We start from the raw sequence: 72,089 nt of genomic DNA, 5'->3' as shown, positions 1-72,089 counted from the left end.
CATTACCCTTTTTTATAAGTGTTTTATAATTTTAAAACTTAATATTGTTAACTTTATAAAGTTTTATGCAAGAAAATTAAACAATTTTGTATTTTAAATTATTATTAAACAAAGCATTTATAATTTTAATGCTTAATGAATTAATTTTACAATAATTTCATGCAAAATATATTATTTCATTTTATCAGTATAAGAGTATTTTAATATTTATTAGATAATTAATGAAATTATCAAATAAATATTACAATTTATCAATTAATAATGTATATATTGATAAATGACTTAAATAATAGTTTGCATAGGCTTGTAGAGATAAATTCACAAAAAACTTAAGCATAAACAAATTGTTATTTAAGTAATTTAATAATAAGCACATAAACTAACTATACCAGACCCAAAACATCATTGTGTTGGATTTCATAAAATGAGGGCTTTGATACATGAAAGGTAGGGCAACACCAAAATATTATTTCATTTTCACCTTTTCAAACTTTCTAGAACACTCCTCTTTATCGAATATTAGGGTTTGAGATGACATGATGCGAGCTTGCAGGAATTGTGATCCTCTTTTGCCATGCACCCGTTTTATTCTTTCTGAGCCTGTCTAGGCTTTGTTAACATGAAAGATACTAACACATTTTTAAACTGTGATCTCACTGTCATATGGATTTAGGAAACTACAGCTCCCGATATGTCAACATGAAGGCTTTTTTCAACAGAAAAATTATTTCTTGATATGGCCATCTATAGACATTCATTCAATTTTTTTGTGTTTATTTGGTATAGTTTGGTTAGCTTAGAATGGAAACTATACCCTTCAGCTACTCATCATTGATGCTATTGCCTAGAGATATGCAAAAATGATGTCTCTGTTCCTTTTTTCTATTTTATTTAATGTCAATCATACACATTTATGATTCCCTGGAGAAACCCTTAATTGTCATATATATCTCTTTATGAGTTCTTATGTAAAAAATATGTTAAGCCATCAATTTATTTATAATAAGCATTTATTAATTTCTTAACCCTTAGTCTAGAGAACATGATTTACTTATAGATTTATGTGGTGAAATCATTTCAGGTTGGAGATTCCTATCCTTGGAATTTTGAATATCCACAAATTCCATTTACTCATGATTTGTGTATAATCAGCCATAGAGTCTTTTTGCATCATGTTTTTATAGATTTAACTACATACAAGGGTCTTTCCTCTTGGCTATTGGCAGCCAAAGTGAACTATGTTATTAATTTTTGGGGTATTCCTGTAGACTCTTGAACTTTGTTTTTTGCACTTTTCAATTTTAATGAGGTATTTCTTGCCATAAATCTTGTTACACATGTTGCCTCTTATATGGGTGCTTTGTTACTTAAATGCTACAACTATACATTATTTCTAGGTTGTATTATGAAAAATTGCCTTGAAAATAATGTTTATCATTCTTCATAACTTCTTCATGCCATAAGCTTCATTGAAATTATATAACCTTCCTTTAAATTTAGATACTACAATGATTGGATTTTCTCAAAATATTTTATGTTCAAACCACTGTATACAATGAAATCAAGAGATTATATCATCATTAATATGTTATAAAACTATAGGTTTATCCTTCTAAAGCATAGCTACCATTGAGTTTTTCTATTATTTTCTGGAAATGAACAAAGACTCCTTACACTATGGTGTCACAAATTCCATGTTCATTCAAAAAATTCTATTTTTTCTTTTCTTTTTCTATGTTGAAATATTTAAACTTGAATACCATTTTCTTTTCATTTGTTATGACCCCTTTTATGAAGATAACAAGGGGATTAATTGGATTCATGGTGTGATATTTTTGAATAGATAGAAAAATCAACTCATATCTTTTCCCTAGTATGAAATGTACAACATTATATTGATGTATTTGCCAAAGCCCATGTGAACCTTTGGTTCTAGAAAAATAACTTCCTTAGTTTCCATTGCTAAACATACCTTTTCATTCTTATAGGTCCTCTTACTTTACAAACAAAACATTTATATTCTAGAGAGTTATGATGTGTGCAAATGTGTTTCAAATACTTTTTATAAAATAGTGGAAGCAATCTCAGTCATTAAATTCTTTGCATTCAATGATAAATACCTCTAGTTCTTCTAACTTTGAGTATGTTTTAGGATCACTTGTAATAAACATGTTGTTGTCCTTATCAATGGCAACTTGTTCATTACATTTATTAGCAAGTGTTATCACCATGCAAATATGTTGTTCTATTTAAAATTCATAACAATGTTATAGTATCTTTGGTTCCCCTCACATACTTTGCAAATTTTTTAACATAGTAATAAACACCTAAAATTTTTCAATTAAAATGTATTCCTTATCCTTTCGGTTATGCCTACCTTTAGATTTGAAAACCATACCATTTTTCTATCTATCCTTTACATGTTGATCCTTCTCTTTTATCATGTAGTGCTTCATTTTTCATAATGTTGACCATATATTGGATGTATGCATTCATTATTTAAAAAAATATTTATCATTATTTGATTAAAAAAGAAATGAATTCTCTTTTGAAAATGTGATTGAATAGATTATCCTTTTTAATTGTTTCCACTCTTGTTTGTGCTTCAATTTTAAAAAAAAAATCTTCAGCCTATTGCATGTGATGCTTTGTTTAACCTATCATGAAACTTATATCTCGGCTATACCAATAAATTCGAAAAAAACTTGGCTTTGGAAAGTAATTAATATATTTATGCTCATTGATCTTCTGACGATTTTGTCCAGTCTAAAACCAAAATTGCCCCATTCTAGACAAAACCCATTTAAAAAAAAATCATAGCATGGTAATTGTTCCAAAGTTGTACCATAATACTGCAATAATATTACTAGAAGCCTTTAAACAAAGAAGAATACCACATAATATCTAAAACCATCTTGATGTTGATTGAGATTCCTTACAACTTTGTCTAAAACTTTTGCAATAACCTTGATATACACTTGTAGTCTTCCAATGTACATGATTGTTCCTTTAAGATCCACAATGGTAACTTTGAAGTTGGAAGGTTTCATGTCATGAAATCATGTCCCTTCAAAAACTCTAATTAATGTACACCCCTTATCCTTTTAATTCAGTCTTCACCTCTTCCTAATTTGACTAGAACATTTCACACTTGTAGTTTATACATGTCCCTTCTATGATCTCCCTAGTCTCTTCAATCAACTGCTTTGGTTGAACTGAAAGGTCCCATACCTGTAATGAATGTATGCCCCCTGAATAGTCTCTCCAGAATCTTTGCCTCTACATGAGTTAGTTGAAAGGCTTCATGCACATGACTTATGTATAATCCTTCAAGAACCTCAAATCTTCATACTTGTATCTACACATGAAACAAACTTGTTAGTTTAAAATCTACTTTTCTTTCTCCTTTCTTTTCTACATACAATTGATGTACATTGCTTTTGTTTAAGGAGAATAGATACCATTGATTTTTTTGTTCTTTTTTTCTTAAGCTAAGTCATTTCATGTGACTCACATAATTTTTTCCTCTTCTTTACAAGTGTCGGCAATGATGCAAGAACCCGAGTACTCCATAAAATTTAACATGGCTACCTACATACTAAGTAATGATGGAACCATTGATCTTTTTCAATGTTTTTTGTTCTTTACTGAATGATCATTTTTCATTGTTTATTTGTAGATTTTGTACTTTCTTGAGAATGTATTCAAAAGAATCTAAAGTTTTAAAAAAACTTGTTTATTTTCAAATAGCTACCATGACTTGTGTGGAACAAATAATATATACTTTTCTTTAATGAAATAATAATATCTTTTGTACATGCATTCTTTATAATTTTTTTGCAAAATTTAGACCTTTTGAATAATTTGAAATTAACAATATTCAAAACCATTTAATAACTCAACTCAACATGCAACTGTGATTTGATAATCTATTTTATGAATTCAATCTAAACTTATTTTCACACAGGCAATAAAATTAGGCAAACTTTTGAAATTTTTGCATATGTAGTGAAAGCAGTTAACATGTATAACACAGAGTTTGAAAGAAAAATTATAAATTAGCATGTGGATTTCTATTGACTTATAAATAATTTTTGATTTAATAGAAAGGAAAAATGCAATCTTATTTTTCATGTTATACATTTTTCTCTTCATCCAAACAATAAGACCTTCAAGGCTTTAACAACAAGTACTTTAAAAAGAAATTCCTAAGTGGGTTCTTGGTCATAATATAATTAGAGCTATCAAGGACAACTTCAATTTGTTAGATACAATTTTCTAATTGTGTGTTGTCTTTGATGTCACACAAATGTCATATCAGTTGAGAGTTAGTGCTTACCAAGCTCACTTGGTTAGCAAGTCAATTTTTCATGTTTACTAAGCGTTCTTGAAGTTTATTCTACGAAGATAGTGTCTACCAAGGTCACTCAGGTGTCGAAGGAAATTATGGTAGAAAATAGTGTTAACTAAGTTCACATGGTTAACAAAGGAAAGTTGGACTGAGTTAGTGCTAACTATGTTCATTTGGTTACCAAAGGATTTTTGCAAGTTCTCAGTATTAACCGAGCTTCTGTTGGTTAACACAAGAAATCATCTCAGAACCAATGTTTACTGAGCAAGGTTGGCTAATAAAGGATTTTGTTGTTTTGGCATGAGAAGATTAATTATTTTAAGTATTGGTTCTAGCTAACTATGGTAATGATTAGTGGTCATTCTAAATTGTATTGAGCTGACTTGACAATTTGGATGATATAAATATAAGGTCAAGTTGTGATTTTCAAGTGTGTGCAAGTGTATTGATTGAATTGAGAAGGAAAAGAGTGAGAGCAAACTTGAAGGATAAAAAGGCATCCTTGTGGAGTAGAAAAGTAATATTTGATTAGGAAGGATCAAGTTTAAGTAGAATAGAGATTTGGATTCAGCAATTCAATTACATCACAATCAGGTCATTTCATTATTACTTTCTAACCATTGTAGCAGTGATCTAAAATCTTTTAACAGAGTTGGTTTAATAGCCAATTATAAATCCTCTAACAAGGTGATAGTTCCATCAAATTATTCTAAGACCTCTTGCAAGGCCACTCCTAACAGGGTGATTAAATCCTCTAACAAGGTCACAACTAACAGTATGTTTTGTAACCTTTAATAGGGTTGGCTCCTAATAGGGCTCACTTCAGAAGAGTGAAAAATAGTAACTAGTTACATTGTTGGTTTTTCACATATTGGGTTTCCACATTAAATTTGGTGTCTCATGTGTTTATGTTATTTCTCTTATACTTGCAAATTAATTACTGTTAATGTTTTAAGATCTGCTAAAAGTAATTCACACTCTACGTTTACCGAGCTACAACATTTTTAGTGTGTTTACTAAGTAACAACAACAATTAGTTTTCTTAGTCTAAATTTTGTTATTGACATCTAAGGGATTTGGGAAATATTGTAGTGGTAATTGATTCACCCCCCCTCTTAGTTACTCCTATATTTCCAACACAATTCTCACATAAATCTAAGTGATGATATCCAAATCAATAACCCCATGCAGACTAAAGGCTATAAAATCAAAATTGATGATCAGAGGTGGAATGTAAAATGGGAATATCCTCCTATGGGTTGGATTAAAGGTAACTTTGATGGTGTTGCTAAAGGGAATCCTAGAAAAACTAGTTGTGGAGGGGTTTTGAGGGACCATACTAGTAGAATTATTGATTCTATTGCTATCCCTATAGGGATTTCTACTAGCCATAAAGCTGAAGGTATGAAAATACTGTATACTATGAGGTTGGCTATAGATTCTAGTTATCAGAATCTTTGGATGGAAGGAGATTTGTTTAACATTATTAACATGCTTAATAATAAGAGTATGGTTACTTGGACAGTTGAGGGAAGTATAATGGAAATCAAAAACCTTATTAATAAATTTGATTATGTTATATTCTCTCATATTTTTTGGGAGGGTACTTTAGTTACTGATTGGATTTCCAACCAAACTGTCTATAGAGAAAACAGGTTGAGGTGGCAGACTAACCTATGCAAGGATTTGGAGCTGACGGTGATAGTTAATTATGACAAGGCACATGCTAGAGAAGGAGAGATTTGCTAAGATTGGAAAATTTATGAAGAAGATTGATGGGTTTATGGAGGAAAATTTGAGATTACCTGGGAAGTACTTTTGTGCTATTCTGAATTGCATTTGGCATGTAAGTAAGGTTAATAGCTCCTTAGTAATCTTCAAAACTTTATTACCTTTTCTAGTTTTCACTACTTTGGTGATTTGCAGGGGAAAACAAGTTTTTGAGATGGGAGGGGAGCCTAGAAAGAAAGATCCAAGAAATTGCAAGGAATGGAAGAATGGAAGACAAAGGCCTTTGTGTGTGAGATTTTGTAGAAAGGACAAGTGATGACCTATATTGTGAGACTCCATGGGTATAAACCTCACATCATCGATACCTTCTTTAAAAACTAGTTTGAAGATAGGGTCACTTTGCATAGGGTCATAGTGAAGTTGACTAAAGAATTTATTGTTGAGATTATGGGGCTTCCAATGGAAGGAATTAAATTCAACAAGGAGACTAGTATCTCTAATGCAAATTTTAAGAAATTTCCAAAGATGGAAGATGAAGAGAATAATTTGGAGAAAAATAGCAACTTTTATGACTTGAAACAAATAAAGATTATCTAGAGGACATATTGTCATGTATACATGAGTATTTTATTCTTGAAGGTAGGGCTAAGAGAGTCCATAAATTTCACTTTGTTTTCCTAAATAATTTTAGGCACAAAGATAAGATTTCCTTTCCATTTTATCTAAAATACTTTCTGCTTCAAAGCCTATATACTCATAGGAAGAAAGAGTCCCATCGTATGCTTCATGAAGGTTTAATATTACTTATTGAAAACTTTTATGAAAGTAAGGCCATAAAGCCCTCTCCAGTTTTGGAGAAGAGGAAAGGGTCTAGTAATGATCCCCACTCTAAGAGAATAAAGGTTGAAGAATAGACTAGTGATAGCAATAAAGGTTTTCAAATGGGAGAGGACTAAGAAAAATGCTGAGGAAATCACAAAATTTGAGGATTATGATAACGGTGAGAAAAAAAAAAGGGGAAACTTAGTTCTAACTTAGGTGGTTACTTTGGGAGCAAAGGGGTATCGACTAGTAAAGACAGTGTAGAGGGAAGTAAGGATAGAAATACTAATTCAAATATTGGGTCGGAAGCCCTTGGGGAGGATGAAGAAAAATAGGATGATCACCCTTTTCACATGAAGAGTAATGCTAGTGAGGAGAAAATGGAGGAGGCTACTAGTAAGGAAATTGAGGATAAAGGCCCTACTGGTAAGGACAACAGCCAAAGTAAAAAAGAAAAGGAGGAGAGGATGGAGAAGTTGGATATCAATACTGATACCCAGATCAATATTGTGACTATTGTAGTTGTTTCTAAGCCTAGGGCTATGGTTGATAGGAGGGGTGACTCTTAGGATGTGAAAAATTCCTTTCTTCACAATGCTATGCTTAAAATTGAGACTTCCCTTCACGGTGATTCTTGGCTGTATAATGAAATAATGGCTCTCAAGAAGAAAATGGGGGTTATGCAGAAAGAGTTGGACTTTGAATGCACTAAAAGAGCTTAGATGGAAGTGAAAATTGGTAACATCCCTAAAAAGCTTAAAGAATATGAGTAGGAGCTTCATTACTTAATTAAGGAAAGTGGTCAAAAAATGGAATAGGTCACTTCTAGTCTATGTGCTGCGATGGCTAGTTTCGATAAGAAGAGTAATGAGGAGATAATGTCTCCTGGTAATGCAAGGATGAGGAGTTTAGGAGGACCTAGTAAGGGAACTAGACAAAGCACGAGGAAAAAGGTTGTTGAGGCTCTTAAGGCTCATGTTCTTACTCCAACTAATAGAATCTAGAGTACTACAAAAGTAGGTAAAGAGGTGGTGAACATTATCAAAGAGCTGTTGTAGGTGTTGGTTGTGGAGCAGGTGTGCTAGTTGCTAGTTTGGGAAATTTTTTTGGTTTTTACTTTTTTCTTTCTAGCATGTTTAAACTCTAGGTTCCAGGTCCTTGTAAATTCCTATTTGCTTTTTATGGTTTAAACTTTTGGTTTTAGGTCCTTGTAAATCTTGGTTTCATTGTTTAAAACTTTAGGTTTCAGGTCCTTGTAAAACCAGGTGGTGCTTTAATGTTTATTTTTAGCTTTTTTTAAAGGGTTTCAGGTCCCTTCGAAACTTGTTTTTACCTTAATCTAAAACAAGTAATTTAAAAATGAAATATGAATCTATGCATGTTTAGTAACATAAATCAATACTCATTCCACATTCTTTTTTTATACAAACTAAAACTTCTACATTATGATCTTTCCTAGTATTGAATGTCATAACAACAATTGAAAACTAATTTTCTTTTAGACAAATAGCATGAAACTAGTATTAAAAGTAGGTGGGAGACTCCCCCACTTCTATACAAAAAAGGGGGTTCCAATCTTGCAGAAGGGAACATATTAATAAAAATAATCTTCACTTCCAACATAGGAAACACTACAAGTAACTTGCAACAAATAACCATTTCCATGAAAGCTCATGTCCCAGCCATGGGCCTTTACAACTAGGACACCCCCAGCTAGGAGAACCTTAGCTAGGTAGGGTAACACATAATTTGTAGTCATACACACATAAACATCACACAACATATTTATATTCCCATAGAGCCCATAAAAAAATACATTACTCCTATAATGTCCCCACTATTAGGGTTAGTTTGGGACAAGTAATACTTGCAATATTAATGTTAGAACTTAAAACAACAATAAATGTAACTATACTATTCTACCCTCTACAATAAACCCCAACCTTAAAGGCATCTCTAGATTGAGTTTCCTAACCCTTAGTTATTCTATCATCTTCCCTAAAGTGCAACCCTTAAGATTCTTCTTGGATGGGAAATTCTTTATCCAAGGCCAATCACATATGCATATGTTGACATTATCATAATATTCTAGTATATGGAGATTATCTATTAACCCTAGTCATGGTAATCATATGGAGACCTTAAAACCTCTCATACCCCATGATCATACCCTATGATTTGGATCCATTATAATCTCCATGGTATTATCCTGAAGGCTGACAAAATATTATCCAAGATACTACACACACACATATATGAATTGTATCGATTTTTTGGAAACTTACAATTGGACCAATTGGTGTTTTGTCATTGATGTCAAATCTACTAATTAGACATATTGCTATTTAATCTAAATGTCAGATCTATTTGATTGATGAAGAGGATTTGAGAAATGGCTCATAACAATAGCACCTAGAGGAAAGGTTGAGTTATGGAAAGGAAGTTATAATTTACATTTGATTAGTTAGAATTTGATAAGACAAACTTATTTATTATCTCAAGAAAGTAAAGCTAAGATGAGAAATAGAGTAAAAGGTTAAGGAATGCTAAGTGATGCTAGTGTAAACCAAGCCATAGTAAGTGCTAAGAAAATGTAGTGTTGGTTGAGCATCAATATCAACCAAGCAAGATAGTTGATAATGAGCCAAAAGTTTTATAGTGACTGACTGATTAAGTATTGACCAAGAGTTAGAATTTAGTGATTTCTGTGTAATAGTGTTGAGAATGAATTTTAGGAAATCACAAATTCTAGCCGAATCAATTGATTTATTTGGAGATGTAAACCATATTAAAGATAAGATTGATGAGTTGGATCATTAAATTAAAGGTGAGGATTAGGCATAATACATATGATGTAATTCAATGGATGAGAATATTCTAGAAAATAAGGAAGATGAACAGATACAATGAACCTAATGAACTAGAATGTAAACCCTAAGATCTACGATGATCATGAAAAATGACAAAGCAAGAATTACCTATTTAAAGAGGTATATAATCAAACAAAAAAATATGTGCATAGAGAAAGGTGGATCAGAGATGAATTAGTGTGTAAGAGTGAGGGATCGAATATTTTGTATTTCCTATGCAATCTACATGCAACCAATAAGAAAAATGGAGAAGGCATGCAACCAATAAGAAAAGTGCAAGGAATGAGTAGGAAGCAAAGATTCAATATGGATCATAGATCCATGCCTAACCCTAAGTCTTCAAATGTCTTTGTAAAGAAGATGAAATCTCATTAGAAAAGAAGAGGGTGATGTACAAGGGTATGGAAGGAAAACTATTTCAAAATAAAGAGTATCAAATCTCAGAGGATCAAGATTAGTGAAAGAAGATCAAGTGCCTATATTTAGCAAATGAAGGATTGTAAGCTATCAGGTTTATTGTACCTAATACTCTCTAGCAATTGTATTAGAATGAAAAATCGTATGGTGATAGGTTAGCTTAACAGCTATTCTATAGATCCTTTAAATAGGTGATTAAATCCTTTAACAGGGTGACACTTCATGTAAAGTGTTTGTAAATCCTTTAACTAGGTCACTATTGATACAGTGTAAAGCCTTTAACAGGGCAGACCATTAGAAGTGGTTAAATATTATTACTGCAGTGATTTTGTGGGTACTATCCCCACCCCAGTTTTACCTTCTTATTTTTGGAGGGTTTTTGGGTTACCAAAATCTCAAGTGTTATGTGGTGATGCTTATGTGTTTCTCATAATTGTCTGATATGTTTGTATGCATGCAATCTACTTTCCGTTAAAAAGTTTTAATGGTCAAAATACAATACTTTTGACTCACCCCCCCCTCTCAGAAGCATTCTTCCTATTTGAATATTCCAAAAATTGGTATCAGAGAAAGGTTTTGACAAGAAGTCTAACAACTTGGAGAAAAAGATCTAAATATGGAAGTCTTCAAACTTGGGAAGATTATTGACAATCAAGTGATTGATGTGCAACTGGCTCTACACAAAGTAGAGGAAGCAAGGGAGGAATTGAGAAAATCCTTGAAGAGAAGGAAGGATATAGCCATAGCTGAAAATGATGTAAACTGCAAGGAGATTGATACCACAAAATTGTGTGCCAATGGAGACAGCAAAGAGTTTGATGCAGCAATAGCAGAACTGATGGAAAAAAACAAAGTTCAAGCAGAAGAGATAAGATCTCTTAAGATGGAACATGAATCACAAGCTATAATGTTATGTGAAATCACTGAACAAAAGAAAAGACCAGTTGAGGACAAAGTCATAATGGAAAATGACAAAAGAAATCTTGCAAACACACTTGAAGAAAAATGCACTGAATTAACAAGGATCTCAAACATGCAGATGAATACACTTGCCCATATGATGAACCTTCATCATGAACTCAATATGAAAGATATTGAGATCTATACTTTGAAGATGTAGAATGAACAAATGAAGAATGAATTAAACAGAGAAAAAGAGGTAGCAAAGAATCTCAACAAGTCAAGTGAAGCCATCAAGTATTTTGAACAGTTGTTGAAATCCCCAAGATCCGCCCATGATACATCAGGACTTGGATACAATAGCATTGAAGTTGGAGAATCATCAAATAGTGTTGAGCAAAGAAGTGACAAAGGTAAGGATTCTAAACCCACTTGTCATTATTGTAATAAAAAGGGACATACTGCTAATATTTGCAGGAGTAGGAGATTCAATCAACCAAATACACCCAAGAGCAAGAGTTATTGTCACAAGTGCAACATGCAAGGACATATAACACAAGATTGCAGATCCAATGTCACAAGGACTCAAAGATTTGAAGGACATTGTCATAATTGCAAGAAGTATGGACATAGAGCATTTGAATGCAGATGAAAGCCTATGTGGACACCAAATCAACCAGCAAAATCAAAAGGAAATGAAAATCACTATCATTGGGATTACAACACTAGGTATAGCTGTCATTATTGTCAGGAATATGGACATACACCCCAGAATTGCATAAGAACACATTTCAAGGGAAACTATAAAAGATGGTTGAGCCAAACTACATGTTTCAGTTGTCTGAAAATTGGGCATACTAGCATAAACTGTCCTACAAGATCAAAGGCACCCAAGACTAAAGAAAATAAGGGCAAAGAAAAGATTGATATCGAAAAGAAAAGGGGGCAAATGAATAAGACTTGGAAAAAGAAAGATGAGTGCAACACATCAAGTGGAGGGATCACTTCACCCAATGGGTCAAGTGATCACACTTCATCAAACTAAGCATGAGAAATATATGGGACTGATATAAAAAGTTATATCACACATTAGTCCCAAGACAAAGAAGCAATGCAAAGTATAAATCTTCATGAGACAAGATGTCAAGAAAAAATCTAGATGATGTTGCCGAGCTGTCCTTGGATGCCGAGCTAAACTCCAACACATGCCGAGTTCCTAATAGGGACCGAGTTGATAACTGATGCTGAGTTGGTTAACTCCAATGCAAGCCAAGTAAAGTGGAAGTGTAGTACAAGCCAAGTAATGTTAAAATCTATCAGAAGCTGAGTTGGTAGTTGAGCATTTAATGCAATGAAAATAAGGTATATTATCATGATTCCAATTAGTTTTCCTCATCGTGATCAAGAAGCAAATAAGAGAAAGAGAGCAGAGCGACTTCATAGTAGAGAATCGAACATTTCAAGAAAATTGCAACATCTCTCAATGCATTTTCATCAATCTTGAGGTATTTTCATTTGTGCCAAGCTACGCAGTTTCATATTTTGTAAAAAGGAAACCCTAGTTTTCATAAATGGCATCAAGTTCCAAGAAAAATGAGGAAAAGAGTCATTTGAAGTTTAGTTAGTGTCCAATGAGGTCAAGCAACCTAATTTTTGTCCCATTCCTAAAGTTGCATACAATAATGACCCAACCGAAGCTCTCTCCCAAATTCTCGCAAAAGTTGTAATGGTTCAAGATGTGAGAAGATGCTACAATTGTAAGATAAGAGCCCTAGGAGATATGGAGATAAGGCAAGCCTATGAGAAATTGTGCATAGATGGAGTCTTAAAAGATGAATTCAAAATTGTTGAAAGAAAGGGTTTGACTCGAGTTTTGAGCTTTCCCACCGTATTCAAGACAGAATGGGTTAAACTTGTGTTAAGCAGAATTCATGGTGGAAGTCTTTGGTTAGAAGATATTCCCATCAAATTAACCAAATGAATCATACATAGGGTAACTGGGTACCCTACCCTAGATCGGTTCAAAACCTTGAGAAGTGAATCAAACAAGGTTATTGAAAAGAACACTGGTGCTTAGTGGAATAAAAGAGGAATGACAATTCACACCATTCAGGATCCTCTAGTTGAGTTTGCTATTAGAGTCATTGCCCATAAGTTCTATCAATCTAGTAGAATCAACAATGTGCCATGTATTGCAGTAGATGTAGGTTACAAATTGGTGAAAAAGGATCATACTTATGATCTTGGAGAACTGCAACTACAACAAATTACTGAAAACCTAGCTGCCATAAGAAGGAAAAAGGGTGCTCAATGCAAATTTGGAGCAATTCTAGTTTGTATATTCTTTTATGTTCAGAATGAGTTTTCCTCTTTCAGAAAAATTACATGGAGGAATGATAGAACTATCATTACCCAAATCAATGAATATATAGAATAGATGGGAGAAAATTTTGATACCCTGATGACAAGTTATTTTGAGGATTTCAAGAAATCCATGAAGCAAAGATCAAGAATACCAATTTCCTTAGTGGAAAAACATACTAATGATTTGTGCTTCTTAGTTGACATTGATTTTACCTATATTCAAGCAGTAATTCCAAGGGTGATATGGCTAAGGCCATTTGGATATGAAATCAATATAGATGAAGCTTCTGCAGCAATAATTGAATTATTGGTAGAAGAGACAGATAAGAGTGCTCCACACTTTGGCACTTATGATGTGGTAAGATCAAAGATAAATATGGAGTTAAAGACTGCCTCCACATTAAAGAAGAAAGACACATTGTTGAAGAAGATTAAAAAGAAATTTCGTGAAGGAATTGAGGCTAAAGCAAAAGAAGAAGAAGATGACAATGATGATGATGAAGATGAACAAGAACAAGGCCCAATGGAATTGACCCAAGGCCTAGGTGAAGACAAGGAGGAAGGTGCAGAGGAAGAAGAAGCCAAGGAAGCACCAACTGAAGTTGAGTCAAAGAAAAGGAAGGCAACAGAACAGCCTCCGACTCAGCAAAAACCAAAGAAATCTGCTATGCCATCACCTCAAAAGCCAACAACCCAAGCTGCAACAAGGGCCTCCACTAAAAAGGCTAAAGAGGAAGCTACAAAGAAGAAAACAATCAAGGAAACACAAGATGAGCTGAGGAAAAGAATAAGATATGTGGCTCAACTTGATACTGATGAAGAAGATCAATTTGAAAAAGCTAAGCCATTTTTTAGTTGATACTTTATGTAAAAAGATTGGAAACGGTGATTTAAGCAACTTAAATAAAGTTGATTTCAATAAGTTTACTAAAGAAGAACATAATAGGATAGAGGAAATAGTTTATGGAATGATGGCACAGTTCAAGTACACTCCTCTTGAACTAGATGGACAATTGCCAAAAGAACTATCTAAAATTGTAGAAGACAGATGGCATTTTTTTAAAAAAATGGAGAAGGAGATGAGGGAATTAACCCTAGCAAGCGTATTTCTTGATTTGACTAAGGAACAAATAAAAAAGTAGTCAAAAGGCATAATACTAGGTTTACACCTAAGTACAGGGCACTCTTCATTCTCCAAAACAAGATGGAAGAAATTGTTCAAAGAACAATGAAATCATGGAAAAACTTGTACAAAAAGATTGAAGATTATCTTGAAGAAGAATACAAGGAAGAAGCTGCTACTCCACCAGAAGAGAGAAGAAAAAGGAGAGAAGAGAAGACAGTAGTAGAGAAGGGAGAAGAAGAAAAGAAAGAAGAAAAAAAGAAAGAAGAAGAAGAAGAGAAAGAAGAAGAAGAGAAGAAGGAAGAAGAAAAAGAATGATGGAGAGGAGGAAGAGACACAAGAACAAGATGTAGCGACAACAGCTAAGCAAGAGCAACAATTAGACCAGAGTGTGCAAGACACATAATTGCTACCCTCTAGCCCTCCTCATATACCCATCACACCTGTAGAAACTATAATTATAAAAGATGTTCCTGACACTTCTGGTCAGAACATCAATCCATTAACTGCAGAAGATCTCAAAAGAATCCTTGACCAATCTACGTAGCAAGCAAGATTGTGTACAAATCCAGTATTGGTCAGTATGGATGAATTACAAAAACTAGCAGAAAGCACAGTTAAAGATAAGGTGAATCCACAAGAACCACCTTCCATCATCTCTATAGCTACTAGTGGTCAACCTCAAATGCCCATAGTTATTTCATCAAGCATAGTTGACACCTCAATACAGAAGCTGAGTGCAGCTATAGAAAAAGAAATAGAACAAACATGACAGACTATTACATTTGATCCTACAACACAAACAGAAGGTGCATTTCCTAAGATTACCATAATTGATCAAGGTAGTAGATAGTAGGAGGAGAAAATAGAGGAAACCCCTAAAGAGCAAGAGGCAATACAAACATTGATAAATTTTCCTACCACGGGAACTCCTTCACAATAGCCATTGCAAATATCTGCACCAAGATCTAGTACTACAAAAGTTGCAAGGGTACTTCACTATGGAGACCTTGAATTAGATGAGGAGATAGTCATACTAGGATATGACTCAAAAACAATAACCATTGATCAAATCAATGAGGTGCAGGAAGCACTAAATAGGAGAAAGAGACAAGAGATAGTTAGGAAGGAGTATAAACAAAAGAAAACACTACATGAGATTAAGGACATCTTTATGGATGCCTTCAGTTTGCAGTCACTGGATGAGTCAAAGCATATCATGGAGCAATTATCAGATATTGTTCAGTAGGTGACAAATGAAGACCAAGAAACAAATGCAAAACTTATAGAATGGTCCGAAAGGAAATTCCAAGGAAAAGTAAATGAGCAAGTATCAAGTCAAATTGCACTCTCCCATGTTGAATTAGCAAAGCTAATAGACAAAGTGAAAAAGGTACTTGAGAATATATTCTCATTTTACAAAAAGTTGTGTGACTTTTCATACTTCACACAGGAGACAAGTCAAAAGATACTGAGCTTGGAGAGAAATTTAAATATCTCAAGCATGCAGCTACCAAAAGATCTAGCTCAAAGTGAGAAGCATTTTTCTCAATCGCTTCGCACTTAGAAAGAAATAGCTATATTAATAGTAGATGAGGCCAATATCAAGGAAAAACTGATACAACTCCAGTCCTCCATTACCCCACATCTAGAAATACTCCATAAGGAACAAGTCTATGCAGAAACTATTCTCAAGAAAGATCCCAATCTGTGTACTTTAGATGGAATTATTCATCTTGCTGTAGAGACTGCCATCTAGCACAAGTCACTGGAAATCACTTTGAACAATTGGGATGCAGATCTCAGGATGATTATGGAGGTAAACAACACATTTTTGGTGAAATATGGTCTTAACCCTTAAAATCCTTTGACATAAGTGTCAAAAAGGGGGAGATATATTAACTAAGGGGGAGATATTATAAGATGCATGGGGGAATGAGAGAACGGGGGAAACAAAACCAAGGAAACCAAGGGGAGCATGATATACAGATAATGGCACAAACAACCAACTCAAAGGGAGTTATAATAATTTTGGGGAGTTACAATAATTTTGAGGTATATATATTGTAAGTTACACAAATTTTGATTAAAGGTTTTTAAAACCTCTGTATATACCAAGCAGATTAGTTAATGTACTCATAAGATCAGTTAAGTGTTTTTGTCACTCATGTCAAAGGGGGAGATTGTTAACCTCATAATGGTTTTTGACACTTGAGTGCCAATACACTTAACCACTTTCTATATTGGAGCTGAGTACACCATGTATGCCGAGCCACAACATGAGCCGAGTCAAGAAAGACTTTAGGTGTCGAGTGATCTTTAGGTGCCGAGTGAAGATCAGGTGCCGAGTGAAGTTCAAGTGCCGAATGACTATAGGTGCCGAGCATGATACAAGTGCCGAGTGATATTTAAGTGCCAAGTTAGAGACGATGTTGAGCAATACAGAAATGCAATAGGAGCCGAGTAAGCCAGTTTGATATTAGTGCCAAGCATCTGGAATCAGCAAGTGTCGAGTAACACAGAATGTACATATGAGTTTGTAACTTCATTGATTCATATGTAAACCATTTTCATGGCTGACATATGATGAATCTTGAAGGATTAAATGATAAGATCGAATATTTTCTATTTCCTATGCAATCTACATGCAGCCAATAAGAAAAATGGAGAAGGCATGCAACCAATTAGAAAAGTGCAAGGAATGAGTGAGAAGCAAAGATTCAATATGGATCGTAGATCCATGCCTAACCCTAAGTCTTCAAATGTCTTTATAAGGAAGATGAAATCTCATTAGAAAAGAAGAGGGTGACGTACAAGGGTATGGAAGGAAAACTATTTTAGAATAAAGAGTATCAGATCTCAGAGGATCAAGATTAGTGAAAGCAGATCAAGTGCCTGTATTCAGAAAATGAAGGATTGTAAGCTATCAGGTTTATTGTACCTAATACTCTCTAGAAATTGTATTAGAATGAAAAATCCTATGGTGATAGTTTAGCTTAACAACTATTCTATAGATCCTTTAAATAGGTGATTAAATCCTTTAATACGGTGACACTTTATGTAAAGTGTTTGTAAATCCTTTACCCAGGTCACTATTGATACAGTGTAAAGCCTTTAACAGGGTAGGCCTTTAATAGGGCAGACCATCAAAAGTGGTTAAATATTATTACTACAGTGATTTTGTGGGTACCATCCCCACCCTAGTTTTACCTTCTTATTTTTGGAGGGTTTCTGTGTTACCAAAATCTCAAGTGTTATGTGGTGATGCTTATGTGTTTCTCATAATTGTCTGATATGTTCGTATTCATGCAATCTACTTTTAGTTAAAAAGTTTTAATGGTCAAAATATAGTACTTCTGATTCACCTACCCTCCCTCTCAGAAGCATTCTTCCTGTTTGAATATTCCAACACTAGTTATTCTAAACCTTTCTAACAATTGGTGTCGGAGATTAGTGCTTACAAAGATAATTTTGAAGGTACTTAAAACTAAAAATCATGACGCACAAAAGAGAGGTACCAAAGCTAAACAAGGAGAACTTTCCTACATGGTAAACCTTAATGAGGTTACATATATCTAGTATCGGTGAACAACTAAACAACTGAAGAAAAAGTAAGAGCACAATCAAGCAGTGTTGGAGATTGCCTCATCCCTAAGCTATGCCAAGTTTGATAATTTAAAAGAATGTGCTAGTGCAAAGAAGATGTGGGACAAATTGAAAACCATATATGGAGGTGATGAAAATGTCTTTAGAGCCAAATTAGAGAGCTTGAGATGTAAATTTGATGACATGAGAATGATGGAAGGTGAGAATATAGTGCAATACTAGTGCACAAGAGTCAAATAAATTGTTAATTTTATTCATGGTGCAAATGGAGAAATCAAAGATGAAACAATAATAAGCAAGGTATTAAGGACTCTGCATCATAGATATGCTATTAGAGTGTCTAAAATTCAAGAACTGAGATCCACACCAGGTAACACTTTGACCTTGGAAGGTGTAATTGGTAGACTAACTTCTTTTGAGATGTCTAACTTTATTAACTACACACTTGCTACTATTGAATCAAGTCACATCAAGATCTTAGTGAAAGGAAAGGAAAACATGTGAAGAATGACATTGAAAATTTTGATGACAAGCTTGATGAACTTGAAGCCCTTATTAAAAAATTATTTGGAAGTGGAAGAGGTAAATATAAAGGTAAACTACCTATTTTTTTCTTGTCTTTCAACAAAATTGGTCATATTTCTGTTAGGCGTCCTAACAAAGAGGATAAGGATGAAATAAAGTAAATAAAGTACAAAGGAAGAAGAGATGATAGAGATTACAAGAGAAAAAAAATATGACAAAGGTAAGAAATCTTGTTATATTTCTAAAGCAGAATTTGACAATGAATCTAAATGTAATGATGATGAAGTTGTCTAGGCAACTATGAAAGAAGATTCTTATGAAGATGAGAAAATTGCATTAATCTCATATGTAAACAAAAGTGATAGATAGATAATTGATAGTGGATGCTCCAATCACATGACTGGTGATAAAGTTAAAATTGAGAATATTGGTCTATACAAAGGTGGATGTGTTAAATTTTGTAATGATATCCCATGTGTTGTAAAATGTAAAGGTACTACTCAACTGTTTGACAAGATAAAATGTGACAATATTTTATGGGTTGAAGGACTATTTTTTTTTTTTTTGAGTGTTTCACAGCTGAACAAATTAGGTGACAAAGTTTAATTCCATAATAGGAAGACCAAGATATATGGTGCTGATGGTAAGTTGATTGGAAGTTGTGATTAGACAAGAGGTAACTTGTTCTATCTAGATTTAGCTAATGAGACATGTTTGGTTGCATGACAAGAAGATTTTTGGTTGTGATACAAGAGGTTATGTCATGTGAACTTTGACAATTTGGTGAATATCAATAAAATGAAAAAAATAAGAGGGTTGCCTAAATTGAAGAAACCTAACAATGCTATGTGTAAACAATGTCAATTGGGAGAAATGACCAAGTCTAGTTTTAAGAGAAAAACATACACTTCTAATGATATGTTGGAATTGGTTCATACTGACCTATGTGGACCTATTTATGTTCAAAGCTATTTTTGAGACAAGTATTTCATTTTATTTGTTGATGAATAATCTAGAATGACAATTGTGATGTTCCTTAAAGCTAAATCTAATTCTTTTTAATTATTGAAATAGTATTTAGCTAGAGTTGAGAAAGAGATAGGGAAGAATCTAAAGTTCTTGAGAGATTATAGAGGTGGTGAATTCATTTTAAATGAGTTCAATACATTCTACAATGATAGAGGAATTGAAAGATAGATGCTAGCACCAATGACCCATCCCTAGAATGGAATAGCTAAAAGGAGAAATAGATCAATAATGGACCGTGTAAGAACATTGATTATGTAGAAGAGCATATCAAAGATGTATCAAAGAGAAGTTTTTAGTACTATTGTCTATACCTTGAATAGAGTACAAGTCAAGAAAAGTACAAATGCTACACCTTTTGAACTATGTTATGGATATGCTCCTAATGTGTAATGTGAAATATTTCAAAATCTTTGGAAGTAAATGCTATAGATTTAAAGATAATAGGAATAGAAAATTTGAATGCAAAGAGTGACTAAGGTATATTCTTAGGATATTCCTAAGAGTAAAGCTTACAAGTGTTTGAACTCTAACACTAACAAAGTTGTGGAAAGTACAAATGTGATAGTTGATGTATTTATAGAAAGAAGTGACATTACATGCAACTAGCTTATATATACCTCTATATATATTATGCCGAGAGTAATCATTCTCGAGGCGCCTATTTTCATTTAATCCCAAGGTTGTTTTAATCACAGTTGGGATTTATGAAAATGAAAATAGGCGCCTCGAGAATGATTACTCTCGGTGTAATATATATAGAGGTATATATAAGCTAGTGGCAATCGCAGCACAACAGGAAAAGTATTTTAAATTTTTTTTCTATTTTTTAAAGGTTAGTGCTGAATTATTTATTTCTTTTTAAATACAATTGTATAAACTTACTATAAAAATGTAATAGTGTAAACTTACTATAAAATTATTCTTGAATATTTTATTTTTTAATTCTATATATGGTGTTTATTTGCATCACTTTAATTCAGTTTTATTTTAAGCATATTGTTACATAAAATGTTATATTGAAGAGTAGAGTTATAGTTAGGGTTAGGGTTAGTGTTAGGGTTGGAGCTATTGTTAGGGTTTGATTTGTGGATAGGGTTAGAGTTATGGTCATGAATAGAGTTATAATTAGAGTCAGGATTAGCATTAGGGTTAGGGCTAGGGTTATTTTTAGGGTTACAAATCTTGTTAGGGTTATAGTTAGGGTTAGGTTTAGAATTAGAGTTAGAGTTAATGTTAGGATTAGGGTTAGAATTAGGGTTACAAATATAGTTAGGGTTAGAATTAGATTTAGGGTTAGGGTTAAGGTAAGGGCGAGGGTAAGAATAAGGGTTTAGGTTACAAATATAGTTAGGGTTAGGATTAGAATTAGAGTTAGGGTTTGAGTTAGAGGTAGAGTTAGAATTGGAGCTTGAATAAGGGCTAGAGTTAGAGTTGAAATTAGGGTTATAATTAGGGTTAAAATTAGGATTAGGGTTAGGGTTAAAATTAGATTTACGGTTAGAGTTAGAGAAAGGGGTAGAGAAAGGGTTAGTTTTAGTGTGATGGTTAAGGTTAGGTTTATATTTAGAGTTAGGGTTGTATATAGAGTTACATCAGGGTTAAGGTTAGGGTAAGGGTTTGAGTCGGGGTTAAGGTTAGGGTTAGGGTTAGGGCTATGGTTTTTGTCTAGATTAAAGTAAGGGTTAAGGTTAGAGTTAGAGTTTTGAGTTAGGGTTAAGGTTAGAGTTAGGGTTAGGTTATGGTTTTAGTGAAGGTTAAACTAAGGATTATGGTTAGGATTAGAGTCTAACTATAGTAGAGTTAGATTTATAGTTAGGGTTATATTTAGGGTTAGAGTTAGGGGTATGATTATGGTTAAAAAAAAGGAATTTTCTTTTTGGCATATTGTAATGTAAAATGTTATAGTCAAACATAGATATATGGTTAGGGACAAAGTTACCATTATAGTTAATGTTAACCTTAGGGATAGAATAAGGGTTAGGGTTAGCATTAGGATTAGGGCTAGAGTTAGGGTTAGGGTTTGAGTTATGGTTAAGGTTAGGGTTAGAGTTATGGTTATGGTTATTGTTAGAGTTATGGTTATGGTTATTGTTAGAGTTATGTTTATGGTTAAGGTTAGGGTTAGAGTTATGGTTATGGTTAAGGTTCAGATTAGAGTTATGTTTATGATTAAGGTTAGGGTTAGAGTTATGGTCATAGTTAAGGTTAGGGTTAGAGTTATGGTTATGGTTAGGGTTAGTGTTATAGTAAGGCTAGGGTTAGGGTTTGAGTCAAGGTTAAGGTTAGAGTCAAGGTTAGGGTTTGAGTTAGGATTAAAGTAAGGGTTAGGGTTAGGGTTAGAGTTCGATTATGGTAGAGTTAGAATTAGGGTTAGAGTTATGCTCATGGTTAAGGTTAGGGTTATACTTATGGTTATGGTTAGGGTTAGGGTTATTATAGGGCTCAAGTTAGGGTTATTGTAGGGATAGGGTTAGGGTTTGAGTCAGGGTTAAGGTTAGATTTAGGATTAGGGTTAGGGTTTTAGTTAGGATTAAAGTTAGGATTAGGGTTAGGGTTAGAGTCTAATTATAGTAGAGTTAGATTTAGGGTTAGAGTTAGGGATAGAGTTATGTTTATGGTTAAGTTTAGGGTTAGAGTTATGCTCATGGTTAAGGTTAGGGTTAGACTTATGGTTATGGTTAGGATTAGGGTTATAGTAGGGCCAGGGTTAGGGCTTGAGTAAGGGTTAAGGTTCTAGAGTTATGGTTAGGGAAAAGTTTTGAGCCAAGATTAAAGTTAGGGTTAGGGTTATGGTTAGAGTCCAATTATGGTAGAGTTAGATTTAGGGTTAGAGTTAGGGACAACTTAATGTTTATGGTTAAGGTTAGTGTTAAGATGAGGGTTAGGGTTAGAGTTAGAGTTAAGGTTAGGGTTAAGGTTAGAATTAAGGTTAGGGTTAGTGTTAAGGTTAGGGTTAGGGTTATAGTTAGAGTTAGGGTTAGCATTAGGATGAAAATTACGGTAAGGCATAGGGTTTGAATTAGAGTTAGGGTCCTTGTTAGGGTTAGGTTTACAATTAGAGCTAGAGTTAGGGTAAGGGTTAGAGTTACAATTAGGGTTAGAGTTAGAGTTAGGGTTAGGGTTAGGTTTAAAATTAGAGCTAGAGTTGGGATTAGGGTTAGGGTTAGAATTAGGGTTAGAAATATAGTTAGGATTAGAGATAGAGTTAGGGTTAGGGTAAGGGTAAGAATTAGGGTGAGGGTTAGAATTAGGGTTACAAATATAGTTAGGGTTAGTGTTAGGTTTAGAATAAGAGTTAGGGTTAGGGTTAGAGATAGAGTTAGAATAAGGGTTGGAGTTAGAGTTAGAGTTAGAGTTAGGGTTATATTTAGGGTTAGAATTAAGGTTAGGATTATAATTAGTGTTAGAGTTAGGGTTAGGGTTATGGTTAGGGTTAGCATTAGGGTTAGGGTTAGTGTTAGGGTTATGGTTAGGATTAGCATTAGGGTTAGGGTTACAATTAGAGTTAGAGTTAAAATTAGAGGTAGTGTTAGTGTTAGTGTTAGTATAAGAGTTAGAGTTAGAATTAGAGTTAGAGTTAGGGTTCAAGTTAGAGTTAGAGTTAAAGTTAGAGATAGAGTTGTGGTCAGGGTTAGATTAGGGTTAGGGTTAAAGTTACCTGATTAGATTTAGGGTTAGGGTAAGAGTTAGGGCTAGGATTAGGATTAGAATTAGGGTTAGTGTTAGAGTTACATTTATATATAGTGTTAGGGTTAGGATTAGGGGTAGGTTTATAATCAAAGTTAGGGTTAGGGTTAATATTGGGGTTAGGGTTACAAAAATAGTTAGAGTTAGAGTTAGAATTAGGGTTAGAATTAGGGGTAAGGTTAGAATTAGAGATAAAGTTAGAGTTCGAGTTAGGGTTAGAGTTAGAGTTAGAGTTAGATCTAGGGTAAGAATCAGGGTTAGAATTAGGGTTAGGATTAGAATTAGCATTAGAGTTCGAGTTAGGGTTAGAATTAGGGTTAGGGTTAGGGTTAGGGTAAGAATTAGAGTTAGAGTTATAGTTAGGGTTAGAGTTAGGAACAAAGCTATAGTTAGGGTTAGAATTAGGTTAGGGTTAGAGCTAGAATTGGGGTTAGGGTTAGAATTAGGGTTAGAGTTAGGGTTATATGTGTTCGAGTTAGGATTAGGGGTAGAATTAGAGTTACAATTAGTTTTAGAGTTAGAATTAGGATTAGGGTTAGAATTAGGGTTACAAATATAATTAGGGTTATAGATTGAGTTAGAGCTAGAGTTAGGGTAAGGGTAACAATTAGGGTTAGGGCTAGAATTAGGGTTACAAATAAAGTTAGGGTTAGAATTAGGGTTAGGGTTAGGGTTAGATTTAGAGGTAGGATTTGAGGTAGAGTTAGAGTTAGAATTAGAATTAGAACAAGAGTTGGAGTTAGAGGTAGGGTTAGAATTAGGGCTAGGATTATGGTTAGCATAAGGGTTATGGTTAGAGTTAGGGTTAGCATTAGAGTTAGGGTTATAATTAGTGTTAGTTTTAGTGTTAGTGTTAGTGTTAGTGTTAGGGTTAGAATTGGGGCTAGAATTTAGGCTAGGGTTAGGGTTAGGGTTAGAATTAGAGTTAGAGTTAGGGATCAAGTTAGAGTTAAAGTTGGAGATAGAGTTGGGGTTAGGGTTAGGTTTAGGGTTAGGGCTGGAGTTAGGGTTAGATTTAGGTTTAGAGTTAGAGTTAGGGTTAGAATTAGGATTGGGTTTATAATTAGAATTAGGGTTAGGATTAGAGTTAGAGTTACATATAGTGTTAAGTTTAGGATTGGCATTATATATAGTGTTAGGATTAGGATTATGGGTAGGATTAGGGTTAGAGTTAGGGTTAGTGTTAGGGTTACAATTAGAGTTAGAGTTATAATTATAGTTAGGGTTAGAGTTAGAGTTAGAGTTAGGGTTAGAATTAGGGGTAGGGGTAGGGTTAGGGTTAGAGATAGAGATAGAGTTGGAGTTAGAGTTAGGGTTAGAATTAGAATATGGGTTAAAATTAGGGTTAGATTTAGGGTTAGAATTAGCATTAGAGTTAGAATTAGAGTTAGGATTAGAGTTATAGTAAGGCTTAGGGTTAGGGTTAGAATTAGGGTTAGGGTTAGAATTAGGGTTAGGGTTAGAATTAGCATTAGATTTAGGATTATAAATGATTAAGTTAGGGTTAGGGGGAGAATTAAAGTTAGAGATAGAGTTAGAGTTAGAGGTAGGGTTAGGGTTAGGGTTAGGGTTAAAATTAGAATTATCTAGTTAGAGTTAGAGTTAGAGTTAGGGTTTATGTTATTATTGCGGTTAAGATAATTTTTGGGTTACTAATCATATTATAGCTGATGTTAGTGCTGTTATTACACTTTACCTTGGTGTTAGGATAACTGACAGGTTAAATTTTAATATGGGTTAGTTCTATTATAGTGCCCATGATTAGTGCTATTGTGATATAAGTTATTAACCTTTTTAATAATGTAATCCCTCCCCCCCCCCTCTCTCCCTCTCTCTCTCTAACTACACCCATTAATATCTCCCCCCACTATCTAAATATACCCTCTCTCTCTGTAGTCTCTAGTAATGCCCCCTAATCTATCTCTCTAATCTCTAGATACACCCACTTATCTCTCCCACCCTACTTTCTAGATACTTATCCTAATCTCTCTCTCTCCCTTTATGCTCTCTAGATACACCCCTAATCTCTCTCTCTCTCTCTCTCTCTCTCTCTCTATGTGCCTGCTCTCTAGATACACCTCATAATCTCTTTTTCTCTCTCTCTACATAAAACATGCCTCTGTAAGAAACATAATATGAGCTCCTTCTTTTGTACAGGTATGCTCTCTCTCTCTCTCTCTCTCTCTCTCTCTCTCTCTCTCTCTGGGTGTGTGTATATACATATTATCACTTATAAAAAATATAATATTATTTCTAGTTACTTGTACATATAGGGTTAGGCCAAGGTATATAATTTACTAAATGATTAGTACAATCATATATAGAGTAAGAGTTAAAGTTAGGATCCAAGGTTTATAATTTCATTTATATGACACTCAGTGTTATGTTTAGGGTTAATAAGTGGTTAAATGTTACACTAAAATAAGGGACAGGCTTAAGGGAAGTATGAGATTTAGGTGTAGTGTTGGAGTATTTGGAGTACAACTATGGTCAAATTTGGGATATATGTTATACAAATGACTCGAATAGTGGAAAAATTAATTCATGAAAGGGAACTTATAAGTCCCAACACAACAATTCAGATGATGTTAAAAGTGTGAAAGAATATATAAGAGTCAATTTTATGAAAAATATTTCTCCATGATGATGTGAGAACATTATATATTGTTGAATTTTTAATAATGCTAATGCAATTTTTATTGCAATGATTAAGAATTGTAATCAATAAATCTCCCTATCATTAAGGAGTCTATTTAGACTTATGATTTTCTTTCTTAATTAATATATTTAGTAGCCACATCCATTGAAGAAATTTTTCCTACAACAATAAATTTATTTTTTCTTGTTCTCTTCTCCATGAAAGTTACATTGAACAATGGGGAAATAAAATTGCCAATACAACTAATTAGAAGTAAAAATTTGAAACCGGAGATAAGAATGAACTATATACAAGAAATATATCTGTGATGGTGTAAATACATGTCACATTCTTCAATGATTAGGATTCTTTTGTGACCTTTATTTGAACAATGATTGTGGAATAATTCTTTCATTATTGAGGGAAACCCATCCACTTGTGTAGATGTGTCACATAGAAATTTTTATGCATGTTCCATATGCATTTCTTCCATTTCCTCAACATAGTCAATTGGAAATATTGCTTCTCTACAACTTTAATTATAGTTGTGTGTGCCTCTTTAATTATTTGTAGGCATTTGTCAAAATCAATCTCAAAGAAATCATTTGAGATCATTGAAGTAGTTAGGCTCTAGTATCCAATAATGTTTGATTCTCTATTCAAGGTATCCATAACTCAAATAGTAACCCGCAAACTTATAAACAAAAATCAACATATGGAAATAATCATAATGAAAAATTATTAATAGTTAACATAAATTCTTTCAAATGAATAATGTTCAAAATAACATAAATAAAAATCAAAACTATTTCAAATGAAATAGTTAGATTGTAAAGTTTGAAATATGGTGGCATTGTCTTCCACTTTTCAAACATTACAAATATAAATATTAATAAAAATCGATCTATAATATGAAAAATATTTAAATAAAAGACATATATAATCTAATTAAATAATGACAAAATATAAACTAAATATATGATTCGTTTATTTTAAATTAATTACTAACTTTAATAAAATACAAATTTTATTGTTAAGGTGACCTTCTTGTCCACATCAATGATTAAATTTAATTATGAAACCTTAAAAATACAAATATTTAAACATGCAAATATTAAACTATTATGAAACATACAAATCTAAAACATGGAAACCAAAAGTATTTTGAAATATGCAAATCTAAAACTAATGTAAAACATGGAATTGTAAAACTAAATTGAAACATGCACATTAAAAATCTGCAAAAGAAATGTATTATCAAATATCTAAATCAAATAATTTTTGAATCCTAAATCTAAATCAAACATACAAGGCTAAACTATATGGAACTTTAATCTACTCCTGTTCAAAAACTCTAATTGCTCTAATAATCTCCATCTCTTCCTCCCTACAAAAACACAAAATGAAAATGAAATGAGGAGCATTTGTTTTATAATTTATGAGAGAACCCTCATATCCCGCAATATATGTCTTTTGACATTCCACGAATTTGTTTCAAATTCCCCCACTCCTCACAAAAAATAAGGATGAATGTGCATGCAAAAATATATTTAACAAAAAGAAAAGGTTTTATATTTAAAATTTTAATTAAGTTATTTCAGCCCTATTTTCTTGGGTTCTATTTTTTTGGCCTTATTTTTTCAGGTCCTATTATTTTGGAATCCATTTGGCTTTATATTATTTTGGCTAGCTATTATTTTGAGAATTTTATTTTATTTTATAATTCAATAATGATAAAATATATACTAAATATATGATTTATCTACATTAAATAAATCATTAACTTTAATAAAATATAAATTGCATTGATATGGTGGCATTCTCATTTAGATTAATGATAAAATTATGCTTTGAAACATGAAAATATAAATACTTAGAAACATGCAAATGTAAAATTATTGTGAAACATTCAAATCTAAAACATGCAAACCAAAACTATTTTGAAATATGCAAATCTAAAACTTATGTGAAACATGCAAATATAAAACTAATTTGAAACATGCACTTTTAAAATATGTAAATGAAAAGTATTATAAAATATATAAATCAAATAAATTTTGAATACAAATTTGATTCTAAATCAAACATGCAAGACTAAACTATTAAATGCAAACCTAAATAGTTATGAATAGAATTCTAAATCTAAATGAAATTAATTAAAATTGAAATCTAAATCAAAGTAGAATATTATTACTAATTTTGAATTTCAATTTACATCTACATCTAAATCTAAATGAAAATGTAAATAAAAAATAGAAATCTCACCTGCAAAAATGTTGCTCCGAAACTTCAATCTACTCCTATTCAAAAACTCCAATCTAATCCTCCAATAACCTCCACCTCTTCCTTCCTGCAAAAACATAAAATGAAAATGAAATGAGGAGCCTTGGTTTTATAACTTCTGAGAGGCTCCTCATATCCCCCAATAGACATCTCTTCATATTCCATGAATTTGTTTTGAATTCCCCCACTCCCCAAAAAAAAAAGCATGAATGTGCATGCAAAATTATATTTAAAAAAAATAAAATCATATTGAAATTATTTTGCCCCTATTTTTTCGGGCCCTCTTTTTTGGTCCCTATTTTTTCGGGTCCTACTTTTTCAGGCCCTATTATTTTGGACCTATTATTTCGGCCTCCATTTGGCTTCCTATTATTTCAGCCAGCTATTATTTCGAGAATTCCTTTTTAATATTTAATTTGGAAGTTTGTAACCGCTCCCAATTCTTTTTTATTGACGAAAAATCTTTTTTGGCATATTCTCATGCTGGGTATTTGTGCTGTGATTGTATAGAACGCCTCTCAGCGTAATGATAAAACTAAAGATTATAATACATTCATCTATATGGATAATGGTGCTCCTAGAACTCCAAATGAACAAGAAAATCAAGTTGTAGTTTTCCAACATACATGAATTGATGTAGTGCAACAACAAATTGTTGAGCAATAGATAGTGGGTGTCGAGAAACATACTGAAGATGCCAAGTCACGTATATGAAATTATGATCATAAGATAGAGAATGTCGAGCATGCAAAAATTGGACTAGAACCTAAAAAAGAATGAGAAAATGAGCTTGTGATTATTTTCCAAGATGAACCTATAGAAGAACAGAGAAGGAAATCACCCGTGCTAGCAAAGTTTGTAAGAAGACATCACAAACCTAAAAAAAATCATTGGTGATACTAAATCAAGTTTTATGAAAAGAAAAATACTTAAAGATGATACACGATTACTTTGTGAATTTGAGCCCAAATAAGTAAAAGATGCTTTAGAAAATGAATATTGGATTCAACCAATGAACAAGGAAATTGAATAGATTGAGAAAAACAATACTTGGACTCTAGTACCAAGACCTAAAGACAAAAATATTATTGGAACAAAATGGGTTCTTAGAAACAAACTTAATGAAAATGGTGAAGTAACAAGAAAAAAAGAAAGAATGGTATGGAAAGGATATACTCAAGCAGGTGTTGATTATGAAGAAACTTTTGCTCCTATGGCAAGACTTGAAGAGGTCAGAACTTTTCTTGCATATTTAGCCTACAAGAATTTCAAGGTATATCAAATGAATGTCAAATCTACATTTTTGAATGGTATACTTAAGGAATAAGTTTATATTGAACAACATAAAGGGTTTGTAGATCTAGACAAGAAGAATATGGTATGTAAATTGAACAAAGCCCTTTATAATTGAAACAAGCCCCAAGAGCATGGTATGAAAGACTACACAATTATTTGGTGAAGATTGGTTTTGAAAAAAACAAATGATAACAATAATCTATATTTGAAGAATGGTAAGAAAAATGAAGTAATACTATCTAAAATATTTGTTGATGATATTATATTTGGAGGAAGAGAAGCATTGTGTAAATCATTTGCTGATGAAATGAAAAAGGAATTTGAAATGTCTACATTTGGTCAAATTTTTTTTGGATTACAAGTATGTCAAATGAAGTTTGGAATTTTCATTGCTCAATCCAAATACATCGAGGAGATACTAAAGACTTTTGAGATGAAAGATTCAAGTCTAGTGAGCACACCTATGTCTACATGACATAAGCTATCTAAGAATGATGAATCTATTTATGTGTACCAAACATTATACAAATCCATGATTGGAAAATTGAAATATTTTGTTCATAGTAGACTTGATATTGCATTAGCAGTTGGGATAGTTGTTATATTTTTAGAAAATTCCTAAGGAGAATCACATGATGACAGTGAGAAGGATAATGAGATATCTGAAGGTACATAAGACTATGGATCGCATTCCAAGATAAGTGATAGATTTGAACTAAAGGTATTCACTGAATCTAATAGGAAAGAAAATATTGATAATAGAAAAAGAACTAGTGGATGTTCATTCTTGCTAGGAAAGAGATTGGTGTCATGGACAAGAAAGAAAACAAAATTGTATTTCCCAATCAACAACTAAAGCCGAGTATGTCGCAGCTATAGTGAACTGTTCAAATATTATGTAGATAAAGAAATTACTGAAAGGTATGAAAGAAGAAATTATAGATTTGGTAGTTATCTATTGTGATAACACAAGTACTACTAACATTTCAAAGAATCTAATGATGCAAACTAAGACAAAGCACATTGCTATCAAGTATCACTACTTGAGGGAACTAGTTCAAGACAAAGAAGTGAAGTTAGAATATGTGCACAACAAAGAAAAAAATATTGATATATTTACTAAAGCCTTACCTATAGATGCTCATGAATATCTTAGAGGTAAATTAGGGGTGATTCCCCAAAATAAGGAAACTCAAGGAGAAAAGGTGCATTGCATCAAATGTGCTAATCATAATATCTTACACATTGATACAAAACAAATCTACTTTGGGAAAAGCCTAAGGTAGAAAATCAAGTACAACATAACAGATCAATGAACACAAATCAGTCAAACATGCAAACATCTACATAATTTAGATGTATAAGTGATTGAAGCTAAGAAAGCTATGTGTCTTTGGCATTATTGTCAAAGAGGGAGAGATATAAAGAGAACAAAAGTCAGAGATATAAAGAGAACAAGATGGAGAGATATATAAGAGAACAAATGGAGATATTTATTACTGCAAGATAGATGTATCCAAGAGGGAGATCTATTACCTCAGAGGGAGAAAATTAGTAAAGAGAATCCTCATGAAGCTAAGGGTATTGACCACTCATGATAGTGAAATCTTCTAGATTGTATGGTAACAAAGTTAGATATATTAAGGGTGAGATATTGAGATGTTTTCATCAATGCCAAAGAGGGAAATTTTTTGGAAACTTACAATTCGAATACTTGTTTTTTTGTCATTGATGTCAAATCTACTAATAAGACATATTATTACCTAATCTACATGTCATATATATATTTGATTGATGAAGATGATTTGAGGAATTTCTCATAACAATAACACCTAGAGGAGAGGTTGAGTTATGGAAAGGAAGATAAAATAGAAATTTGATTAGTTAGACTTTGATAAGACAAATTGATTGTTTATATCAAGAAAATAAAGCTAAGCCAAGAGATAGAGTAAAAGGTAAGGAATGTTGAGTGATGCTAGTGTCAATTGAGCCATGGTAACTACCAAGAAAATCTAGTGCTGACTAAGAATTAGTATCAACTAGGCAAGATAGTTGATGCCAAGCCATAAGTTTTATAGTGACCGAGTGATGACCAAGTGCCAAAATTTAGTGATTTCCAAGTAACAATGTTGAGAATAAATTGGAGGAAATCATAAATTCTAGCCAACGTAGTTGATTTCTTTGGAGATGTAAACTATATTGAAGATAAGCTTGATGAGTTGGATCATTAAATTCAAGGTGAGGCTTAGATATAATACCTATGATCTAATTCGATGGATGATAAGATTTTAGAAAAGAAGGAAGATGAATAGATACAATAAACCTATTGAACCAAATAATAAACCCTAAGATCTATGGTGATCATGGAAAATGACAAAGCATTACTTACCTTTTTAAAGAGGTATATAGCCAAAAAAAATGCACACAAAGAAAGGTGGATTAGAGACACACAAGTATGTAAGAGTAAGAGTGAAGCACAAGCAGATTGCTTGCACATATACTATTGATATTGATAAGTGAATCTGAGAAGATGGCTTAAATTTTTTTGAAAGTAGAGGGTTAATTTCTTGAAGGGTTGCAAAGAAACTCAAGAACATAGATGAAAATGGGGAGCTTATTAGTGAATCAACACATGAACCAAACAATGATCTAAACTTGCAAAGTAAGTTGTAATCATATAGATAAAAACCCTTCTATTTTCTTTCTAATTATTGTAAATAATTTGTATTGAAATCCTTTTAACAAAGGTTTACCTAATAGTCATTTAAAGGACTTAACAATCTATGTAAATCCTTTAACAAGGTGACATTCTAAATGGAATGATCAAAGTCCTCTGAAAAGGTCACTCCTAATAGAATGACTAAATCCTCTAACTAGGTCACATTTAAAAGTGTGTATTGTAAACCTTTAATAGGATTGGCTCCTAAGAGACCTCACTTCGAAAAAGTGAGAAAGTGGTGACATGTTGCTAGTAGTTTTTCCCAAATTTGGTTTCTACATAAAACTCCCAGCATCAAACTTGTGTTGAATGATTTATATGTTTTACATTTGATAAAGTTTATATTCAACAAAGTATGTTATGTTTGGGACAATAATTTTATCAGGATAGTAGACCACAAGCAACATCAGGATGAGTAGAATAGTACATGTTTATGTTTAATTGTTCAAATGGTACTTATAGACCTTGAGTAATTGATTCAAAGAGCCTGAGAGGTAACTTTGGTAACATGAGAATGATGGAAGGTGAGAATATAGTGCAGTACTATACAAGAGTCAAAGAAGTTGTTAATATTATTCATGGTGCAAACTGAGAAATCAAAGATGAAATAATAATAAGAAAGGTATTGAGGACTCTACTTCCTATATATGCCATTAGAGTGTCTACAATTCAAGAACTAAGATGCACACTAGGTAACACTTTGTACTTGTAAGGTGTAATTAGTAGACTAGCTTCTTTTGAGATGTCTAACTTTGATAACTACACATTTTCTACTATTGAATCTTCCTTTAAATCACAACTGCTTCTTAGAAAAAGTAAGGGAAAACATGTGAAGAGTGACAGTGATAGTTTTGATGATGAGCTTGATGAACTTGAAGTCCTTATAGCAAAATGATTTGGAAGAGGAAAAGGTAAATATAAAGGTAAACTACCTATTATTTGTTTCTCATGGACCATAGTTGGTTATATTGTAGCTAGGTGTCTTGACAAAGAGGATAAGGATGAAAGGAAGGAAAGCACGCACAAAGGAAGAGGAGATGACAAAGACTACAATAGAAACAAAGATAACAAAGGTAAGAAATCTTGTTACATTGCTAAGAAGAAACTAACAATGAATTTGAAAAATAGTGATGATGAAATTGTCTATGTTGCTATGAAAGAAGATTTTGATGAAGATGCAAAAACTACATTAATCTCATATGAAAATAAAAGTGATAGATGCACATGCACACACACACACACACACACACACACACACACACACACACACACACACACACACATGAATTGTATTGATTATTATAAATACAATATGTTCATATTATTCAACTAAAATTCATTTATATCCATATTAAAAAATAGAAAATATCATTTGGGAGAGAAATCCTCTATCTACAATAGTTTTAAACCAATAAATACAATACCTTCATGTATTGCTCCCTTAGGTGGGACCATACTACCTACTAGGCATACAATAGTACATTGGTCTTACTCCTCTCAACAAAAGCCTTGGTGTGGTTACCATCGTTCATTGACTTTGATGACACTATGGGTTTGGTTTTATTTTACAATGTGACATGCATTGGACATTTTTTCTACACATCTTGCAACACCATTTTTAGGTCCTTTAATATATCTCCTTGGTTTTTAAGTACTTTTTATTTTCTATTCATTGGTTTGGCATTTGTATTTTGTTCTTACTACAAATTTCATGAATTTAATCGTTGCTTGCTTATTAAATGGATTTTTTTAAAATTTGTTCCATCCCCCTTATGTTCATCCTTCCCACTTATAAATATGGATGTGCTCGAGTGACATGGACCAAGGGACATGCCCTTTCAATGCATTTTCTCATTAAAGTTAGAGTGCTGGGGGTTAAAATCTCCATTAAAGTTGTAACCTATAATCAAGTTGGGATTATATATATGGACCCCCACATTAGCTTTTAGGGAAAATTAGTAATGTATATAATATTATTATTAGTTAATTAGAGAGTATTTATTATTTATTAAAAATATATATTTTATTTTTATTAAGGTAACCTTTTATTGATGTAATTTATCTTTGATTACATATATTTTTATAATTAAATTAGTATATATGATGTGTATATTTATCAATTAGTTATTCCATCAATTATCTCTTGGATCAGTTATAATTTGGGATGCATTTATGGTTTGGTATTAGATTTCATAGTTAGAGGGGCTATTACAACTCCCAAACCAAGGTTTGCACATAAGATCACTATTGATCTAACTAATAGGGTGAAGGCAAAAATGAACAAGTGGGGAGAACCACAATGCAATTAAAAAAAGAATGCCTTCTCAAGGATTTCACATGCACCTTCACATTCCTTCACAAGGCTTTCACATACACCTTCACAATGCAACAACTTTAATTAAATCCCTTATGGCCCTAAAAAATGTGGCATATGTGGCCTGCAACACCCATATATTATCTCTCTCCTTCTCATGGAGAGACTATCAACCCAAATGCATTCCCCATGCCCTTCACCCAATAAGGTTCTCTTCCCTACCAAGGGTGAAGCTCACCTTATAAAACCCATACAACACTTAGAAAAACAAGGAAAATATAATACTAAGATGCTCACGTGAACACCACAATCACTACATAATTCAAGAACTCCATATGAGACATCCCCAATACATAATTGAAGCACTGCACAAGAAGATACAACACAAAACAATACATATATTTCCAACACATTACCATGCATATAAAATTCAAATAAAAGGGATACCAAGCTCACTTCTTGCACAATGGATGACTTAAACACCTTCCTACCCCAAGCTTCACCTCCTTCCTTCCCAACTTTGTCTCCTTGCCTTAGCAAAAAATTCCCAAAAATTCTTGAACTCTCCTAGCTTCACTAGTGATATCCAAAATTGGAGAGTGGGAATTATCCTCTATTCTCCTCTAAATATCCTCTAAGAAGACTCCCCACACTTTGTCACCTACCACCCATCATGATGGGATATCTCATGAGTGGTTTTATTCCACACTTGTCTCCTAATCACGGGGTAAATTTCCTAATCTTGTAAAAAGGAAACCTTTTCTCTAACCCTTAAATTCACCACTCCCTTTCAAGGAATTTTTGAAGGGTCATTATAAGGTTTTGGAAAGATTATTTATCCTATAATTACCTCCTAAATCATAGTACACCTATGGGGCAATTAATTTTGAGCCTAAAATACCCCCTTCAGTCACTTTTTACCCTCCAAAAACCCACCAAGAGTTGACCTACAAAATTGGGGTGATGGAAAAATTAATCTTTGCTTGCTAAACAAGAAATCTCACTTAGGGTCCCTTCATGGTTACTCAAGGGTCAATCTACCACCTACCCAACACACTTGGCATGCCACATCACAATACATGTGTTAATTGACTCCACTTTTAAACACATCACTTTACAAACACTAGGCATGCCAATAAGGATATTCCCCCTTTATATTTAAAATTTACATAATTTACTCCACCATAATTTAATAAATGAAAATAAAATTACAATTGAGTTTGTTCCTCCTTAGGGTTAACCTTGGCTTCACAAGGGATTTCACAACATATCATTTGGCAAAGGTTCTTCATATGCCCATGGTTATACTACCTACACACTTATGCAAAATATCAGTAGTCTAATATAAGGTAAATATAAAATCAAGGTGCATGGCAACATAAGCATTAAACTCATAAATCTCAATATCCATGATAAAATAAATAAGATGTAAACTCCTATTTGTAACATCTCAATATAAAGCCACATAACTTAACATCGCATATTTCACATTCATTGGTATTCTCTAATCTATATTGTAGAATATAATAAATCATGATAATTTCTTCTTATTGCAATTTACAGAGTCAATTTATATACATTAATATAGGAATCAAATGTGAAATGCAAAATTTTGATTTATTTGTATTAATAATCATGGAAAATAAACCATAAGAAAAAATATGTAGGCATGTCCTAGCATGATTGATAACATCACATGGGATCATCACATAGTTAGAATAATAAAATATCACTCAAACATTCAATTATCACTAGGAGGCAAGGCATAGTAGAATTAGGTACATAAAGCATAAAAAATATTAAGTTGACAAGTCAAGATGCATGCATAACAATGTCAATGTATGTTCGACAACCAATTATTAGATGAAAGAGCTACATCCTATGTGTTGGGTATAACTAAGGTTCAATTGGAAAGCCTTTATATGGATATAGTAGAATAAAAAATTACCCCTAAAATGTCAATCCGAGAATAGTGGACTTGCGAGAGATATCATGGCTATTTGCTCAAGGGGTGAAGTTAATAAATCAGGAGGTTTATGAATGCAATTAATACTTGTCAATAAATTGAACTATCTAAATTGCCACACATCTAAGACTACTTTTGCAAATGAATTCTAATCTAAAGTTCACACGTGGAAACAAAACACAATGTCTTTATGAATGCTATGAATATTATCAACTCACTTTAAACAATTAATCACAAATAATTTTAACACTCCTTTAATTAATTAATCCCAAATACTATTAACAATCAATTACAATCTTTTAAACAATTAGTCTAATGTAATCTACTTAGACTGTGACAGGAAGTTGTTTCCAACGGGTTGGTTTCATATACAAGATGCGACAAGAAGTTGATAAAGGGTGATAGAAAGTTGTGAGTATGATAAATATTATGGTTTAACGACTAAAAGGATACAGTAAGGTGAATACAGAGGATGATATTATGAGTGCCAAGGCTGAATGGGAGCGTTAGGAAGAATAGAACGAATAGTATTATATAACAGATTTATGTATTAACATCAAACAATTCCTGTATAAGACTGTCGCAATCAATAATTCCATCAAAAAATTGAATTCATGATTAATCAGCAAGCTTTGTGTGAATTTGATTAGCAAAAATATATGGCAACCTTATTATAAATGCACACAATCAAAACTAAGAGAAACACACACAATCAATAATACTGAAATTCTTACAAAGTAATCTACTGGAATCTCACCAAGTTTCCCAAGAGAGGGCCCTCCTCTGGTTCATGAGGTGAGAGATAAAACACAAACTACTACTTGAAAACCGTGGTTTAAGAATTCATAGGTAATCTAGAATAGAGTATTTTTATGGATTATCGATGATATGTCTTTTAATTTACATTCACTTATACAGCCTAAAATCTTTAACCATATTAAAAACTATCTAGAATGGCTGCTGGCCTGTTTCCTAAACATGGATAATAGTTTTTTTTGGCCGTTGGCCATACATAACAATTTATAAAACTGTCTGGCTAAAATAACATACAGCCAAAAATTGTTCTATTTTAAACATTCACACTATTTGCTGAAAATATCATAGCAAAACTATAGTTTTCAAACTGTTTGTCCACTTCAAATGACTGGCTCCACTCTTAAGCATCCTTGTTTTACTTAGCTCCTGTAGCAGCATCAATCACAATATATCATTTTCATAAACTTAATAACATTTTAGGAACTATTCTTCCCTTTTTAGAGAAGTACTTAAATATTCTAATTTCCTATCAATAGTTTAGCAAAAAGGGAATTTTATGCCAAAGAAGTGGGAAATGTATGAGGCAAAAGATTAACAAAAACAAGGCACTATTAGGACTCATCATCTCCCCCCAGCTGATGGATTTGCATGTCCTCATGTAGACAAAGGATACAAACCAGGTGGAACATTACTGTCAGGGTGCTCCATGGACTCTTTTGAAACTATAGCTAGACTATTAATGTTATCCTATTGTATGACCTTGGATCTGAATTGTTGAAGCTCCTGCTGAAGTTGCATAAAAGTATGTAGAAATTCATTAACAATAACCATATGAATGCCTGGTATTGCCATTGTCAATGGAATAGGATCAAGAAGAGGACTAAAGGCACTCGATAGATCCTATGGAGGCATCTTAGGAACAATCGAAGATTGTGATGTCATCAGGTGACAAGAACTCTCTGTATTTCATGTAGCAATTCTCAGAAGGGGTTCTTTTTGAGGTGTTTCAGAGTCATCTTGCACATTTTTCTTTAAATGATCCTCACGCTATTCGTAAGCCCTCTGGATGGTATTTTGCACTATATCATCTTGCCATACAACACCTGGTTCAGATTCACCTCCTGCATCAAGTGTCTATTAACTTATGTCTTGATCAAGATAGTTCTTTGGAGATTTTGTGGCTTTATCAGGGCTCATTTGTTCTATGGGTTCACATTCAGGTTCCTTATTGGCTTGAATTTCAAGGATTTCTCCTTCCTTGTTTGTGTCAGGATTTTCCAATTCATCTTGAGGGTCACACTGGTCTGTAGTAGTATCACCTTTGTGAGAATTATCTTCTTCATTAGCAGGATTTAATAAACTTTCTATGAATGGTGCATTCCTCTTTTTCTTCATGTGTCTAGTTTGATGGTGGTGTTCCCTACCTGCTTTTTCTTTTCATTTCTTATTAGAGCTACTAGTCAAAACCTCAACTTCGGCATTTGTAGTAGCTTGAGCAACATTGGCTAGGTTTTCTAAGTGGCTAGCAGAGCGTGGCAGATTACAGTGTATTGGAGAGGGGCTAGGTGTTTTTTGTATTAGAGGAAATGCGTAGGCCCTTTTTGGGTGTTTGTAAAGATTAGGCAACAGGGGTTTTTTGTGGGTTATGGTCTAGAGAGGGTTGTTCCTCAATCATAGTTTCAATTTCTTTTTGCTAGGTTTGAAGGGCATTATATGTAGGATCAATAAATGCATCCCATGCTATGGAGGTTTCTTGGAGCTGAAGACCATGTATGACCAGTAGCTTGATTGAACCATGATGTGCTAGGTTATTTTCATGACCTTCTCTAAATTGAGTGCAAGCTCTCTTCAAGGAGTAATATAGATAATAAGGAAGATTAACCAGTTTCCCTATCCTCAAATGAAGCATGAGTCATAAATGATGTGCATGAACAAAATTAAAGCAGCCTTCACAGGTAATATACTGACCTATAAATTGGGTTACCGAATCCCATGGCAAAGGAAGAGTTTTGCGTCTGGCTCCTTGTCCCTTAACGACCTCCATAGACTCATTGCGCTACAGAAAATTGGTTTTTCTAGTCTTTAATTCTCTAACCTATGTACTGGCAGTGCGAAAATATAATTCACCAATTTGGGGAAGATCTGTTACAGTGGCAACTATCTGCATTGTCACGAGAAAGGTGATGCCCCGTATTGTCACATAGTCTTGATCAAAGGCATGGGCAAATTCTTCAGCAATGGTAAGGTCATAACCCTACAGATGACAGAAAAATCAATGCCATCTTGCATGGAAAAAAATATTGTAGGCCTCATTGTCTGCCAGTAGCTTGTCCATGGGGTCTAGTTCAAACCACTTACGTTTTCCACCCATAACAGTAGAAATTTGAATTCAAAAGGGCAAACAGTGAGGAATGGAGGGCTGATCATAATTCGTCATTTTAATGGAAAATGAAGAGGTAAAATAATGGTAATAGGGCTTCAACCTATGTGAATAAATTATAAGGAGAAAGTGACAAGAATGACAATAATTAATGGGAATGCGGAGGTATGACAACCCCCCAACTTTGGCAAGAAAATGTTAAAAACTAGAAATAGAAAAATAGAAAACAAAGTACAACTAAAAAGAAGGGTAAGAAAACTCCCTAAAAAGTAGCGAAATGATGGATTGGCGATGTTGAAATGATGATTTAGAAAAATCCATTCTACACGAGCCAAATTATGCCAAAAAATCAAAGGAGCATCGTGGAAATATGAAGGAAGCACGTGAAACTTGCAACGAAAAGATTTGAAAAGAATTATCATTAAGAGAGAAGATCATGAACAGAGACACGTGCAAGGAGAGTGGTGGGAGGTATTTGAAAAGGCCAAAGTGACATGATCTAAGAAACCTCCTATCGCATCCAACCAAGAAGGATGGGTGTGAAAAGCAAAGGGTGACAGGAGCAAGGAAACCTCCTATCATAACCATCAAGGTTGGTTTTTTTTTTTTTTAAATTTTTTTTTTTAATAAATTTATTATGACACAAGACCGCTGAAAAATCAATTTTCAACCCAGTGTCACTAGGAAGCGCTGGCGAACCAGTTTTCATGTCCTAGAATTCTAACAACTACAAGTCACTGGATTACCCAGTTTTCAATAAGTAGTTGGCCAACAATGCCAGAGATCTGGTTTTCATTGTTGGATCTCTCTCTCTCTCTCTCTCTCTCTCTTTATTTATTTATTTTTAAATATATAAATATATATATAGTATCAATGCTAAAGGAGACCGAAGGGAACCATGGTGAGTTCCTTGGCAATCTCCAGAAAGAAAGTTTCCTTTGAGAGAGGCCTCCTATATAGCTTCAATCGATGACCATTAACAAGAAGCTTGCGATGTTCAGAATCCATAGTGCATAGTTGGACTGCACCATTGTCATAGACATGTTCAATTTCATAAGGTCCAAGCCACCTTGTATGAAATTTACCTTTGAAATCCTGGAATCGAGAGTAGTATAAAAGTGCCCAATCGCTAGGCTGAAAAGAACGCTGACGAATGTGTTTGTCATGCCACAATGTTCGTTGATTTTGAACAAGTTTGGTATGAAGAAGTGCCTCTTGACGTAACTCATCAAGGGAGTGGAGTTGGGTTAGTCATTCCTTTTGAGCATCAGAGAGGCTCAATCCAAGTTCAAGTGCAGTTCAAAGAGTCTTAATCTCAAACTCAATAGGAAGAACAACCTTGTTACCATAAACCAATTCATAAGGGGTCAGACTAGTGATGGTCTTCCACATAGTATGATAGGCCCAAACAGATTCAGGAAGTTGTGTGGCCCAATCACACTTATGAGGTGCAACGGTTTTGGTAAGGATATTCTCCAGTTCCCAATTAGTCACCTCAACTTATCCATTCTCTTGAGGATGATAAGGTGATGATTTCCTGTGGCGAATCTCATATTCCTTGATTAATGTAGAAATGAGGTCTGAAGTGAACTGAGGTCCTTGATTAGTAGTGATTTTGCATGGAACACCAAAGCGAGTGAAGATTTTAGAATATAAGAATTCAACAACTTTGGTATCCCTGGCGTGTTTTAGTGCAACTACTGCAACCCACTTTGTGACATAATCTGTGCAAAAAAGAATATATTCCTTATTTCTAGAAGGTGGGTTAATAGGTCCAACAAAACCAAGACCCCATTTTTCAAAAGGCTCCATAGAAAGCTGAGGGTGAAGTGGCATCTCATTTGATCGTGTAGGATGACCCATGCGTTGGCACTGGTCATAATGTTGAACATAATGTCTACAATCCTTATGGAGCGTAGGCCAATAATAACCTGTAGTCTGAATCTTGTGAGCAGTTCATCGAGCAACAAAGTGTCCTCTGCAAGGTTCAGTATGACAAGCACGAAGAATGTCAAAGACATCTTCCTCAGGAATGCAGCGACGCATGATATTGTTAATGCCAGTTTGGAATAGAAGACCATTAATCCAAGTATACTGTCCAATGAGCCCCACCATCTTATGATGCTTATGAGGGGAGAAGTGCGGTGGAAATTTGCATGTAACCAAATAGTTAGCAATGTTGACATACCATGGACTTTTTGCAGAGATTGCAAAGAGGTGTTTGTCAGGGAACGAGTCATCAACAGGAACAACTTCATTATCTAACTGAGGTATCCAAGACAAGAAATCTGCAACCACATTTTCTTGACCAGGCTTATCAGGTATAGTGACATCAAATTCTTGTAATAAAGGAAACCATCTAATAACCCTATCGGTTACCACAGGTTTATTCATCAAAAATTGAATTGCTGAATGATCAGTATGAACAAACACTTTATAACCAGTAATGTAATGCCAAAATTTATTAATAGCATAAACAACAGCTAAAAATTCTTTTTCAGTTACCGTATAGTTTACCTCAGCACTAGTGAAATTCTTGCTAATGTAGTAGATTGAATAGAAGAGATTGTCCTCCTTTTGTCCAAGTACTACTCCCATTGAGAAATCAGAAGCATCAGTGTGGATATGGAATGGTAATCCCTAGTTAGGACCTCTAAGAATAGGAGTAGTTACTAACTTGTTCTTAATGGTTTCAAAGGCCTCTTGACATTCGGGGGTCCAAGTAAAACAACATCTTTAGCTAACAAGGCAAACAAGGGAGAAGCAATTTTACTAAAGTTTTGAATGAATCTCCTATAGTATCTGGCATGACCAAGAAAACTTTGAACATCTTTTTGTGTTGAAGGTGTGGGGAGATCTTGAATTATTTGGATCTTTTTGGGATCAACCTCTATACCTTTTGATGAGATTAAATGACCTAAGACAATTCCTTCTGTCATCAACATATGACATTTCTCATGACTTAAAGACAAATTAGTATCAATACATCACTTAAGCACTTTCTCTAAGTTATCTTTGACTTCTTCAAAGGTATTTCCATGAACAGTAAAGTCATCCATATAGACTTCTATACAATCATTAACTAGATCAACAAAGATGCTTAATACTGCACGTTGAAATGTCGCAGGAGCATTACATAACCCAAAAGGAAGAACATTCTATGCAAAGGTTCCCCATGGGCAAGTAAAAGTAGTTTTGTCCTGATCTTCTAGGGCAATGCGGATGTGGTTATAACCACTAAATCCATCCAAAAAGGAGAAGAATCACTTCCCTACAAGAGTATCCAAGACTTGATCAATAAAAGGTAATGGAAAATGATCTTTCTTAGTAGCCTTATTTAAAGCTCGATAATCAACACAAATATGCCACTTACCATTTTTCTTTGGAACGACAATGAAGGGAGATACCCACCTGCTATCCAAAATTGGATAAATAAATCCAACATTCAAAAGTTTTTGGAGTTCCTCTTTGACAATATCACGCAAGGAAAGATTGAGTTGGTGTTGCAGTTGTCGGACTGGGTGACTTCCCTCCTCAATATAAATGTGATGGGTACAAGTGTCAGGATGAATACCACGCATGTCTTGATATTCCCATGCAAAAGCATCTTTATGTTCTTTAAGCATACTTATGAGATCCTTAACCTGAGCTGGTGTTAATTGTGGATTAATATTAAGGGTATGCCCAGGTAGGATTTCCATAGGTTCGGATGAGGTAGGTCTTGATGATGTTTCTAGTTTTTCTAAAGATAATAATGGACTATATATACATGAATGTGGTAGAAGCTGATGTAACATGAGGAAGTGCTGAATGGACCTAGGATTTCCAACTAAAGGAAAATTCCCAAAAGGATAGTCAATAGTCACATGAGAAGGAAAAACCATAGTTTCCAGGATATCATTAGACTCATACCTATTCTAAAGAAAATTTACTAAAATGGCCTCATCAGTTGGATCTTCAAAATGCTATACTTACCCAATGGTGAGGACTGGAACATAGTCATCTGAATCACTGCCGACCCGAGTTGGATCCTCGGTATCTAATAATGGTTGAGCAGGAGGATATAAGGTTAACTCTTTTGTTTGCTCACCATTAGAAATAATCATGTTACCTAACCAAAAATTAATGTGGGCATTGGATGCTACTAGCCAAGGTCTTCCAAGAATGAGAGGATATCCCCCCAACTTAGCTTTAGGCTTAATGATCATGAAATTGGTTGGATAATCCCAACTATCAATGGAAAGAATAACATCTTCTATAATCCCTTCTGGTTTGACTAAGGAGCAATCGGCCATTTGAAGCACTGTAGGAGTAGGTCTAAGTCCCTGTAAGGAAAATTTTATTTTTGTTTCATTTGTCATTACATTTATGGCAGCACCTAAATCCACAAGTGTATTAGGAATAACAATTGTACCAATACTTACCTGGATGATAGGACTGCGAGGATCTGCATATTTTGGAATACTGATATTCCCCAACATTAATTTTGCAAGTTGTCCAATAACTTGAACAATTTTTGGATCCTTCTTTTTCTGATGCCGGGTACATAATTCTCGTATTATCTTGTTGTATACTAGTACATCCTTAAGAGCCTACAAAAGAGGAATTTTGATGTTAACATTGCATAATTCATTTAAAATATCAAACTCATGATGTGCTGATTCTTTAGGCTCTGGCTTATGAATGAATCAATTAGGAAAGGGTAGTTTTTTTTCTGGCTCCTCTTTAGGTTCATCTGGGACCTCTATGATAGTAGTTCCTTTAAGAGCTTTCCCAGATCTAAGGTGTACACCATCCAACTCAACCGAGTTAATAGGATAGGTGGGAAGATTAGTCACTTCACTATGATAGATTGGTTGAGGAGGTTTATTTTTGGGATTCGGATTTGGTTGAGTTGGTATGGATGTGGGTTTAGGTGGTTGTGGTGGATTTGAAGGTCGGTTTGAAGAAGATGGAGGTATGGGAGGAAGGAATTGTTGAGGTTGTTGGTAGGGGATTATTAATGGTGGTGGAGGAAAGGGCTGTTCTGGAAAATAGGATTGCGTATAAGGTTGATATGATGATGGAGGAGTTGGATATGAAGGTTGCAGGCTCCATGTTTGATGCCATGTTTGTGTGCTAGGCTGAAAGCTTTGGGGCCATTGCTGATAAGTTTGGGGTTGTTGATAACCTCCATACCATGGGCCTTGGTTAGAGAATTGTTGAGGTGGTTGAGAAAAATATTCATTGGAGAACCCTCTAGGTAAAAACTAGCATTGTGGAGCCATATAATAAACTGGTTCTTTGGTATATTCCATAGGAATCATCCCTTTAGGAAGAGGTCATAGCGTTGAAGTCTTACTAGCTTCCTTAAGTGATGCTACATGGGTTCGATTATAAGGGAAATCTTCTGGTCCATGCTTCTTACGACAGGTTGGACAATATACTGCCAAGGCCTTTTTAGCTTTCTCATGTTTCCTGCGAGAATATAACATGTCAATTTGTTTGCCCATATGATTTAATAAGTTAGTTTTAAGATCTTCAAGTAAATTACCAATTTCACGCTTGGAAATACCTGATGCATTACCCATAGTAGAAAAATTACTTGAATTCCCACAAATAGATGGATGAGACCATGAATAATTCCTACATATATCACAAATATCCTCAAAGGACATTTTAGAAATATCACCTTTTCCAATTAAATTTAGGCATCCATGGTTTCATCGTGAATTCCTCTTAGGAAAAGCATCTTGATGGTTTTTGAATTTAAATCAAGACGTCATGAGCGTTGTAAGCTAAAGGAAATTTTTTCCAAGAAATCTTCAATTGACTCTTCATCTCATTGAGTCATGTGAAAGATTTCATCCCATACTTCCTTGGTCTTATAGTACTCCTGATACTTTGATAGAAAAGCATCTTTCATTTGGTTCCATGTCCTAATGTCCCTAAGACTCATAAACCATCATAATGTATCATCTTTCAAAGTAGCTAGAAAGAGCTTTAATTATTGTGCATCACTTTGATAATCATAGCTATTACAAAGGACATCAAATTCGAATAGGAACATATCAGGATCCTTAGAGGTTAACCCTTGAAATATAGGAAGTGCTAAGTGAGGGATATTTTTCATAGGGGCATCATCAATGGGAGGCTGAATAGGAAATTCAAAGGTTGTATTATGTTGAACAATTTCATTCCTATTATTTTCATTATTATTTCCCCCTACATTATTGTTTTTGACATTGTCAGCCATGACTTCTTCCAAAACTTTGGTTGCCCAAGGTGTAAAATATGTTTTAAAGGGTTGTTCTTGAGGCTTTGGAGGCTTACTACACCTAATTTCATATGATTTTGCAAACTGTTCAACAGTTTCAGACGGTGTAGTAGGAGAGGTGAATTGAGAGAATGGATGGATTTTGGCTTCACCGCTTGGTTTGGTTTCAATGGTTGATGGAGTTTTCTCTTTTTGTGATTTTTGATTATTTGAGCTACCTACAGATTCCTTCTTAACAAATCTACCTTGACTATCTCTAGGCCTATTCATGCACCTAAATGATTTACTACAGTGAAAACCAAAGGTACTATCCTAAGCAAGGTCAAAAATTGCTCAATATTTCTCAAGGGCTCACTATTCCTATCTTGACTTATTATAGTTTCATGCCTTTAATATCTCTCCTCTGCAACAACGCCAAAAATGTTGGGTACAACTGAGGTTCAATTGGAAGGCCTTTATATGGATATAGTAGAATAAAAAATTACCCCTAAAATGTCAATCTGGGAATCATGGACTTGCGAGAGATATCACGGCTATTTTCTCAAGGGATGAAGATAATAAATCAGGAGGTTCATGAATGCAATTAATACTTGTCAATAAATTGAACTATCTAAATTGCCACACATCTAAGACTACTTTTACAAATGAATTCTAATCTAAAGTTCACACCTGGAAACAAAACACAATGTCTTTATGAATGCTATGAATATTATCAACTCACTTTAAACAATTAATCACAAATACTTTTAACACTCCTTTAATTAATTAATCTCAAATACTATTTAAAATAAATTACAATATTTTAAACAATTAATCTCAATGAATGCTTGTTGCAGAGTTTTTATCTAATGTAATCTGCTTAGACTACGATAGGAAGTTGTTTCCAATGGGCTGGTTTCAAATACAAGATGCGACAAGAAGTTGATAAAGGGTGACAGAAAGTTATGAGTATGATAAATATTATGGTTTAACGACTAAAAGGATACAGTAAGGGGAATACAGAGGATGATATTATGAGTACCAAGGCTGAATGGGAGTGGTAGGAAGAACGGAGAGAATAGCATTATATAACATATTTATGCATTAACATCAACCAATTCCTTTATAAGACTGCCGCAATCAATAATTCCATCAAAGAATTGAATTCATGATTAATCAACAAGCTCTGTGTGAATTTGATTAGCAAACATATATGGAAACTTTATTATAAATGTACACAATCAAAACTAAGAGAAACACACGCAATCAATAATACTGAAATACTTACAAAGTAATCTACTGGAATCTCACCAAGTTTCCCGAGAGGGGGCCCTCCTCTGGTTCACGAGGTGAGAGATAAAACACCAACTACTAATTGAAAACCATGCTTTAAGAATTCAAGGGGTAATCTGGAACAGAGTATTTTTATAGATTATTGATGATATGTATTTTAATTCACATTCACTTATATAGCCTAAAATCTTTAACCATATTAAAAACTATCTAGAATGGCCTATTTCCTAAACATGGATAATAGTTTGTTTTCACCATTGGCCATACATAACAATTTATAAAACTGTCTAGCTAAAATAACATACAGCTAGAAATTGTTCTATTTTAAACATTCAAACTATTTGCTGAAAATATCATAGCAAAACTATAGTTTTCAAACTGTTCATCCACTTCAAATTGCTGGCTCCACTCTTACGCATCCTTGTTTTACTTAGCTCCTGTAGCAACATCAATCACAATATATCATTTTCATAAACTTAATAACCTTTTAGGAACTATTATTCCCTCTTTAGAGAAGTACTTAAATATTCTAATTTCCTATCAATAGTTTAGAAAAAATGGAATTTTATGCCAAAGAAGTGGGAAATGTATGAGGCAAAAGATTAACAAAAACAAGGCACTATCAGGACTCATCACTATGTTAATAACTTAGTCTAAATTATAATTTGATGCCATATGATAATCTTACCATGCAAAAACTTCCTAACCTAATTCCAATTTTATCCATAATTTATAAGGATTCTTCCAAAGGTAAAGATTGAATAATTTTGCTAGAATAATCATATGAGACAAACATCCCTAACAAAAATATGACATAGCATAAAGTAATCAATAAGGGTTTTTCACTTGTAAAGGGACCTATCAAGCCTTTTATCATTAACCTACCAAAACATATAAATCTAATATTATCATATAAGATATTTAATCATGAAATAAATGAAAATCTATATCCACCAGAAAAATTTCCCACCAACTTTAATAAATGAAGCAAACGACATATTAGAATCCTATAAACTGTCTTAATAACATCCCTTAATAAAGTGTGGTACCTCAATCTGCCACATGGAGAAGTAGTATGTGATTCACATAATATTTGAAAGGAAAGCCATAGCTTATCTCTTAATGAAACATTGCATCTTACATTAGAAACCCTCTAATAAGAGACACAAATTCATAAGGCCATGCTTTTATTAGGTGCATAAGAGGAGGGGTCTTACAATAAGTGAGAACTAATTCATTCCATTGATTATAGTTTTGTATTGTCAAGTGTAGCATATTAAATTGGAAGAACTCCAATTTAATGAAGGTTTAGCACCTATTTAATATGGGATCATCATGTTCTCTCTCTTTCTTTTCCTCTTCCCTTTTGTGTCCTTTTGCCTAGGTGGAATTGGGGTAAAACCTAAAAGATCCTCTTTAAAGCTCATATTTTCATGGTGATAATGTCAAGGTAGGATCTAAATTTCCCTAGGTCATTCTTTTCCATCTACCTTTCCACTTGGAATATGCTCTTGAAATTGAAATAGGGTTTCCTCAGAATCTAAGCATGATTTTCAAATTCTAAGACTTGTTTTGGGGTCCCTAGATTATCCCTGGGGATTGTGCCCCTAGCAATTAGGGGTGCAATATGCCCCAGATGTATCAAGGGTGAATTGCACCCTGATAGGCCAATCAAGGGTGCATTGTGCCCCTGATAGGGCCCTATTTTGGCCATTTTTCTATGGTTCCTATGTTTTAGATAATCAAGTACAAAAACCTATGACAGTTGAACTATGTGAGTTATTTGATCTTGTTCAATATATAAACCATTCCATTTTCTCCATTTCTCATCCATGATCATATTCAAGCATCTAAACGAATTCATGATCATCAAGCATTTAAGCACTCACATCCAAGCTCTTAAGCATTCAAACATTCTTCAAACATTCAAGCCATTCAAGCTATATTTCCATTGAATATCAAGGATTCATTCATTCAAGATATTGAAGGACTTTATGTAAGATCTGGAATTCAAAATTCAAGATCTCCCTTCATATATTCAAAACCCTTTGTTGCATCTTCTACATCGGTCCTCTCAAGATCTACATTAAATAAATGCATTCCTATGGAGGATTTCAATCACATTCATTAATGAAGGTTTTGATGTAACTTTGATTTCCTTTCTAGGGTTTTGATGTTGAGTCAAAGATATTACATCTACATACTTGATTACATTCTAAATTCAAGATCATATTCATAGATTTACATTGCTTCATGTTAGATATATCACTGCTACTTGCTAGCATTCCATTTCAATTATTTCAATTGAAATTTAATTCCTAAACTAGGGTTTGAATGAGGCAAACCTCCATAAACAAAAAATAAACAATCTCTTGTTTTGTAGGTTTCAATTCTTAGATTGATGAACATGTTGTAGATCTAGATACCCTTTTTGTCGTTAATAAAAAATGTGTAATCAAAATTAGCATTGCACACATTTGATTTGGTTGGTACTTCACCCTTAATCATCATAGTAATAATATACCCATGATGCTATAATTCAACCTTGAAGATTATATAAAAGTCACATTATGCCCTTTCTTTGACCAGGTCTCCCTTGATTTCTCACTGAACAATTTCTAGGTTTTGTGTGTAGCATAGTTTTTAGTCCGCAAGAAAGAACCAACACTTTCAGAAGTAATTTGACAAACCTTTTTTTAGGTTTTTATCTCACAATGTATTTAATCTTCCTTCCTTTCATTTCTACACACTTCATCATTTTGTCAAATATTTATATTTTAGCTCTATATTGCATATCTTCTTGCTTAAACCCTCTTAAGGTGGAGGTGAGAGGGAAAGAAATAGGAGTTATTCATCCCTTTTGTGTTAGGGTTTTGTATTGATACTTCCTTTTATATTGATGTAACCTAATCAAAGGGGTGGATCTTGGTCTTCCCCCTTATAAATGTGTTGGAGTGATTGATCCCATTTTACCCTTGCACATCAAGATAATTAAATCATCCTCATCCATGATGTACTAATTAATGCACCCCCAAAATAAAATGAAATAAAGAACATCCCCATCCCCCCACAATTTTTTTTTGAAAAAAGAAAAGAAAAGAAAAGATTTTGACACTTTAAATATAGTATGTGTACAATTACCACTTGCTTAATTTACTAACTAATTGATATTACAACAAAGAATATGAATAAATAACAAACTCAATCAAAATTAGGACACTATTATAATGGTTTAGAATAATTGAGGGGGTGAAATAGTTATCCTCGGGTCTAGATGTACCAACTCAACTTTTACCAACTTAAAACAACTTAAACAATCTTAGAAACCCACTAGGTCTTGTAATACCCCAAAATTGGCTCATTGCCATGATACCAATTCTGGTCTATTTCTGACCAATCCTAAAGTCCTATTCCATTAGGCAAATTCTTATTTGGCTACTCGCTACTTGACTTAATTTTTAGATGCAGAAAACCCTAATCTGCATTCATCATGCTTATTGTTTAATTCCTATAGTATTTACTCATATTAGTCACATTAAACCTATTGATTAATATTTAATTTAATTACTAAGTATTTATACTTTAATTAAATTAAATTATATCCTAAGGCTAATGTACTATGGAATTAAATTTATTAAATTTAATAAATGTGCCTATTTTAATTATTTAAATGAAATTATTTAATTAAATGGAGAACTTCTAATTAATTAAACAAAGTTATTTAATTAAATGGGAAGCCATTTCTAATTAATTAAATGAAGTTATTTAATTAAATAAGAAAAGTGTCTCTAATTAATTAAATAGAATTATTTAATTAAAAAAGTAATTATGAGAGCATATCTCATTTTATTAAATTAAATATCTCACCAAAATCTCTCTTTAGTTCAAAAAAGGAAATTCCCAGTTCACTGCTGATCAAATTAGAAGTGACCCAGATCACTTGCTTTTACACTAAAGTCTATCTGAGTTGACTGACTCTTACACTCAGATCTGAGTTAGTTAACTCCCTTTAATTTGGGAATCTTCCTTTATGACTGAACTTCATCTTCAATCCTGACCATTGATTGAAATCAATCTCGACCGTTGATGGATTCCAAGAAAGTCTATTTAAGAGACCTTCATCTCTTCATTTTGGGAGGTTGAATGAGAATTTGCATCAAATTGCTGCTGGATTGTGCATTCATTTGAGCTCATTGCTTTCATAAGATATTTATTTTCTAGTTTAATCTCATTTAGCATAATATGCATACATTTTAGCATAATCTTCTTTTACATGTTCTTAGATTAAAGGTGCATATTCCATTATAGATTAATCTGCATTCTCATATAGATTAATTTCATTTTTTAAATCCTTCATTCTTAGAGGGTCTAGTTGCTTAACACCTCAAATCTGAGGATATCTAACAAGCAAAATTCCTTTAGATAGAAGGCAATAGGTCACCTTGTCGGTTGATTTTTGGATGAACAATCCAATGTTCATTTCGGGATGAATCCGCAAATAAGGACCATATTGAAGTGTGTGTGTTAGCATAGGCCACATTTTCACATATACATTTCTAGTGCCCACCGTGGGGCCGAGAAAATCAAAATTTTTGGCCTTTTTCTGCATTTTAAAATAACTTTGTTGTTCTTTGTTCGTACTATTCCATACAGATTTGGGAATCTTCACGTGAGACTATTCATTTTCACTTGAGGATCCAAAATCTTTGCGCGAAGATTCTTTTCGTATCGTGCGAGAAAGTGCTTGTGCGTGCAAATCTTTGTACGGTGCTAATTTCTTCGTGCGGGCTATATTAGAAATTCGTGCGGGTCAAATTTTTTTTTTCATGCGGACTGTCAAGAATTTTGCATGAGACTCTGCTAACAGAGGCTATTTTTGCATTGATTTTCATGTTTTCTGGTTTTTTTGCTAACTGCTCACTATTTTTGGTTTTTCTGTGGGTTTTGATTTTTTGGAATAACATAATAGCGATTTGCGGGACAATTGGAAAAGTGTGATAAAGTTGCTAAAAAATAGCTAAAACATCTACTAAGCGCATTGTGAGGATTACCAGGTAATTCTTTTTGACTGATAACACTTCATTTGGACCTAAAACAAACATCTCTCATGTCAAGCTTGTGTGTGTTTCCTTCCATGTTCTCATTTTACAACACATGCATAATTTGATACTAGGTTGTGATCTCCATTAGTTTTCATCTAGCAGGCTTAGTTACTAGTGATAGATCTAATTAGCTATCTTGGGTTATTGGACTCACTAGTCCACTAGCCCCTCATTTCACCCTGTGGTTGCAAGATTAGCACCACGTTAAAGGGGAGGGGTCTATAGGAAAGAAGCATTAAATGCTCCACTAGGCAACCCTTTTGCGCTTTCTAGAACTCACTAGTTTCTGAGTTGTGGACTCGTGTTGGCCTGTGTGAAGGGTTAAATGTTCCACATCTTTGGACTCACCTCGCATTAGTTAAAGTGTTAAGTGTACCACCTTGTGCTCTTTGATTGCTTTTGGATAGATTTGCTTTCTGGAATTAACATTTGTACACACATAGTAATTAGGCCCCATGAACACTATTCGTGGATCTTGAGAGAGTGAGTTCCTAGTGAAACTCCTCTCTATGACAGATTCCTTGTAGGTGGGGAGGATACTTTGAGCATCTCACAGATAGATGAATCTTCAACTTGTTGATTGAGGCATCCTTTCTCTAGAGAGGTTGATAGATCACTGGGAGTTGATATCATAGATATTTAAGAGATACTCTTAGTTTAGCGTGTTATATTAATTTGTCTGCTTTGATTCGGCTAAAAGTGAAAAGGTATCAAAACCTTGAATCTGGAAGCTAAGTCCCCTTATGGTACACTATAGTGATTCCATCACCTTTAGAGAGGGTTAACCATAGTAGACAATCCCTCTATAGGGAAAATTGCATGGACGAAATCTTGAGCGGTAATAGCCATTTTTGACGTGGTAGTGACAACTGCTATATAAATTTCCTTGTGGAAGAAATCTCCACGGGTATGGTTCATTATGGGTTGTTAGATCTCCCTAGTAGCTCTTGAAGATTAAGTTCTCGGACTGTGTTGAAACCTCGGTGCGCTGGGATTGGAGGTCACCCCTATGAGTCATAAAAGTTGCAGAGTCAAAACATTACTAAAAACCTTAGAGAGACCAACTTTTATTTTCTAGGGATGTATGCGTGATTGCAAAACCTTTTGAAAACATACACAATTAACTCTCTTAGGAATCAACACATACTAAGTCACTTGATTGTTCATGCGCAAGGTTGCTTTTTCCCTTGCCCATTGTTTTCAAACATGCTTGATATCACCTGCTTGCTGTTCTACGTGCCTGTTTATCTGCTTGCTTACTAAAGTGATCAAATTTTCCAAAACAACGAGTTGATTTTGACTACATACATTTTATTTAAATCAAACTAAAAAATTGTGAACTGAAAGCACTATCCAAACGTCTTGCGAGGTCAACCTTACTGTCTATTAAATTGAACTTGTCTCAAAAATCTACCCAATCTATCTAAAAAGTCCAGAAACCTTGTCAAAATCAGTTGTTGTTGTAAAACTAGTCTGCCTTCTCACACGAAATGATTTGGGTCTCGCACGAAATCATCTGGTCCTTGCACGAAATCATTTTGTTCTCACGCAAAATTAAACCTCTATCATCAATCTTTGCGCGACCCTGTGAACTTCTTCACGCAAAATTAAAACACTGTCATTGACCTTCACGCGATCCAGGAAACTTTTTTGCGTGGCCTGTAAAAGTTTCTCGCGCGAGACTTTGCGTCAGCATTACCAATTTGGGTATGTTTTAGCTATCTGTGGCTTGCATGCTATCTTTTTCTGCATCCTTTTATCGCTCTTTGTCTGCAAACAATCTTGAAATAGCAACACTTTGCTTAGCTGAAGACTTGTGTCTTGCATCTTGACTAGTCTCATCTCATAAGTAATTTTTGCTCCTTGTCTTAGTGCTTGTCATACTTTGTGTCGCATTGGTCATAATCTTTGGCTGTTCTAGCCTTTAAATCAGACCATTTGTGCCTTAGTGAACAACATTCTTACTATTATTTTGTCCTTTTTGAGACTCAGTCTTAGTGTAGTCCGTGTCCAGGTTCTAGCTTCTTGTCCTTGTCTATGACTATTGCAACTAGAAGCAACAATGTGTTTTATCCCTATAACCTTAGACATGGTCATGCTAGGGGTCATAATCGCGACAGAGGTCGCTTACCTTTAGTTACAAAATCTGTATCCAGTTTGGCTAGTGAGGCATCTTCATGATCTCCCTCGCCTGCTAGGTCATCTCGAGTTCAGCAAACATTTTCCATAAATTTGCAACAAATTAGGAATCCTTTGTACCAAGAGGATACTAAGACAGGTAGAGGTCTTGCATTTCCAAACACAATGTATGATCCTTTCTCTAGAGAACCTTTTGAAACACAACACACTGAAACTGAACACATTCTTATAATGAGTAATCATGAACCTACACATGGTAGTCATAGTCGACATCAAGAACCACCCAGGAATGACAAAGAGAAAGAGAAAGACTATGAAACTGATGAGGAACAGGAAGAAGTAGAAATCCTCCCTGAACACATAGAAAAATGTCGAAGAGACAAAAACTTCCAAAAGGTCATGGGAATCTTACTTAATGAAGAGAAAGAAAAATACTTTCTCAAACTTGCCCAAGAGGGAGCAAAGTTACCTTCTCATTTCAATGTAGAAACTATTGTCAAAATTGAAGAAGAAATAGAGACCTCTAAACTCCAAAAAAAATTGAAAATTATGAAAGACCAATTGGCTCAAATGATGCACGAGAAAGAGAAACCCACAAAGACATAGACATTGGACACTCTTTGTTCATTTCCATTTGACAAAAGCATAAACATGCTATCTTTCCCATGAGGCATAGAGCTACCCAAATATGATAAGTACTTTGGTACTACTGATCCCCAAGATCACTTGCAAGAATTTGATGCTTTGTCTATGGAGTTTATACATGATCAAACCTACCTCATGTGTTTATTCCCTATAAGCCTAGGTGGTCAGGCTTTGGAGTGGTTCTCACATTTACCTCCTGGTATCAAAACGTTTGACAAAATTTCCAATCTCTTTGTTTAGCAATATTCTCATAATATTCAACATCCTATCAATATTCGAGATCTATGCAACCTTAAATAGAAAGTTGGTGAGCCTTTTCTCAAATTCCTCCAATGGTGGAGACAACTATACACTGAGTATTCTTGCAAAATTCTAGAAATGGAGAAGCTTGACATTTTCACTGATAACCTCCTACCTAATTTTGGGTATAGAGTCCAACTTCAAGGTCCACGTACCTTTGAAGACATGATTACACAAGCTATCCGTATCAAGGAATTTATGGTTAAGAAAGGTGAGCTCACTCTTCAGAGAGACATAAAACAAGGTTCCACTTCCAACAGGAATAAAACTAAACATGTCAACAAGAACCAAGAAATTGTACATGATGGAGTTGTTGACAATGTCACACCCAAACTGGCTAAAGCAGTGTTTAATCTCACAGACTGCCTCAAAGCAGCCAAAAATGCTGAGAAACCTCCCCCTGAAAATAAGATGTCTGGAGACAAACCGAGAAACTCATGGACAACATGCCTCAAGTGAGAGTATACACCTTTGGGAGAACCTTTGGATGTGGTTTACAAAAAATTGCTACAACATAAGCTTATTTCACCAATGGATAACCCTCGTCCTTATGATTGACAACCACGTCCACCATGGTGGAATGAGACCTCATTTTGTGAGTATCACTGAAACAAGGGACACAAAACTAGAAACTGTATAAACTTGCGTCATAAAGTCTAGGACATGATTGATGCTAGTGATCTTGTGGTAGATGGACATAACAAAAATTCAGACCACAAGGCATTCAAAGAACCTTTCCCAGCTTATGAAAAAGGAGAGACTTCAAAACCAAAACCCTACAGTAAGGTCAACTATACATATTCCAATGATGATAATGTTATTCACATGGTTGAACCTATAGATTCTAAATATTGCGATGTTATTACCATAAAGGGCAAGCAAGATAATGAAAAACCCAAGACACCATTTGTCTTGAGGGGCCCTACTTCCAATGAGATAGATAATATGCCTTTGCAACACTGTGCTAATGCTATTACTCGCTCTCGTGCTAAGTTGGTACTCAAAGGCCCTGTGCCTCCTACTTCAAATCCTGAACAACACCAAGACAAAGCCTTTCCTGGTCCATTCGGTAAAGGTGCAAAACCCACAACAAACTTGACTGCAACCAGTTATAGTGTTCTCGATCAGTTGAAATGAACTAATGCTCAGATTTCCATCTTTGAGCTGCTTAAAATCTCGCCTGCTCACAGGCAAATTTTGGACAAAGTCCTCATCGAGGAAAATGTTCCTCAAGATCTTGATCTTGAGTGATTTCAATCCATGGTAGGTCACCTGACCTCACCTTATCTTATGACCTTCTTCAAGGAGGATGATAACTCGTTGAATCACCCACACAATTAGCCTCTACACATTGAGGTTATGATCCACCAGACATGTGTTCGTCGGGTACTCATTGACAATGATGCTAGCCTAAATATTATCTCTACTACTCTTCTTAGATAATTGAATTATTCTGAGGACTCTGTTGATCCTTGACAAAAGATCACTATTAAAGCGTATGATGAAGTGGAACGAAAGTCACTAGGTCTTGTGATTTTACCAATTCGCGTTGGTCCTGTCAAAAGGGATGTCACCTGTTAGGTGCTTGACATTCCCTTGGCCTACAACATTCTATTGGGACAGCCATGGATACATGAGATGTGCATTGTGCCATCCACATACCATCAATGCATCAAGTTCCCATTTCATGGTTTCGAAGTTATTATTCCTGCCACTACTAGCTACACCTACAATATGCTCAAAGCTATTGAAACTTTCATCCCTGCTAATTGTGAGTCTACTGATTATCATGACAATAAACTAAAACAAATTGAGTAGTCATTCAAACTGAAAGAAACTGGTATGGGAGAGTACCACATTGAACTAGTGCTGTCATTGACATCTCTCCTAGAGTTTCCTCGACATTATGGGAGACCCTCAAAAGAAAAGAAGCCATTCGTGTTGACACCTTAGACCAAGTATAATGGCACTTTGGTCAAGGCAACAGTTCTCTTAGGAGATGAAAGTGAAAATAGATCCATTGCTGCATGGCTTTACAGAGAAGAGGCTCCAGTGGACCTAATAGAACAAGCTCGAGAAATCACTCCTAAGAAATATGGACCTGGTCTTAAGCTTATGAAGCATGTTGGTTACAAGGGAACTCGCCTTATTGGGTGCAATAACAATGGCCTAATTGATCCTATCAAAGCAAAAGCTCAAAGCAATAGTGATACAACTAGCCTAGGGTTTAAGAAGGTCCCTTTCCATTTGGGATCAAATCAATTCATCCCCAAACTTGAGAGTTCATCTGAAAATGAGTCACAAGTTAAGTTAGATACTCAAGAGGAAGAATCTGATGATGAGGATTCCTACCCTCATCCTATTCCTTATGATCTCACTAAATTCTTTTATGAGCCAGATGACTTTGTGCCATGTGTTAGCACTGTGGATGATACTAGTGATTCTTATGAGGACAATATTGAGCAACTCAAATATCATTCAGAAAAGGGAGAATCTAGTCAGTCATGCTGTATTGAGTATTTTTGTAAGAATCTAGAGGCTGAAGGAGAGTATGTCCCTATCACTATTGGGGAGTTCTATAGTCTCTCACCATGTAGCACCGATTCTCATGAATATGAATTTGACTCTCTTTTAGAAGCTACTATTAATAAATACATTAACCAAGTGCACGTCTATGAAAACCAAATCAAAGTGGGTGAAACATCTATGGTTAGGTCATGGGGGTCTGATCCAACTAGTGTCCTAGAGTCGTCAATTACTAATGTTCATACTTCAAGGCATTTGAACATACCTGTGGACAAAGTTGCCGTAGGTCCTGAATTGCTGGTCCATGCACTTAATGACTATACTGTGAATGCAATTGAACCAGCTGCTACTCTCTCACTCACACATCTCGAGCTTATAGACTAGAACCCCAACACATCTAACAAAGTCCCCAAGTTCCAAAATGAATATGCTCTCGCCTGTTACCTAAACGCTATCAAACCTCTAACGTCTTCCATCGATGAGTAGAGTATCAACATGATTGAGGCCAACATCAAATATCTTAGTCACACAATTAAAAGGAAAAAATGGAAAAGATTCAATGGGAAAAACCACATTGTGGTAGTGACAGATCCCAAAAAAGTAAAAACAAAAGATGTATCCAAGGGTGAAAACCTCTCTGAGGCGCCCGCAGATGAGATATTTGATGTCCTTCCCAGTCACTTTCAGGAGAGATCATCAGTGTTAATAGAGCTGATGTAGCCAATTAACCTGGGCACAGAAGAAAATCCTCATATGATATATCTGGTGCAGTCATTGTCACCTTAAGAGAAGGAACGATTCATTTCTTTTTTCAAGGAAAAGAAAATAAATTTTGCCTTGACATACTCTGACATGCCAGGATTGGATCCTGATCTTATCATGCATCATTTGTCCATAGCACCAAGCATCAAATTAGTTAAATAGAAGCTTCAAAAAATGCACCCTCATGTTGCATTGCTCGTCAAAGAAGAATTGGAGAAGCTCCTAAAGGCTAGTTTCATCCATGCAATTGATTATGTTGAATGGATATCCAATATTGTTCCTATTTCCAAGCATGATAAATCTATCAGGGTTTGTACAGAATTCCATGATCTTAACTTGGAATGTCCTAAAGATGACTTTTCGCTCCCTAATATTGATATGATTCGTGGATATGAGGACTGGCTATTAGATGTACTCACTTATGGATGGTTTTTCTGGATACAATCAAATAAAAATTGTGCCAGAAGATTAGGAGAAAATGGCTTTCACATGTGCATGGGAACCTTTTGTTGGAATGTGATGCCATTTGGGTTCAAGAATGCTGGTGCTACATATCAGCAGGCTGTTACTACAATTTTCCATGACATGATGCATAGAACCATCGAGGACTATGTTGATGATACCTTGGTCAAAAGCGCTAAACGCAATACTCATTTGCAAGATTTGGGACCCATCCTAGATCGTATGGAAAAATTTAGTCTTCGGCTCAATCCTAAGAATGCACATTTGGTGTCACATCAGGGAAATTATTGGGATATATTGTTTCTGCAAAAGGAATTGAAGTAGATTCAGAGAAAGTACAAGTGATAATGGACATGCCATGACCTCAAAACATCAGTCAGATGAGAGGACCACAGGGAAGGCTTCAATCTATTCATAGGTTTATTTCACAATTGGTGGATAGATCACAACCCTTCACAAAGAGCTTACATAAGGGTGTGAAATTCAATTAGAGCTAGGATTGTGAGCAAAGCTTAACTCAGATGAAACAATATCTTGTCAATCCTCCAATTCTTATGCCTCCTATTCATGGGAAGCCTCTGCTTTTATACATTTTAGCCACTGAAACATCTTTGGGAATCCTGTTGGCTCAGGAAGATAAAGACAACAAAGAAAGAGCTATTTACTACTTGAGCCAAACACTGGTTTCTTATGAGAAGAACTATAGCATTATTGAGAAACCTTTCTTGGTAGTTGTCTTTGCTTCCCAAAAGTTGAGACACTACATGCTTGCCCACACTACACAGCTTGTGGCTAAAATAGATCCACTAAAGTACTTGCTCAATAAGGCAGCTCTCACATGAAGATTGGCTAAATGGGTCATGATACTCAGTGAGTTTGACATCCAATATGTTGAATGCAAGGCTATAAAGGGATAGGAAATTGCAGACCAGCTGGCCGAGGCACCCATACAGAGTCTTCTACCAATGAACATTGATTTCCTAGATGAGTCAATTCTGACACTCACGCACCATACATGGGTTATGTTCTTCAATGGGTCCTTCACAAAACAGGGATCAGGTGCTGGATTACTCTTTATTACACCATAGAGATACTAATTTCCCAAAGCATACAAGATTCTATTTTCTTGTACAAATAACATTGCTGAATATGAGGCTTTGATCAATGGCATGAAAATTGCAGCTGAATGGAGAGTGGATCAGTTAGACATCTTTGGTGACTCTCAGCTTGTTATCAACCAAGTAAATGATATGTATCAAACAAGGGATGACAAACTAATTCATTACAAACACATGGTTGATGACTTGAAGAAGTATTTTGCACACATCACCTTCCAGCAAGTTCCACGAGTAGATAATAAAGCAACTGATGCCATGGCCACTCTGGCCTCCCTGCTACAAATGCCAGAAAATGATCTCCGACATGAGTTCTTGGTGGAAGCGTTACACTACCTAGCCTATGACTCCCCTGATTCCATGATGATCTATTCTATTATAGGACAAGAATCATCCCACTACCATCACATCTATTCCTACCTTCATAATCAAACCATTCTAGAAGGTCTGACTCGGAATGAGAAACGTTACCTAATCTGTAATGCTTCACATTATGTCATTATTGCTAACGATCTGTATAGGAGAGGTCTTGATGGAACACTCCTTGGGTGTTTAGAACCTCACGAGTCCAAACACACACTAATTGATGTTCACAAAGGCATTTGTGGATATCATTCCAATGGCCTGACACTAGCTCGCAAACTTCTTCATGCTGGTTACTACTGGCCTAAAATGGAGCAAGAAGCTATTAAGTATGCTAGGTCCTACAAGTAGTGTTAGCTACATGGGAATCTCATTCACACTCCAGCCAAAAAGCTGATTCCCTCTACTACAACATGGCCATTTCAACAATGGGCCTTCGACTTGGTGGGGAAGATTCACCCAACCTCTTCTAATGGACATAAGTTCATCATCACGGCTACAGATTATTTCATGAAATGGGTAGAGGCAGTACCTCTCACAGTTGCTAATGAAAAAACTGTAGCACTTTTCATCACAAACTACATCATCTACAGATATGGTATACCATCCTCAATCAATACTGACAATGGAGGACAATTCAAGAATAAAGACCTCAAGGAATTGTGCAAGAAATTCAAGATCACACAACATTGGTCTTCCATTTATTACCCCCAGGGTAATGGCCAAGTTGAGGCATCGAATAAGGAAATCCTCAAAATTCTTCATCACACAGTCAGCAAATTAGCGAGAGACTGGCATCTCTAGATCAATCCAGCTCTATGGGCATATAGGACAAGCATTAGAACTCCAATGGGCATGACTCCCTTTACATTTTTGTATGGGGTGGATGCTGTGCTTCTAATAGAGGTCAAGATTCCTACTTTGAGAATCTCTATGAAAGGCCTTATCACTGATGATGACTACATGATAGCTCAGCTTCAAGAGCTTGTGTTACTGGATGAACGATGACAAGTGACATGTGATCATCTACGAGCATATCAACAAAGAATGACACAAAGCTACAATTGAAGGGTCAGGCCACGTGACTTCCAGCTGGGCGATCTCGTCCTGAGAGAGAACCCTAAGAATCAACAACAACAAGTACAAAAAGGAAATTTTGAACCAAACTGGCTTGGTCCATACATCATTACTATAGTATATGGATCTGGCACCTATCAACTTTCCACAACTGAAGGAGACGTGCTTAAAGAACCTATCAACACTCTCCACCTAAAGTAGTTTTATAGTTGATTTAATCTATGCAAGCTCTTTGTACATATCTAAATGTCCTTAAAAAAATCATAAAAACAAGAAAAAGTCTTCAAAAAATTGTTACCCTGCTGAAAACCTAGCAATAGATGCCTTGGTAACACCAAAAAAAAAGTGAAAAATCAAAAATATAAAAAAAAAATCAAAAAGAGAAAAATACAAAAAAATTGAAAAAACAAAAAAAGTGGCATTGGTGAAAACTTGAAAATAGGCATCATGGTAGCAAAAAAAGAAAAACCTTGCTAAGAAGGTGAAAACCTGGTAAATAGGTGCCTCTTGTTCCCAATGCTCCATCTTGTAGCGCATCTTCTGGCTATTCTGTATAGTTGTTTTCATGCTTTTGCTTTCTTGCTTTTCCTGCTCATGTATCCATGGATTGACTCTTGTTACAGTTCAGTGGCATTCCCCCTTTGTGTCACTCTTTTTGAGATTCTCCTCATAGGATCTCCTTTGTGACAGTCACCAGTGGTCCTCATTGCATCTACCTACTGTTGCTAGTGTCACTATTTTAGATTCTCCTTATAGAATCTCCTTCGCAACAGTCACCAATGGTCCTCACTGCATCTGCCTACTATCGCTAGTGTTACTATTTTAGATTCTTCTTATAGAATCTCCTTCACGACAGTCACCAGTGGTCCTCACTACGTCTACCTACTATCACTAGTGTCACTCTTTTCAAGATTCTTCTTATAGAATCTCTTTCACAACAGTCACCAGTTGTTTCAGCTGTGTCTGCCTACTGTTGCTAAGGTCATGTCTCCAGATTCTTTTATGGAAAATATCTTGCATCAGTCACCAGTCATCCTGGCTGTGTCTATCTACTATCTCTCAGTCCTTCTTAGGTTCTTCATCATGAAGATTCCTCTTTGACCTCAGTCACTAGTCGTTCTAACTGTGTTTGCCTACTGTCGTCACCCTACTAAAGAGATTTCTTTCAAACATGTTATGGAAACTGACACTTGACATCAATCCCAAAACATTGAACTCAAAAATGATATACTTGTTTGGATATGCTGAGCATTTTTTTTGTTTTCTTTTTTTTTCTTTATCATATCCCCTTGAGCAACTGGATGATGTCATCTTCTACTAGAGAAGTAATGACTGGGGGCATGATCTTTTCTTTGCTTTCTGTTTGTAGTTTAGTTCCAATAAGTTGATCTATTCCTATAAGAGGGGTGTCCACTATAAGAGCCTCCATCTCTTATTGGATGGCTGTGTGTACCTCAACTCCTTTTATATGAATATGCCAATAACATTGGTTCTTCTCCTTGTTTGTTGGAGTAAACTCTTCATGCTATAGTAAATATTGATACTCGTCTTGCTAAATGAAGGTAGGGTCACTGTGAGTATATCTAGCCCACTTCTGTCTTAGGTTATGAATGCAAGGGTCATTGTGGATAGAATAAATACTAAATGCTTAGCATAAGATGGATCTCCCATGTGTTTGGTGTGTCTGTTATGCAAGCAACATTCAGGTCATCCTAGCGTTTATGCTCTGATGCTTATGTTAACTTGCTACATTAAAAGGGACAAATGTTTTGGTCATTTTGGCTTCTTGTGCCTCGAATGCTTACATTTAATCCTGAAAAACCAATAATGTATGTTATATTCATATTTCCATGATTGCAATGTCAGTGGGAATTGTATGACCTATGAGCTTTTTTCTATATCTGGTGATGATTAAATATCGAGGCTTGGTAACCAGACCTAGGGTTGCATTTAACATAGTCTTACATTACATACTTCATTTTCATAAGCACGCAATTCAATGGTCATTCTATTCCTACCTTTCCTAATGAAGGATTGGGGGACATCTCCACATGTATCAGATTCCTCCATGACTGCACAAGCATTTGGTTCGTCGACTCACACTCCTCAATGGAATCCCTGTCACTGATAAGCAAAAACACGCAACACTACATGAGATGTCAGTTCATACATATGCATTCTATCCAAGTACAACATACATCTCATGTACATCAAAGTAAAGCAAAATAGACAATGACATGTACACAAGAATACTCAGCTCAAGATCTTGTATATATATATGTCAAAAGAATGGATCAATACAAAAATGGGCACTACTCGAGCGCAATCAATCAAAAATGATACATGTGGTGTTGGCACACCAGTTGATACATAGCCAGGGATCAAAATCATAGTGAACCATAGAGCATCTAACTCTGTCTCATACCCTTGGCTCTAGGAGGAGTAGGAGCAGCAGGTGGCGATGGCATATCTGGTCTAGCAGGAGGTCGTGCACCCCCAAACTCTTGCGCATACTGAGAAAAGTGATGCACCTGGAGTGTCTCATCTGGCACTGTGTTGGTATATGTAGCATAGTAATATGCTACTCGAGCCAATAGAAACTAGATCTCATCTTGTGCTAGCTCCAATCTCCACTCTGCAGTCTTAGTGTGCTCTCTCCAAAGATTTGTATCCTGCTGTTGCTCCACCAGCTGTGCATCCTAGACTGCCACTGCAATCTGCAGGTCCCCCAACTGTCGAGAGGCCTGATGGATCCAGTCTCGGTACCACCATACCAAATCCTACACCCTAGCTATAGGCTGATCCAACATGTCCTCATCAAGCATCTCAGGTGCTTGCCACTATGGTGGTGCCTGCTACTGTGGTGGTGCCTGTGGCTGTGGTGGAACCTCCTGCTAAGGGGCCTCCTCCTCTATCCTTTGGCTGCGACGCCGACTTTGTCCAGCCAAACTACCTTTGGCACCTAGGTCTGATCCCATCTGACGTGGGGGAATCTGCATCTATTGTACCTAGTACCAGACCCGTGACTGCTGCTATGGCTGAACTAGCTGCTATAGCTATGCCTGCTGCTACTAGGGCACCTATCTCTCTGCCTGCTCTGCCATCCCCATTGGATCTGTAAAATGTGGGAACTAATGGCTGATCAAAAATTCTTGATATGTAGGCATCATCTCGACATCTACTATCTCTGGCAGGTGGTCCCACTAAACTATAGCTAGGCTACGAATATCTATCATGGACTGCCTTGGGTCCATTCATGCTGGCCATCCTCGATCCACATCCTTCTACACCCTGGCATAGGCACAGAACTCAAGAGAAATGTCCTGTGGTCAGCCATACTACCACCACACTCAAATGATCATGAATCACTCTATAATAGATCTCGTCCTGCCTGCCAGAGGTCGAGAACTGAACATCCATGGTAACTCTCTGGGGGCATCATCCCAGTCCTCTGTCTCTCACCAGGGTTGCCATACAATAGACACTAGGTCATCAAGACGTATCCTGCACTACTCTATCTTACCCAGGTGGACCTGGGTAATATGCCCTAGATATCTACATATATATGGCTCCATGGGCTCTTTGGCATCCTTAAAAATTGGTCTACATAAGGGAAGATGCTCCCAGGCCCAGATCTACAAAACATATACTCTGGCTACCATGGTCTTCTTCTTGTGGAAGATGACCTTGTGCATCTCATGAAAAAGGTGAGCTAGCATGCACTAACCCCACCCAAAGATCTCAGGTGCCTCTAACATCTTGCGGAGCATGACACCCCACCCGCACTCCAAACCATGCTATCCTCTATCAAGACATAAGAAACAACTCAAAAATATAGCTAGCATAGATGCTGGCCTGTGCGTCAGTCAATAGGTGTGCATCAACTCATCCCAGCTGATGGCCCTGCCTCTCGGTAGCTCCCTCCCAAAAACAATAGATAATGCCTCTATCCTTGCTCGGGGCACTGTATCATAGATGACTTGGGCACCGTGAAATGGGATCCTTAGGATCCTCCATATATCCTCTAGGGTGATCATCATCTCACCCATTGGAAAATGAAATGTGTTCATCTCCGAATGGAAACACTCTACCAATGCAGTAAGAAGGTCGTGATTCACCATCACAGCTGGAATCTGGCACAAAGAAGACAAACCCAATCGGGCAATGTGTGCTCAATCAGCATCATTGAGACTTTGCAATAGCTCCCCATATGGTGGGTAATGAGAATTGAATGCGACATCACCAAAAACCTCTTGCACACACAACAACAAAAATGAAAAATGAAACAATCAGTATCAAGTTGAAACGATGCATCAAACAAATTACAATGCAATTTTTGAGCGCGAAAATAAAACTTTTAAACATGACTGTCACGGAATTTCGTTTGAAATTCTATCAGTTTCGCACGAAAACATTCTTTCTTCATGCGAAGAATCATGCCATTGCACGAAAAAAGAGCTGTCCACGTGAGAAAAGAGCTGTTCACATGAGAAACGAATCACCTCGCATGAAGAATCTAATTCTTCGTGTGAAACATAATGTCTCCCACTCGAAGATCCTCCCCATCGCGCGTGAAGAAACAATGCACCCTATTTCTTCGCACAAAGAAAGAAGATCTTCATGTGAAAGCTGATAGGTCTCATGCGAAGAGAGATTGGACCCCCTAAAAATATGCTAAAATGTGCAATAAATGACATCGAAATGCATGAAAGAGAAAGTATGAAGGAATGGAATCAATGACTCACCGGTGGTCCATAGTTTGCTGGGCAGCTATGATGTCTAGAGCACTCAAATCGATGATGTCTCACACTAATTGCCATGTCTCTCTTAGAGCTCAAATCAATAGAAGACAAAAAGCACAAATGAATTGAAAATGACCCCTCGAGTCCTTATATAGCTGTTGACCAAATTTTTCAAAGTGCTCAAATTTGCGCAAAAATCACACCTTTGGCTAATTTGACCATTCTGAATCCATTTTTGAGATCGAACTCAAAATTTGACACACCTAAGAGCTTGAAAAATGCATTTTAAAATTTTGGGGACTGATGCGATCGAACACTTGTGCAGCCCAAATATTTCTGATACTTTGTGATTCTTGGAATCCTTTCAACTCTACATTCTCCATATTTTCAAAACTCATTTTGGAAATAGTCAACTAAAGTCAACTATGCTCAATTTTGGTCAACTACTTACTCAAACTTGGTGTTTTTGGACCTCAAAATCACTTTGGATCAACTTCCAAATTTCTTCTGATCATTCTGATCTCTTCATATTTCTTCAGATCATTCTGATCTCTTTATATTTCTTCAGATCTGATCTCTTCTTTATTCTTTCGATCGTTTTGATCTCTTCTATATTTTGCTGAATCTCAAATTTCTTCTATATCTCATGATATACTACTTCAAATCATATTTTTGGTGTATCATCTTTCAATTTCGCTCCCGAGGGGGCAGGATGATTACATCATTGAATACTTATTGCTCGGGGCATCTCGTTCCCATCTCATGTCCTCATCACTTGGGGCATCTCATCACTCAAGCATCTTGTTCCCTTCTATCTGGCATCTTTGCCATCTATCTTATCTTTTCATCAATTGATCAACGTTATAACAACTCTTCTCAGAGTTTGATGGACAAGTATTGGGATAGTCTAAACCCCGACTCCTGAGTATCAAGCCTCATTTTGGGGATGATTCTATGACTCATGATTGGACCTTGTTATCTTTTTTCAATCTCGTGTATCTAGTTGTTCTATCTAGATCCTTTAAGGTTACGCTCTGTTCTGGACATAATATTCTAAATGCTTTCAATCTCAGGTATCTAGGTGTTCTACCTAGATCCTTGAAGGTTAAGATCCGTTGTAGAGATAATCTTCTAAATGCTTTCAATCTCAGGTATCTAGATGTTCTATCTGGATCCTTGAAGGTTATGCTCTGTTCTGGAGATAGTCTTCTAAATGCTATCACTCTTGGGTATCTAGGTGTTCTATCTGGATCCTTAAAGGTTAAATTTCATTCTGAAGAAACCTTTTAAATGCTTAACAATTTTAGGTATCTAGATGTTCTGTCTGGATCCTTAAAGATTATGCTTCACTCTGGAGATTGTCTTTTAAATGCTACCAATCTTAGGTATCTAGGTGCTCTACTTGGATTCCTTGGGATTAAGCTTTGTTCTAGAGATAGTCCTTAAAAGCTTATCAATTGGTCTCTGTGTCATCAACTTTGAAACCAATCTCATCTTCGTGTCATGCTTTCTGATTTTCTTTGAATTGAATGTGTTGCTCGCACATTCATTGAAAGAGGGGCAAATGTAATATCCCAAAATTGGCTCATTGCCATGATACCAATTCTGGTCTATTTCTGACCAATCCTAAAGTCCTATTCCATTAGGCAAATTCTTATTCGACCACTCGCTACTTGACTTAATGGTCAGATGTAGAAAACCCTAATTTGCATTCATCATGCTTATTATTTAATTCCTATAATATTTACTCATATTAGTCACATTAAACCTATTGATTAATATTTAATTTAATTACTAAGTATTTATACTTTAATTAAATTAAATTATATCCTAAGGCTAATGTACTATGGAATTAAATTTATTTAATTTAATAAATGTGCCTATTTTAATTAATTAAACAAAATTATTTAATTAAATGGAGAACTTACTTCTAATTAATTAAACAAAGTTATTTAATTAAATGGGAAGCCATTCCTTATTAATTAAATGAAGTTATTTAATTAAATAAGAAAAGTGTCTCTAATTAATTAAATAGAATTATTTAATTAAAAAGGTAATTATGAGAGCATATCTCATTTTATTAAATTAAATATCTCACCAAAATCTCTCTTCAGTTCAAAGAAAGAAATTCCCAGTTCACTGCTGATCAAATTAGAAGTGACCTAGATCACTTGCTTTTACACTAAAGTCTATCTGAGTTGACTGACTCTTACACTCAGATCTGAGTTAGTTAACTCCCTTTAATTTGGGAATCTTCCTTTATGACTAAACTTCATCTTCAATCCTGATCGTTGATTGAAATCAATCTCGACCGTTGATGGATTCCAAGAAAGTCTATTTAAGAGACCTTCATCTCTTCATTTTGGGAGGTTGAATGAGAATTTGCATCAAATTGCTGCTGGATTGTGCATTCATTTGAGCTCATTGCTTTCATAAGATATTTATTTTCTAGTTTAATCTCATTTAGCATAATATGCATACATTTTAGCATAATCTTCTTTTACATGTTCTTAGATTAAAGGTGCATATTCCATTATAGATTAATCTGCATTCTCATATAGATTAATTTCATTTCTTAAATCCTTCATTCTTAGAGGGTCTGGATGCTTAACACCTCAAATATGAGGATATCTAACAAGAAAAATCCCTTTAGATAGAAGGCAACAGGTCACCTTGCCAGCTAATTTTCAGATGAACAATCCAATGTTCATTTCGGGAGGAATCCACAAATAAGGATCATGTTGAAGTGTGTGTGTTAGCATAGGCCGCATTTTCACATATATAGGTCTATGTAGCATATCATCAACAATTTAACATTTCATGCAATATCTCAACTCTCTATCTCTATATGTGTTGACTACAACTAAATAAACAATTGTAAAATATATCATGCACAACAATAACATCCACACATGAAAATAACACTTTGACACCAGTATTTTACATAGAAACCCAATTTAAGAAAAACCATCAAGTAACATGCTACCAAATTTTCACTCTTTTGAAGTGAGCTTGGTTAAGACCTAAACCTATTAAAGGTTATACAAAAAACTATTAAATGTGACCTTGTTAAATGATTTAATCACCCTATTAGGAGAGTACTGTTAGAGGACTTTGGATCATTCCATTATAATGTCACCTTGATTAAAGGATTTACAAAATGACTATTAGATCAACCTTGATTAAAGGATTTTGATTAAAGGTAACAATAGGTCTGATATGTAAAGCACAACTCACATTGAAAATTGAGATCTCCATTCACTCATCTATTGGTTCATTATCTAGCCTCCTCCATCATTGAATTGCTTCGCATCTGCTTAAGTAATTGGTCTTCACCTAACTCTTCATATGCCACCTTTGTTATTACACTCTTCACACTTTCTCTTAAGATCACCAAGCAATAGTGAACCAAACTTAGAAAATATCTCTTATGCCTTTTAGAATAGGTAATTTCAATCTTTTACTGATTAAACATCTCTGTTGGTCTTAGGGTTAGGTTAGATTCATTGAATCCTTCCATCTTTTTGTTTTCCTTCTTCTAGAAAGTTCTAATCAAATCCTTGTCTTTGAATGCCTAAAAAATTTCCCTTGTGCATTACATATGGCAACTCATCAATACTTATCTTCCATGTGCTATGAATAATTCAAAATTCTAACTGTGTTGACCTCAAATTCAAATCTTTATTAAACTATTGTTAGGATTAAACCACAGACAAAAAATAACAATTACATGCAAATATAACTAGTAATAGAAAATAATAAATCACATAGAAAAGAACACAAGGCACCAAGATTTAATGTGGTTCACCTGATCCCTAGGCTACGTCCACCAAACAACAAGTCTGATATTATTACGATCCAGTGATTATAACCTGATTACAATTCGTAATCCCTTACACTCAATACTGCCACAATAACCAATTTTGCATCACAACTTAATAAAAAATACATAACCCTAAGCCCTTTTAAACAAGTAATTTTATGCCATTTTAGGTTTACAACATGTCGGCCATATGTCAGCTATATGTCAGCCACAACATCGGCCACGGTTGTACAATACTTTCCTAATCAGTCACCACAAACTAACAACTATAACTTTTTTTGTCACTCTGTAATCACTATGTTCTTTTGCTCCATCATTACTGTGTAGCTTGACATACACTATATTGTCTCATTTGACCTTAATACAATTGCTCAACCATTTCAATGCTAGGTCATTACAATAGTTCTTCATACATTTTCTTGGAAATAACTAACACTTTACTCTAACTATTTTGCTTGACTTCTACTTAAGTTCCTTAATATTTTTCTTTAGATCCTTCATTGACCAACTAATACTAATACTCAATCAATCTTATCATTTTGAATTGTTTCAATTCTAAGCTTCATCCAAATATCTTCTTCACTTCATGTATTGATTGAACAACACATTATCTTGTCAAGGACTAACTTATCGAGTGCCTATTGTGTTTTCATGATACTTATCACATCTCAACTCAACCTTTCACTAGGTCATCTAATGATTTCTTCTTTTCAAATCCTCTTCACCAATCAAATGATATGTAACTCTACATTGTTATTAAACATCTCTCCATTAGGTTTGAAATTCTCTCTTACTAATAGATTTGACATCAATGACAACATAATAATTACTTCAATTGTAGTTTCCAAAATACATAAGATTATTAAATGATCCAAAAAGTACAAGTACCCAAAAGGTTAGAATAGACCAAACATTGAAAGTGAATTTTTCATCCAAATACACCTATTCTATGATAGAAAATATTGATTTCTCTCTAAATATTACATACTTTCAAAAAATTGGCACATGAAAATGTGTCTGTATGAGCCTAAACAAAGCTTATGAAATTGAAAAATCAAAGACTAGACAAGTACAGTCACCAAAATCTACAAATTCTAAAAAAATTGTCCACCAACTCTACCAAATATATGACTAAGTATTTGATAGTACTAGACAACATACCTTAGGGATCAACACATCCAAATGTACCAACTCAACTTTCATCAAATTCAAACAACTTAAACAATCTTAAAAACTTTAAATTTTGTTGAGGTTGTTATAGAACATCTAATAGTTATAGAGGTTGTTACAAAATATTTACATGATGTGGATCACAACTCCCTATGTTTTGTGTTCAATGATCAAGATGACAAGGAAAAACATGCAATCATATAGAAAAGTCTTTGTGAAACTCTTTAAATAGCAATGATCTTAACCTAGATCAAAAAGTATGTGGAGCAAGAGAAAATGTAGAGAGATGTATGCATGCGAACAAGAGGTAACTTGCAAGAGAAGGATTGAGAATAGATCAGAAGTCCGTGGAGGGTTCTGCTATCATCTAAGATTGGAAGTGACCTAGTCATGGTAGTGAAGTGAAAGGGAAAGAAAAGCAATATTAGATTAGAGAAGAAGACCAATTAGCAAGGAGAAGAATCAAAATCAGCTTACAAATAAAATTGAAATTCAGGTATTGCATCAGTTTTAACTAACTTGAATCAGGGTAAATATTTTAATAGAGTGGTCTTAATA

The 72,089-nt window shown here is 34.7% G+C and overlaps 1 protein-coding gene across 1 annotated transcript; it reads right to left on the bottom strand.

Moving 5' to 3' along the window:
* Positions 1 to 41,733: 41,733 nt before the first annotated feature.
* On the bottom strand, positions 41,734 to 64,568 carry LOC149562318 (uncharacterized). Its single transcript, XM_089827960.1, has 6 exons — positions 64,484 to 64,568; positions 64,222 to 64,347; positions 63,898 to 63,920; positions 44,202 to 44,369; positions 43,753 to 44,102; positions 41,734 to 42,145 (listed from the first exon to the last, which is right to left on the bottom strand). Exons 1-6 carry the CDS (start codon positions 64,566 to 64,568, stop codon positions 41,734 to 41,736), a joined length of 1,164 nt encoding a protein of 387 aa, XP_089684086.1.
* Between the last annotated feature and the right edge of the window lie 7,521 nt (positions 64,569 to 72,089).

Source organism: Cupressus sempervirens, chromosome 4, assembly GCF_028749045.1.
Source record: "Cupressus sempervirens isolate cs-2001-9-10 chromosome 4, ASM2874904v1, whole genome shotgun sequence".
NCBI lineage: Eukaryota > Viridiplantae > Streptophyta > Pinopsida > Cupressales > Cupressaceae > Cupressus > Cupressus sempervirens.
This window is presented reverse-complemented; position numbering and strand designations above follow the sequence as displayed.

Excerpts from the sequence above, each read along its gene's own strand:
- LOC149562318 (XM_089827960.1), bottom strand. The coding sequence starts at position 64,568 with ATGGTGGTACCGAGACTGGATCCATCAGGCCTCTCGACAGTTGGGGGA. Across the intron at positions 64,348-64,483 it reads CAGTCTAGGATGCACAGCTG|TGCCAGATGAGACACTCCAG; the intron begins GTGGAGCAACAG and ends ATACCAACACAG. Across the intron at positions 42,146-43,752 it reads GTTCCAGTCCTCACCATTGG|GGTTATTAGATGGTTTCCTT; the intron begins GTAAGTATAGCA and ends GGTAACCGATAG.